This window comes from Hyperoodon ampullatus (assembly GCF_949752795.1).
Source record: "Hyperoodon ampullatus genome assembly, chromosome: 16".
In the NCBI taxonomy this organism is placed as follows: domain Eukaryota; kingdom Metazoa; phylum Chordata; class Mammalia; order Artiodactyla; family Ziphiidae; genus Hyperoodon; species Hyperoodon ampullatus.
This window is the reverse complement of record NC_136929.1, coordinates 23799562-23871650: the sequence shown is the minus strand read 5'-3', so window position 1 is coordinate 23871650 and position 72089 is coordinate 23799562.

The following is a 72089-nucleotide window of genomic DNA, read 5'->3' as shown; positions in this document are numbered from 1 at the left end:
CCAGCAATCCCACCACTGGGAATATACCCAGAGAAAACCATAACTCAAAAAGATACATGCAACCCAATGTTCATTGCAGCACTATTTACAGTAGGCAGGTCATGGAAGCAACCTATATGCCCATCGACAGACGAATGGATAAAGTAGATGTGGTACATATATACAATGTAATATTACTCAACCATAAAAAGGAATGGAATTGCATCATTTGTAGAGGACATGGATGGACCTAGATCGAGACTGTCATACAGAGTGAAGTAAGTCAGAAAGAGAAAAACAAATATCGTATATTAACACAAATATGTGGAATCTAGAAAAATGGTACTGATGAACCTGTTTGCAAGGCAGAAATAGAGACACAGACGTAGAGAACAAACGTATGGACACCAAGGGGGGAAAGCCGTGGGGGGTGTGGTGATGAGATGAACTGGGAGATTGAGATTGACGTCTATACACTAATATGTATAAAGTAGATAGCTAATGAGAACCTGCTGTATAGCACAGGGAACTCCACTTCCCTGTACAGTAGAAAGTAACACAACATTGTAAAACTACTATACCCCAATTTAAAAAAATAATAAATTCTTAAAGTGTATTTTTAAAATATGCATTGAATGAATAAAAAGAGATAGAACATCTTTAATCCAAAATGTTTATTAAAGTTAACTATCATTTGGGAACTACATTTCAATAGCATATTGATTCAAAATAGTAATTAGACAAATCCATCATCTAAAACTGCTAAAAATATTTCTTTTCAACATAATATTAGTTAAGCAAAAGAATTACAAATGTTTGACCTGTATTATAACATATTTAATTTGTTGACACTGACAGTACTTCTGGACATAATATGTGATGATTGAACAAAACATTTTTAATATTATTAGATACATCATATTGCTTATGGAGTTTAAAAATTTAACAAATAGAATTTGTGACTGTAGATGTGATAAAGAAAACAAAACCTTTTTAAATTAGTTCAAAACATTCTGCCATATACAGACTTTATCCAAAATCACACTATTTTTTTGTCAAAAACTCAGCTGATTTTTTAAAATTAATTAATTAATTTATTTATTTATTTTTGGCTGTGTTGGGTCTTCGTTTCTGTGTGAGGGCTTTCTCTAGTTGTGGCGAGCAGGGGCCGCTCTTCATCGCAGTGTGTGGGCCTCTCACTATTGTGGCCTCTCTTATTGCGGAGCACAGGCTCCAGACGTGCAGGCTCAGTAGTTGTGGCTCACAGGCCCAGTTGCTCTGCGGCATGTGGGATCTTCCCAGACCAGGGCTCGAATCTGTGTCCCCTGCATCGGCAGGCAGATTCTCAACCACTGCGCCACCAGGGAAGCCCTCAGCTCATTTTTGATAACTACAAGATAGTAGTGGTTTTCAAATTTTCAAAAAGCAAAACAGTTCATTAAGATAAACTGTACTAAAATTTTGTTATAAAGTAATACTCTGTTCTTGAGGCAAGGATGTGGAAAAACTTTTATTGAAATAAAGTACTTTATTGTGTAAAATACTCTATGATATGCAAGTGTTTCCAGAGAAAATTCTGTCTTAAATATTTTTTTGTTACTTAATACATAGACATGATACTAACGTATAAAATTATCTTCCTCTGAATTGTCTCAGTCATACAGTCCTCTTGTTCTATTGAATTGTGCACTCTATTAGTGTATTTTATATATTATATATGTATATATTATATATGTTTACAATAGAAGTGGCTAAAAGAATATTCAAAATTTTCCATGAGTATTATTTATATTATAATTAAGATTTCTCAAGCACAAAGCCCTCAGAATTAAAAATTAATAGCTCTCATATGACAATAAATCCTACCTTTGCAAAAATTCAAGTTATGTTGTTAAAATATTGTAATTTTAAAGAGAAGCTAAATCATAATAATTCATTTTTGTTGAGTATATAGACATATACATTTATGCATATATATATGATGTTATTAATGGAGTTTTCTTTTGTGTAAAATCAAACAATTAACTCTGGATAATATGTTTCTTAATTACTTAAAAACAGATCCAAAGATGGTATTTCATACTAATTTGATTTTCAGAAAATACTGCATTTTTTCTTTTTGTTTTATTCTTTTCTAAATGATCACTTCTCTATCATCCAGTTTGAAAAGAAAAACATTAAAATATTGTAAGCAAAGGAAGTAGGTTTCATTTTACATGTGAATTATGATCTGTTGGTAATGCTTTTTCCTACGTTTTGAATGATTTTCAGGTTGTGACCAGGCTTAAAAGGAAATGATGTGATAGATTTTTGCTACAAGATTTTCCAATTTATACAGAGTTGCATTATGTGCTTATATGCCTTAAGGTAGTTTAAAACAACAAAAAAAGAAAAGAACAGAATTGCTGCATTTAGCAGAATATATACTCCTAAACCATTTAATCACCATTCCCAGTTTTCTGTTCCTTGCAGTCTCTTATCAAATAACTGCTTTTATTAAGTATAATCATAATTTTACTTCACTTGATGCCACTTAAATGATGTAAATAAAATAGTCAAAACATAGAAAACAGTGTAATCAAATACAAATTAAATTTATTGTAACATATATGTTTATATATATGTATGTTTTTGTGTATATGTGCTTATCAGGTTTTTTATTACAAATAATTTGGGTTATAGCAGTGACAAAGGCCACTATGTTTAGAATCTAAAATCCATGTAGTATATATCTGAGCTTCCTGCTTAAATTTTATTACAATGGTTCAGAATAGTGGTGTCTAAAGCCTTTGATAAATGCTTACACTAATTCTGTTTGGAAATATTCAGTTTATTTTAAACCCTACGGATTTTTTACATATAATTTTGTAAGTTAAGTAATAAGTTTTCCATCAAACAAGTACTGAAAGAAAGAAAAAGTAACCATACGCAAGAATCAGCAGAAGAAATGGAAAATGGGCAGATCAGCAAGGGCTTTTAGATATTAGACATAATAAACACAATATATCAAATAGATGTATTTGAAGAAATTAAAGCCAAACTAAAATACTTTGAGTGAAAAGAATTGTATAACAATGAGTATATATAATGAGCAGACTTGATAAAGGATCAAATATACCTTCTAAAATGGAGAATGAACAATAAATAAAGAATCAATAAAGAATCAAAAAGATCTTCTAAAATTTAAAATGTATTTATGGATTTCAAATTCTAATGATGGTACATAAGCCAATTTAGAATTAATATAGAGAAAAACTAGAAACTCTGGACAAAAAAGAAATGTGTACTGATCTCATCCACTTGAGGGCATTAGAGAGTTAACAAGATAACGAAGGTTTCCCAGGTCAGTAGTTAGAGATGATGGGACCCTGAAGATAAGGGTTAAGTTTTGGAGTGGTTTATACCCTCTAGTCTTTATCCAATTCTACAATGCATATATGGCTGGAAGACTGAGCATCACTTATAGCAGTATCTGAGACTCGTTTAGGGTTTCTAAACCTCAGCACTATTTGCATTTTGGGCCAGGTAATCTTTGTTGTGGGAGCATATCCTGTGATTTGTAGGATTTTTAGTGACAAACCTCAGGTAATCTTTGTTGTGGGAGCATATCCTGTGATTTGTAGGATTTTTAGTGACAAACCTGTCTGTCCTCTATTCACTAGATGCCAGTAGAACTTTTCCAACTAAATTGTCTCCACAGACTACCAAATATTCCCTGACTTTGTGGGTTGAGAATGCAAAATTCTTCCCTCTTCCTTCCCCCCGTTCATGAGAACCACCAGAAGAAACTTTTGGAGTCTAGAGTCTGCCAAAAAAAGGACCACCATGTAAACTTTTTGTTTTGGATTAGGAAAGCAAAAGATTGTACCCTAGAAGAGAGGGAAACTTGAAATACACAATCAATTGCAGAAAGTTTCTTAAATTCCAAATCATCTCAGTGCCTTAACTGGTTTGAAGTGTTCTCAGATGTCTAGTGCAAAGAGACAAATAGAAGAAAAAAGATGGAATGTCCTCTATGAAAGAAGACACCATTATATTAAGCCTCAAATGTTTCTGACAACTACAATTTTTAAACTTATAAAATTTTTGAGATTATGTTTGTAGATTTACATGTAGTTGTTAGAAATGATACAGAAAGATCCTGTATACTCTTTACCCAGTTTCCACCAATGGTGCTGCTTTGTAAAGCTATAGTGTAATGTCACAACCAGGCTACTGGCATTAGTACAATCCGTTATTCAGATCTCCAAGTTTTGCTAGTACTCCAGTGTGTGTGTATGTGCCTGTGTATTTCTATTTAGGTCTATGCTATTTCAATACGTGTAGTTCATGCATCTACCATCACAGTCAATATAAAATACTGTCACCACACAGATCCTGCTGTTGACCTTTTATAACTCTACCCACTTCTCTCTTGTTCCCCTCCCCCATCCCATTCTAACCCCTGGCAACCATTAATCTGTTCTTCGTTTCTCTAACTTTGTAATTTCAAGCATGTTATATAAATAAAATCATACAGCATGTAAATTCTTGACATTGGCTTGCTTTTTTTAGCCATCATAATTTCCTCAGATTCATCCAATTCTTGTGTATTATCACTAGTTTGTTCCTTTTTATTCCTTAGTATTCCATGGTATGAAGTACTTATTATAGGTTGTCTAACCATTCACCATTCAAAGGACATCTGGGTTGTTTCCAGTTTGAGACTATTAAATATAAATCTGCTATTAAAATTAGTGTACAGGTTTTTGTGTGAACATAATTCTCATTTGTCTGGTATATTTTCCCAAAAATACGATCCAATGTCTCTGCTTCCTCACCAGCATTTGATGATGTTACTATTTTTATTCTGGTCATTCTGGTTTTAATTTGTATATATCCAATGAATAATGGTGTTAAACATTGTTTCATGTAATTATTTTCCAATTCTATATCCTCTATTTTGAAATGGCTGTTTATGTCTCTTGCCCATTTTCTAATTTTATTATTGTTTTTCCTGAGTTGAGATTTTTTGATATACTCTAAATACTAGTCATTTGTCAGAGAGGTGGTTTGAAAATGTATTAACCCAGACTTTAACATGCTGTGTCATACTATTAACAGGTTCTTTTGCAGAGCTAAAGTGTTAAATTTTGTTAAGGTTCAATTATATTTTTCCTTTGATGGCTCATGCTTTAGGTACAAAGTCCTAAAACTCTTTTCCTAGGCTTAGATGGAAAAAAAATGTAGCTTTGTTTCCTATATTTAAATACATGACCCTTTTGATTTAAATTTTTATAAGGTATGTGTGTGTGTGTGTGTGTGTGTGTGTTTTAATTAAAGGAGAGTTTTTTCTTTTCTTTTTAAAAATTAAAAAATTTTTGCCTTTAGATGCCTAATTGCTCTAGCACTGTTTGTTGAAAAGCCTATCTTTTCTCAATTGAAATGCTTTTCCAACTTTGTCAAAAATAAATTTGCAGCCTGCTTTTGTGGGTCTATTTCTAGAGCCTCTGTTCTGTTCCATGTTCAATGTGTCTGTCCTGCCTTTATCATACTCTTGATTACAATAGTTTTAGTAAGCTTTAATGTCAAATTGAGTAACTTCCCCACTTTCTTCTTTGTCAAGATTGTTTCAGCCATTCTAGAGATTGTGACTTTCTATATAAGTTTTAGAGTAAGCTAGTCTGTTTCTACAAAAAAAAAAAAGTTTTTGATTAGAGTTTTTAATAGGAATGTATTAAATCTACTTATGTTGTTGAATTTGAAATGAGTTTCTTGTAAACAGCATTTGGTTGGACCAGTTTTTTAAATTCATTCTGCCACTGTCTAACTTTAGTTGGCATATTATGACTGTTTACATTTAAGGTGAACATTGTTTTGTTAGAACTTAAGTCTGCCATTTTATAGTTGGTTTTCTGTTGTTCCCTCTTATCTTTCTTTCTCTTTTCTTGTCTTCCTGTGAGTTACTTGAATATTATATAGGATTCTATCTTGATATACTTTAGTGTTTTTGAGTCTGTATCCTCCTATAATTTTCTTAGTGGTTGAGAGTACTTAAAGTTTGAAACCCCCTGGAAGCAGCCAATGCAAGGTTGTCTTCATTGTTTATGGATGAAAACCTTGAAGGTTTCTGCTTGTTTTATCTGTTTACACAACCTGAGAAAGGTGCCTGAAAATTTTTGGACCGACTTATGATTGCTTATGTTTTTTTCTATTTTTCCGCTCTGTCCTTTTTCTTTAAGACTTACAGGCATATATTCATGAACAAGGTAATTAAACCAAACCTTGACACTATAATTTAAGCAACGATTATTTATTTGTTTGTTTCTCCAGGGGGGCCATAAGGAAAATGGTGGTGGAAACCTTTGTTTACAGAATGGCTTCTAAGCTATAGCTGATGAGAGGTCACTCAGGCAGGGTGACCATGTATAAGAGAAAAATCACATAAATGACATAAATGATAGATCAAAGGGCAGTGGACAATTAATGGATCAAAAAGGAAAATCTAGGCAACAGGAACATTAGCCACAACTGAAAGTAACTAAGGACTAACCTGAGGCTCCCAAAACAACTGAGTTAAAACCTGGTGATTGAATAGGTAGAAGGGAGGAATGTAAAGCCAAAAGATGGTTGGGAGCATATGCTTTGATTGGAAAAACACCTTCCTGCAGATAACCAATCAAAAAGAATTACACAGTTTCAGTGGGAGAGAATCAGGAGCCACTTTAAGTTCATATTGTTGACCCCTTGTGGAGCAGCTATTGATATTAATGACCTCCTTCTTTGGCATCAGACACTGTGCATGGAAAAGTATGTTCAGTGTTACTCAGGAAGCTTAGATAACTGATGCTTTTGAAGAAATGTGACAGTTACACAAACTCTCAATATGCCAATCTGAATAAAGGCAGAGGTGTGTTAACACATTTCCTGAAAAGGAGAATTGTCATACTCCAACCATAATTTTTAGATGGAATCCTACTTCTGAGGTTGCTGAATATTAAGAATGCAAGCAACTTAATTTTGGTCATATAATGATACTAAGTTTATCCTAGTTCCTTTAACTCAATTTATGATTAATGATGTGATAAAAAGGGCTCCAACTGTTAAGACTCCCTATGTGACAAGTGTTGGACGAACAGGATAATGTGAAGTAATCTGTCACGGTCTTTCTCTCTCAGCTCCCCTAAAGTGTGGTTGAATAATAAGAAAAGAATTAGTATTCTTCAAAATAGAAGAAAAAATAAAAATTAAAGTGGTGGGAAAAAATTAAATTGGTTACAAGTGTTGAGATATTTTATTTAAAATGGCATTAAAATAAAGAAAATAAATGAAATAGCTATGAAATCAGTGAACACAGTATGAAAATTAGCTATTTAATGTCAGGCTCTCACTTCAAAATCAACCAACCAGAGTTGGATTCACTCCAGTGAACATGCTTTTAAGACATCCATCAAAAATCTCACAGCTACTCCATTTATTTCCTTGATTTTTATGCTATTTTTCATGTTTCATCAATTCCTCAAGCAACAGGTTTGCTCAGTTTAGCCTAGCTTTGTGAAATACACACACACACACACACACACACACATATACACATATAAATCTATAAATCATACACATACACACACACACACACTCACACTCACACACATATATATATGACACCACTAAAGAGAAAGGATTTTTGACACTTAGTAAATAGAGAGCCAGATTTCTTGGCCCAACTCTCAAGAGGGTACCCAAAGACATTTGTATCAGAATGAGTAAAATATCCTGGGGATAGAGAAGAAACTTAACCAGATTGCTGGACAGGGTGCACAACAGTTTGCCATACCCAACTTTGTAAACAAGAAAAAAAAAAAAACAGCAGACATACACTGCCTATTGGCAAAATCTGGACCAGCCCATAGCTGGCAGGCAGATTACATTGGCCTTTTACCATAGTTTAAAGTGGATGCTGATAAGTCTTGATCAGGATAGTTACTCATCCTGGATTTGAATTTGCATATTCATTAACTGAAGCAGGCATGTCTAACATGGTAAGAGGTTTAGAGCTAAAAATATTATTCATTTTGGACCTCATATTTATCATCTAATCAAGGAACCTATTTTAGTGCTGATATTGTGCAATATGGACCAAGAAATATCATATAATAAAGTTGTCATGTATCTTATTATACATAAAAAAAGATTAATTTGAAAATTGGAATGGACAATTGAAATACTTGCTTACTAAACTATGTGATAAGAGACTGAAAGGATTGAACGAATAAATACTGAAATTTAATGTGTGTGATGTTTAACCGTTTTAGGGAAAATGGACCATTTTCTTTTCTTTTCCTTTCCTTTATTTTCTTTTTTTCTGCCTATTCATGTAGTGCCAGGACCTGGGTTGCATTTATAAGTTCTGGTAGAAGGATCAATTTCTAAATATGATACCATGACAGTATCTAAATATTACTCCCTGAATTCATGGGGAATAGTGAGATGGGTTATTTTTTCTTCTCATTTGCCTAAACTAGTATTAACAGTTGCTGCTTTTTTCCTACTTAATGGATAAGACAGTCTTATAAAGTAATTCTTACCCAGTTTTGCTCCATCTACCCCACGTGACTGGGAGTGGACAAAGGGAGAAGTGTTGGCCAGGTTTGTATTGCCATTAGCTGGATGTGTCAGTCCTCTGGCTGAAACGATGGTCTTACCCTGGGCAGGAAGTTTAGGTCTGAGTAAAAATTTATGACAATTGGAAATATGGGGAGCACTTGCTGTTGTAAAGGAAGCCAGTAAGTGGTTAATGCCAAAAGTAGAAGCTAATTTTATTTTGGTGCCCAGTGAATGACCAAAAGCAAGAGATTTGATATTATCACTTAGTTGTATTTACAGATGCCTATAAGGGTGAAACTATTTGCTTCTCTTTCTTCACAGTGTTGCCAAAGCTGTTATCTCTTCTTTTTAATTTTTTTTTTTTTTTTTTTTTTGTGGTATGCGGGCCTCTCACTGTCGTGGCCTCTCCCGTTGCGGAGCACAGGCTCCAGACACGCAGGCTCAGCAGCCATGGCTCACGGGCCCAGCTGCTCCGCGGCATGTGGGATCTTCCCGGACCGGGGCACGAACCCATGTCCCCTGCATCAGCAGGTAGACTCTCAACCACTGCGCCACCAGGGAAGCCCATCTCTTCTCTTTTTGATGATAGCCATTCTAACAGATGTGAAGTAATATCTCACTGTGGGTTTGATTTGCATTTCCCAGAGGATTAGTGATGTTGAGCATGTTTTCATGTACCTGTTGGCCATTTGTATGTCCTCTTTAGAAAAATGTCTTTTCAGTTCCTCTGCTCAATTTTTAGTCAGATTGTTTGCTTTTTTTGCTGTTGAGTTTTATGAGTTATTTACATATTTTGGGTATCAACCCCTTTTTAGAAATATGGTTTGCAGTTCCTTCTCACATTCCACAGATTGCTATTTCACTTTGATTTTTTTCTTTTGCTGTTCAGAATATATTTAGTTTGATGTAGTCCCACTCCTTTTTTTTCTTTTCTTTTTCTTTTCTTCTGTTGCTTGTGTTTTTGTTGTCATATCCAAAAAAGTGGTGTCAAGACCAATGTCAAGGAGCTTTTTTTCTATGTTTTCTTCTAGGAGTTTTAAGTTTAGTTTTTAGGTTTTAGTTTTATGTTTAAGTCTTTAACCCATTTTGAGTTAATTTTGTTAGTAGTGTAAGGTAGCTATTCAGTTTCAATATTCTGCATGTGATTATGCAGTTTTCCCACCAGCATTTATTTAAGAAACTCTCCTTTCCCACTAAGTATTCTTGGTTCTCTTGTCAAATTATTTGTTAACTGTATATGTGGGGTTTATTTCTGGGCTCTTGATTCTGCTCATTGGTCTATGGGACTATTTTTATACCAACACTGTATTGTTTTGATTTCTATAGCTTTGTAATATAGTTTGAAATCGGGACGTGTGATGCCTCCAGCTTTGTTTATCTTCTTCAGGATTGCTTTGGCTATTTGAGATGGTTTGTGATTCCATACAAATTCTGGGATCCAGAATTTAGTGTTTATTATTCATATGTAAATTATTGACTTATTAAATATATATGTATTCCTAATCAATTTTGAGTATTTAATAAGATTTATAATATATATATGTAAATGAATCATTCTATGTGTTCTTTTCCTACTTGTTTTGTCATCCAACATTCTTCCTGAGATTCATTTCAGTTAATGCATTCTTCCTCTTATATACAATCCATAGACATGAAGGTAGCTGAAATTATTTATCCTCCATTTGATGGACATTTATGTTTTTTGGTTTCTTTGCTCTTTTAAGCAGTGCTGCTGTAAATATTATCTCTTCCTCTTTTCCTCCAGAGAATATAACTAGAAGTAAGATATACCAGATTTTTCTCAATTTGCTTTCCAAAATGTTTTACCAATTTCAAAATAGTATGTAAGCAATTGTGTGTTTCTGCATCCTGTTCTACAGACTGTTGCTAATTTTTGCCGGTCAAATGAATGTGCATGCATATTTCACTGTGATTTTAATTTGCATTTTCCCAATTTTTTTTTCCTATCAGGTTAAGCATTTTTCATTATATTCATTGCCTATTTTACTTTTATTATCTCTTAAGTATCTGTTCATGTCCTTCAATCATTTTTCTTTTCAGGTGTTTGATCTTCTGTTGTTGATATACAGCAGTTTGATACATATTCTTGAGAGTAATTCTTTGCTTGTTATATGCATGACAAATGTAGTCTCCAACTTTGGACTTTTTTTAAAATTCCAGTTTTCTGTTATACTTTAATGCACAATAATGTAAGCTTAAATGCTAAATTTAGCAATCAGTCATAAACTATTCCTTATCTCAGTGTGATGTGATTTTCTTATAAATAGGGAATAAATGCAAACATTATAGAAATAAAATTAAGATTTCAACATACTACATGAAGTTCTTATAAAAAGAGATATATAATTACCTATGTGTTATTTTTTTAAGTTGACCTTGCAAGGAATCAGCACTTTGTGGTTGAACTTGATGAAAAAGCAGCAAAATTTATTGCTATATTTCTGACATTTTCTCCCTGGAATTTGAACCCTGAAGAATAACTTGAAAACTAAATTATGAAATTAACACTTTATTTTTCCATGTTTATATCTGTATTGTATATATATATATGTATATAAAGTTCAAGTTATCCATAAATAGGAATGAGGATGGCTTTCATTAAAGTGATTTACCCCTTCTGATGCTTATTTCAAACAAGTTTATAAGACAGCTTCAGCTGATGGCATTAAGATGCAAATGAAATAATCAAGGATGAAGAAAATATGAAAGTGTAGAGAATTTCTGAAACCACTGTAAATGAGAAGGTGGTTAGAGTTAGTGTTTATGTGTATACATACTGGACACACACATAGAAACATGTGTGCATACCTGGACATATATTCACATATATACATGTATTCATGTATATTTTATATACATAGATAAAATTCCATACATATTTTGGGATTTAATTAGTCGAAGTGTTCTCTAAGGTAAAGTTTTCTGTGTTTATTACACAATTTTTATTTTATATAAAATATTACAGCAATTAAATAAAATATTCAAATAGCTGAAGTAAAATTAACTGACCTTATCCTTTTTCATAAGTTAGGTGATTAGGGAGATATGTTCACACTTCAAGGCATTTACATATAGAAATACATTATTTTTATATTCCCTGGTGAAACTTTCAAGAGTTATTTCTCTCATAGAAACTTAGAGATGATCTATAACATTAAATATTGTGTCTTAAACAGCGTCAAAATAAAATTAAAATGGATATTGTTTTTATTAAATTCATGAATAAAATAATATTTCTTTGAATGGAACAAAATGAGAAAAAATGAGGGAATTTAATAAAATATGCATTATTGTATTACCATATCTGAAATACATCTACTGATGGTCAGGCTTTAAGCTTGGGCTATATCCTATAGAACTTCTGGGTTTAATTAGTTTTTACTATCTTAAGAATGTACAATTTCTTAATATTGAAATTATTATTCCTTAATCTATGGTAATATATATGATAAGGAAGCAGCAAAGCAATTAGGGTTGATGACGAAATTCCCTTCGCTCTAAAACATGCTCTGTCTGTTCTTTTGTGTGTGCATTTATATTTATGCTTGTAAGTTGACCTAATGTGATATAAGGGATCTTTATTTGACCAGTTGATATAAAGACACTTGATATAACGATACTTTTTAAATTCATGTGTTCTGATATCAAACTACTGATTCATTCAGGGTATCTATGCTCTTTTGTGTAGCATTAATTCCCAAGCTTCAAACTTTGTAGATTAGAGTAGTTTCCAGTAAAAAAGATTTTGGTCATAAAAAGTTTATTTTATCATCACATTTCTGTTGCCCAGCTTGGTCATTCTGAATTGGCTCATTCATGAAGTTAGATTAATTTCAGAGGTCTAAATGGCCAACTTTGATGAAATGCATAATTTTATGTTTTAAACAATGTATTAGATCATTTAGATCTAAAGACAGTTTAAAGAGGAGCTTCAAAAATGTTTTGAGTTACGACTGAGAGCAAGTCGAAATATATACCTTTCCAAATTAGCAACTTCACATCTACTAATGCTCAAGTTTTAGCGTGATGGATGTCCACAATTTTTATTTTACTAATAGGACAGATCTCATTTTAGATTTGGCCATGTCACAGCAGGTCACTGCTTGAACTTCTCTGTATTGCCAAGGAAGTAGAATGGAGTATGATTGCCCAGGCTTTCATCATCCATCCACTCCACTGACTAGAGGAGATGGCTAAGTAGTATTAGCTGAAAAAGTGGGATGGATAAGATCTAGTTGCCTCATCTAGTCTCTGCTTTACAGAACTGTTACAGAACTCTCAGGTCTACTTCACCTGGAATGCTAGACAGAGCTCTTTCTGCTGTTCTCTAAACATAGATAACAGAGGTCAATTTTGTTTAATACATATACAAAAGCTTAGATAAGAAAGTAAAGTCCTAAACTTTAGGACTTTTGAAGAATGTTTGATGTGAGATGTCTCTTTACATTTTAGTATGATGCTTATGCATTAAGAATCTCACAAATTTTCCCAACAATACATTGTCTGATATTGGCATGGCTAAATATCTCTTAAAGATGATCCCTTTTACATAGAAGTATTTCAGCTTTTGTAAAAAGATGTGGAAATAGTTTCACCTTTTAAAATTAATATTTTTAAACCTTATAATAAGAGGGCTATAATTCAAACTTTCATTTAGAATTCAGGAAAGTATCTCAGCAAAAATGAATTTTCTTCTCATTTTCTCTCTTTCTTTTACTGTAGATACATCTGTTTTAGCTTGAATTGCATCCCCCCAAAAGACAAGTTGAGACTAAACCTTCAATACCTCAGAATGTGACCTTATTTGGAAATAGCATCATTGCAGATGTAACTAGTTAAGATGTTATATTGGAGTAGGGTAGGTCCTTAATTTGATAAGACTGGTTCTTGTAAGAAGAAAGAAATTTGGACACAGACACAGAGAAAGGTAAGACAGCTATGTGAAGGTAGAGGTAGAGATGGAATTTATACTGCTCAAGTGGAATACATAGAACCTTGAAAAGGCAAGGAAGGAGCCTTCCCCAGAGATTTTGGAGGGTGCTTGGCTCTGATAACACCTTGATTTCAGACTTCTAGACTCCAGAACTGTGATGACAAAAATTTTTTATTGTTTTAAGCTATCCATTTTATGGTATTTTCTTATCATAGCTCTCAGAAACTAGTATAACAACTCAATTCTGTCTCTCCCTCATTAAAAGTTACTCTATGGAGCAAAAATAGCCAGTTTTCTTTATCTATATGCTATGTCGATAACATTATTTATCCTTTAAGGTAGAAAAGGTGTCCTATCAGAATAAGTAAAGGGAAAAATGCTAATTGTAGAAGAATGTACCCTAAAAAGACAAAAAGAATCTAATCTTTTTCAAATGGTTATGTGCATATTTTCTTGGCTTTCCATGTAATATAAAAGCTTCTGAAGTTGCATATGGCTATTAGAGCAATGGCAATAATTACTATAATTAAAGTCTACCAAAATATATGCAGGCAACATTCTAAACCTTTATACTGATTGCAAAATGAATTTATAGAAAGCATTTTGGACTTTTCACTTGCGTGGATTTGTCACGTGTAGATAGGTAACTCATTGACTGTTGCTTGTCTTAGTCATGGTCTCATTCAACTCTTCATCATGTCACCATCTCTGCTGATGGAAGGGTGTTAGAATATTTTAAATCAAATTCCAAATCTATCATACTAACATATCTCCTGTGTTTCTCCATTGCTACCAATCTTTCAGAAGCCTCTAACCATCCTGCTATGAATCAAGAAAGTAACACCCAAGAGTACTTCTTCCCGCACATCAACTGTCAGTAAAGATGACAGTTGACAGAGCAGTAGTGAAAATGTTCTCTGTGTACCTTTGAAAATAGATGAAACCATCCATGGTTTACTCCATATTTGATGCTGTGTTCATCTGTCTGAAAAAGTCCAGTTGCCTTGATAAATAAATATTGTCTACCCATGTAAAAAATCACAGGCAAATACATGTAAGGAATACAACTTGTGTACTGTTTTGCCATTTGACAATCAATACTTAGCTTAAATATAATTTCAGGCTAAACGACATAATAAACTTGCCTCATATGGAAACATAAGAAAATAGCTATCAGTCATGATTGAGACTAGACCTCTTTTTTAAGTGTGCATTTGTTAGTGTTTATTTGAATCGAGGAGGGGAGAGATACAAATTCCCTTTCTGTCTGTACAACAGACACTTAAATTGCCCTCCTGAAAGTATGATGTACGTTAGCATGAAAGTACCATTTATTACATGGTTGAACCATATTTATTTAAAAATATTTCCCTACATTTTTATCATTTCATTGCTTATTCTATATTAGCCTTTTCAATAGTGGTATAGTTGAACATGAAGCTTTAGTATAATAAGCATTTGCTTCTCTTGATTTCTGTTTTTTAAATCTTTACTTTTCATTCTGTTTTGTCTTCCAGAACAACATTTAATCAAACATTTTTTTCAGAGGTTGAAAATGCATATGTAGGAATCACATAGTTTAACATTTTCTAGCAGAAAGAGCGACACACCGTTTAAACTAAATATATAGATTTACTTCCTTTGCTAGTGTGCATGAAAACTCTTAAAGGTAGGGTGAATGATAGGAATGCTTCATTGTCAATTGGGAGAATTTTTCATGTCTTATAAACCACAGTGCTATTAGTAATGAAACTAAATTTTAAAAGTTTAGGAACTAACTCTTATGCTACTATCACCTAGGTTAAGTTTTTTCTAAGATGAATATTAATAGGAAAGCTATAGGCATAGTCTCTATCTTAATGAAACAAGTATATATCAAAGGAATTAAGTGATATCAAATGTCAATTCAGGAAAATGAAATATGAAGATTCTTAACTCAATATTGCGTTATAATACAAGTGATCAGACAGCAAGGTTGAAAGAAAAAAACAGGGACATCCTTTATGTTTATATATTGTGTATTAGCTGTAATCTTTAAATGGAAGATAGTTATTTGTCATGAAACCCACAATCTTGCCATGTGAGTACCTAAGCCATGATCAGTACTTGTATGATTAACAAGCACAGAGGCATAGTAAGACTATTTCTTAGGGGATGAATCTGGAAACTTCTGGAAAATTCACGTGTATTCAAGAGATTAGTCTGCCTATAGTATTTTTAATTTTTTTTCTGGCTTTGAGTAGGTACAAAATAAGATAAAAAGAATATCAGTGTGGCCAAGTACCACAGATGCCCAGTACTTGAATTTAAAATCTAGTGCTGTGCAACAATGAGAAAATTAGCTCTTTCATGGAACCCCAATCTGGAGACCTTTTGTGAAGTATACAATAAGTAGCAGAATGTCTTTCACTCCCCAAAACTTAACAAACTGCTAAGCTAAAAGTCTGTCCACTTTGAGTATGACCTTCATTTGGGACTCTTTGCCTCCCTTTTGCTGGTAATCTAGCACAAGGAATTGATCCTTTCAGAATTATGCTTGGGAAGGTCAAGACCAGGCATCCTGTGCTCCTTTGAAACAGGTATACAACTGCCACCTACTTTCTGATATCAGTGACCAATTGTAAAGGTTAGAATCAATGATTGATTGTTTATATGTAAAAAAATAAACCTTTCCACCCTGGTTAAAACAGATGCTTCACTCTTCTAGTTACAGTTATCTCTCAATGTATTTTCTCCAGAGGTTTTAGCCAAGTCATGCTGTAGTGTAGCTCTCCAAGAAGTTGTTATCATAACCTTTCTCTTGTATCTCCCAATCCTTGTGAGAAATAAATGTAGGTATTAGGTAAAAATGATATTCTGAATCTGGTGGTGTATCTAGAATAGAAAGCACAACTTAGATGTGTAGAAGAAATAAGGCTTTCCACAGTTTCCTTCATGTCTAAATTTTGGAATCCATTGTTTTGCAGAACTAATAACTTATATCCAGCTCAGTGTAAGGGAAATTGCTGCCCCCAATACAAGAGACTTTATTTTTCTTATTCCTGTCTCTAGAAAGAATAAACATTTAACAAAGAGAGAAGCAAGAAGAGCTGAACTATTTATGTGCTTTTTTTTTTTTTTTTTTTTTTTTTGCGTTACGCGGGCCTCTCTCTGTTGTGGCCTCTCCCGTTGCGGAGCACAGGCTCAGCACGCGCAGCCTCAGCGGCCATGGCTCACGGGCCCAGCCACTCCGCGGCATGTGGGATCTTCCCGGATCGGGGCACAACCCGTGTCCCCTGCATCGGCAGGCGGACTCTCAACCACTGCTCCACCAGGGAAGCCCTATTTATGTGCATATTTTAATCTGCAATGTCAGATGAAGTTATTCGGATTGTTTTATTTGGGGTGGATGCAGTGGAGCAGGAGCACAGGTAATGCCTATTGGTCCGTAATATCAATGGACAACTAGTTAAGGAAATAAGAGGGGTATCAGAATATAGTAAAAGGAAAGGTGCTTTTATTGGCAGCAAGGAAATCCAATTATTTACTTATTTCCAAATATGAATGTAAATTAAGCTTGAAGTGGCATGTTTTAATATTGTATGCTATTCTTAAATTTCAATTTGACTGCTATGTTTAATTTATATCATTTGTATTTTTTAGCTTTTATTCCTTTACTCAGTAGCAAGGATTAAGATGAAAATTTTAAATGCCCTTTTCCCAGGAGTCTCAGAGAAATTTCAGTAAGCACTGAATGAACAAAAATGGCATGACAGGACAGAAATAGTTCTTTGACTGTCAGCAGATATTTAAATAACACGAATGCCATCTAGTTATAATGGATTCCTTTAGAATTGATGATACTTAGAGAACAAAGGGAATCAGCCCAGAGTCCCTTACTGTAAAGAACTGTAGAGTATAATAGTTGACATGAAAATGACTCTTCAGGAGTTTCAGCATAATAAACCCCTGGGTGAAAACTCTTAGAGTGACTTCCAGAAATACAGACTGCTTTTCCATACAGCAACTACATTTATGATCACCTGGAAAGACTAAAGTACCAAATGTAAAATTCCTGCTGTGACTGGCCTTAATATTAAAAGCCAGAGAAATGGAAAAAGGAGACAGTAAGGTGACAGTCATATTTAAATACTCAGTATTTTTGTTTATATTAGCCTTGCAATATATGTCTTTTAAAAATTATTTATTCAACAATTCATTCATCTCTATTTAATTACTTAATAAACAGTAAATGTTTACTGAGCACATTTCATTGACTGCTAGCCTCTATTCAAGTCACAGGCATTACAAAGATAAATGTGATATTCCTGCTTCTAGAGGTCTTTAATCAGTGGGAGACATGACTGTTTAAATCAATCAATAAATGTGATATAATGGCAGATATGAAAGACAAGTGATCTGTGAAATCACAGAAGAATCAACTTAGTATATCTAGAATGACTAAGTAAAATGTCAAGAGGAGGGAGCACTTAATCTGGGTCTTGAAGAAAAGAATAATAGAGCTTACTATATAGAACTAGTAATAACATACGCAGGCCATAGTTCATTACCTGATCTCCTGTTCTTTCAAACAAGATACATTGTGTTTGACCTGTAATGATAACTTGTATGCACATTTTACTGATACCACTGAATTTGTCAAATATATAAAAGCTGTTTACTCTCAACTAATCTATCCACTAAAGCCAATGTACTTGTTTAGTCAACATCTAAAATTGTCATGAACTTAACCAAAAATTACCCATATGTAGAGAAGAATTTGATGTTAAGTATTAGACCAAAAGTTTACCCACAAAAGAGATATTTGATTGATCTTTCAAATTAATCTTCAATGGTAGGCTAAAAAATAGCTGCAAAAATTGTTCATACCTTTATCCCTGGATTTATGATTATGTTACCTTATAAGGCAAAAGAGGCCTTGCAGATGGAATTAAGGATTTTTGAGATGGGGAAATTATCCTGGATTATTGGCATGAGTCTAAAATAATTATAATGGTCCTTATAAAAGAGAAGCAGCAGGGTCAGAGTGAGAGAACATTATGTCACGAAGAAAGCAGAGAGAGAAAGCAATGTGATAACCAGGAAAAGGAAAAGAGAAGTGACAACAGAAGTACAGGTGAAAGTAACATGGGACCACAAGTCAAGGAATTCAGACAGATTTAGAAGCTGGAAAAGGCAAAGAAACAGATCTTAGAGCTTCCAGAAGGAACACAGGCCTGAGGATAGATTAATTTTAGCTTAATTTATCTAAAACCTGTTTTGGTGTTCTGACTACCAAAGCTCTACAATAAGAAATTTGTATTGTTTTTAAGCCACCAAGTGTGTGGGAATTTTTTATAACATCAGTAGGAACTTAATATAGACCATAAAATATTTTCTTTTTTAAAATGTTATTTATGATTTTGCTCCAACTGTAAATTATATAGTATGATTACAATTATAAAGCAAAACACTGGATCCTCTAGATACTTTCACAAAAAACAAGGAAATACTGTTATTCTAGAAATTTGACTAGGTTTTTCATTTTCCAGTGGCCATCCCATGTTAATTGCATGCACTTGCTTGAAAATATTTTACAGAACACTTTTGCAAGAATGTGAAATCTGAACAGCTCATCATCCTCATTATAGTTATATCTACCTAACTGCAGGGATTTAAACAACTTTGTTTGTATTATTTTAGAATTTGGAATCATTCTGATATAAAGGAAATAAATGTTCACCATTGAAAATATTCAAAAAATAAAAATCAATGGCATTAATAAGGTTTCACATAAAAAAGTCACTCTCCATATTTTTCATCATATAGGAATATAAATTTTGAATAATTCTATATATAGTATTTTGGACCTTGCAATTATCAGTAAATAATAATTCTTAAATATATTTCATCACATTTAAAAATGAAACTCTTAATAAATGCATAGTAATCCGCAAATTTTATGTCATTATTTAGTCAATTCATCATAGATGAACTCTTAGAATTTATTTTTTTATTAAAAATAACACTGTGATAACATAACTGTACATAATAATACCTATATCTCAATGATAGCTATCTTAAAAATTTCTGAAAGTAGAATTACAGTTGAATTGTATACAAAATTATAAATTATGGAATGCACCTAGTAAATTTTTCTCAAGAAGCTTTAAAATTAAGTTTATCATTTTCAAGAATGCATTAGAATGTTCATTTAATCACAACCTTTGCAACATTCAACATAATAAATTATTATTTTTTTACAAACTCATAAGGAAAATAGCATCAAGTGGTTTTAATCTGCATTCATTGAATTAATGGTATGGAAATATTTAAATTGCTTTTTGTCCATTTATAATTCTTTCCTTCCCATTTCAGAAAATAACTGCCTATGTTTAGGTCTACTTATTTATGCTCTATTTTTTGTTGAATGAATAGTCCATCTGGTATTTATTTTTAAAATAATTTGGATAGGTGTCTAAATTATTTTGACAAAAAATGTTAAGCAATTTTTTAAGCATACCACTGGGGTTCTGTAATCTTTTTTCTCGATTTTTCTCTCTATTCTTCACTGATAACACACTGGTTTGACTTCCAATTTTATTATCGATTTTTATATTTTTAATGTAAATGCTCTGATCCCAGTATTAATTTAATAATGTTAAATGATCACTTAACTATTCTTAACCATTTGTGAAAGAATAAATATGCTGAAAGAGGGCATTAAAGCTCAGAAATATTGTTTAATATTTGCTGAGTAAAGAAAATGTTAAAACCAAAATTAACCCCTCTCTCTATATATGGCAAACTCCCTTCAGGTACAGGCATGATTGCCATAAATAGTCCAGGAACTGTGTGTTCCCAGCTTACTAAACTCATTTGGCTAGCAGTTTCTCTTATAACTCTAGTAAAAATTTACTGGTGACTGTAATTAACCAAATTTAGATCACATAATCCACCTCCATCCCACTCTGTCAGTGTGTATGGACTTTTTAAGCCTGTATTTCCTGAGCATAAGAGGAATCATAATTGGTACTTCATCAAGGACACAGAATTTCAGATTATGGTCAATTTTCACTGTTCAGCTTAGAAAAAATAATATTATTTTTGTATTTTGTATTTTTTATGTCTTTATATCTAAGATGCTACCCACTGTAAGGCATATGCTGCATACTGTATATATTATTCTGCAACTTTTCCGCTCTACAAACTTGTGTAATTTATAAATATTTATATCAATAACTCTATTATCTATTTCACACCTGTATGATGATACGTCAGAATATTTATTGATTCAACATCTCAAGGATATTTTGAATGTCTTTAATATTTTGTCATTACAAACAACGCTTCACTGGATTTTCATGTTGTGACTCTGACATCATTTCTCTAGGGTACATAGCTAAGCACCATGTTGCTCAAAATATATTCGTAGAGCTTCAGTTTTACTAGATATAGAAAAGTTCCACCACAAATTGCTTTTCTCATTTACATTCACATCAGCAGTCTATTTGAGTTCCCACTGTTGCAATGTCATGCAAGGTTGGTCCCATATGCACTAGGACTTGGGAGAAATTTATCAATGTCATATAGCAAGGTGGATTTAGTTTGAATAAAAAAATAAATAAAACCATTGTTAGCAAGAGAATAGAAGGATGAGACCTCTATCCATTCTCCCCACAAAGAAGCATCCCCAGGTTAAGGTTAGGACAGTCTGTAGGACACATGATGTGTTTCTGTTCAAGTACAGTCACCTTATGCATTTTTTCCATTCCATTTAATCCACTGCATATATGAGCAGTGTGGGTCACAAAGATTATATGGGTGACAGAAAGTCTAGATTCAGTAAATGTGCCTTGGGATATCAGTTTCCAGTCACCTGGGAATGTTGGGGTCAGTAGACTCTGAATAAAAACCAGATGTTATAATGCAGACAAGGAGAGAATAATTTCTGTAGAAAGGCTAAGGGTTATCACCATGTGCTTAATAAAGAAGATACAGAGATTGAAACTCTTTTATAATATTTGTCGTTTTTCTATTTATAGTACAGCTTACACTTCCTAAGTGGAAATTGTGTTTTAAGATTTTTGTGTGTGAAAATCCTTTTTTTTTTTTTTTTTTTTTTGCGATACGCGGGCCTCTCACTGTTGTGGCCTCTCCCACTGCGGAGCACAGGCTCCAGACGCGCAGGCTCAGCGGCCATGGCTCACGGGCCCAGCCGCTCCGCGGCATGTGGGATCTTCCCAGACCGGGGCACGAACCCCTGTCCCCTGCATCGGCAAGCGGACTCTCAACAACCACTGCGCCACCAGGGAGACTCTGAAAATCCTTTTTTTTTTTTTGAAAATCCTTAAAAAAAATTTTTTTTATTTGCTCTGTTATGAAAGAACTTCATATAGGAATTTTTAGTTACACAGTAGGATAACTTCTTGTATTCCCTAAATACTAGTTTAATATTCACTATGTGCCAGTCAGTATGCTAAATGCTAAACTTATTGTTATAGATATGACTTTATTTTTCCCTCAAGAAGCTTACAGTCTAGTAAAGAAGACAGTTGTGTGTGTGTGCACGCACATACACGCACATGTGCGTTTAAGGAGAGGAGACTGAGAGAGTGAAGATTATGAGGGGTGAAGGGGATGTGAAGGCAAAGCCAAAAGTGTTTGAGGGTTTGAATGATGTAGAAATGCAGTTTGGGTGGATTATTGTGTTGATATTTTTTAAAGGCTGACTTGGAAAGAAGTTGGACAAAGGATGTTGAATCGGATTATGAAGAGTTTGCAGGTCACATTAAGAATTTGATGATTAATTTTAACATTGGTAAGAAACCATTAATGGGAAAACATTTTTAAAATTTTTTAAAGGAAGTAAGCAAGGCAATTTATGTTTTTAGAGAAGTAATGATGGGCACTGTATTGAGAAATCATTAGTGAAAAATAAGGCTGTCACTTCATTCATTTAATTAACTAATTTTTGTTATGTGCCTACCATGTGCCAGATAATGATCTCAACATTTGACAATCATAAATGAACCAAATAAAGAAAAACCCCTGCCCTTGTGGACCTTACCTTCTGGTCGGGGAATAGAAAAAAACATAATGACTAACTTAGTTATATACTATGTTAAGAGGTATGTAACATTGAACAAAGAAAAAGAGAAATGTAAAGGAGATCCAAGAGATCAGGATAGGATAGGATAGAGTAGGCATTGTTGAAACAGTTATGATGGAACAGATACTTAAAGGATGTGAGATACATAGCCATAGATATTGATATATCTCTCCTTGCAGAGCTAATCACCTAGCAAAGACCCCATAGCAGAAGTAGATATACCATGAGACTAATAAAGCTTAAGCTTCAGGACCATGCATTTACACAGGCCTTCTCAAAGTCCCTGTAGCTACTCTTTTATTTAAAATACTTTATTATTTTTCTTAAAAATGTAGCCTACGTTAAGCTTTAGAACTCACTTCTTAATTGACCTATAGATTTAAAGTTGAAATCTTTTGTGTTCTTGGAACAGAAATGAAGCTAATGTGGCCAGGATAACTCACAAAAAGGGCGTTGATAAACAAAGATGTTCCATGTATGGTATGAAGAAGAGGGGTGGAAATACAAAGGTATAGAGTATCAGAATAATTTTCCAAGAATTTCAGTAATTGGATTTCACAATAATTTGGCATTTGAGAAATAAAATATTTGATAAACTAAGAAAATGTCAGTTATGATATTGTAGAATTTATTTCACAATTATCTATACTAAACAAATGATGTTATGCAATATTAATGCTTATTTAAATCATTTTATAAAATTTTAGAGGAAGGATTGTATAGTATATATGAATTATTTTCATAATATACCGGCATGTCAGTTACCTCACAAATCACTAATTCTACAAAGTCCAATAAAATTATTATGTATCTTATTAAAAAAAAAAACTTTACTTTTCCAATATTAGACAAATTAGGGCAAAGAGCTGATTTTTTTGTTTTTTACAAATGAAAATAATCAGAGTGTGCTACTAAGTATAATAAAATAATTGATCAATTTGTTTCATTCAGTTATTATAGGGATGGATTTGGTATAATTCAAATATTTAAGGAGATACGATATAGATAATCATTTTTATTTATTCATAAATTTATTCAAATCAAATTTTTAGAAAAGCAGACCAGTGTCGGCTACTGTGTTAAGCAGTTCAGCTCTTCAATTTGAAGTTGTGAATAGTATGGCTAAAAAAACGAATTTTGAAGAGATAAACACATCATATATATGTGTGCAAGTTTTACACTATTCATCACAGACCTCATATTCCTCTATGGCCATTCAGAAGTTTTCCAGAATTTCTAGTCAGCTTCTTTGAAAGCAAAGTCCATTTTTTATTTCAAATTGAAGTGAATCCTAATAGTGTCCTATGAATACTTGCCAGAGTGAAGACAGAAAGGCAATAAGTGATTTTACACCAGATAGTTAGTAAATAACAAATCAAGACTTGTTAAAAATTAAGCAAGCATTTTCTTTGAGGTTTATGACTATAAATTCTGTAGCTAACAAATCAACTTAGATGAGAAAGTCAGTTTAAAGAATAATGATCCTCAGAGCAACAATTGTCTTTAAGTCATCTACATTTGGGACAGCTTCAAGGATTGCTGTGGCTTTCTTCTTTTCACTGGGAAAGCAGAAATTCAAATTTCTTTCATCCGAGTTCTTTATCTGCATGCCCATACTCAAGCATTTTCAGGAAAACCTTTGGCAAATTATGTAAAAGAGCAGCGCGTTCCCAAACATTACTACCCAAGTAATTACTATATAATTTTTTTCTGCTCTAAAATGGAATACTTGTTAGCTTTTCCTCTATCCATCATTAACCCTCTGACTGCGGGGTGGGGTGGATTATTAGTTCATCTGGAAAATTAAAACTCACTTTGATAATTAACCACTGCAATCTAGGTTGTGCTCGTGTTGCCATAGTGTAAATCCCACACTAAATCCTGCATCTTGTTTCTGCTAATACTTTTTAAATGCTACAAACATTGTGCCTATAGATTTATTCCACATAGATGTACAAAGCCTGTCTGTACCAAAGACACTGTGAAGAGTTCTGAGGCAGTCAGCAGATGTTTAGAAACTGAGAAAAATATGATAGCCCTTATAATGCAACAGTAAACATAAGATTTTTTCCTTATAAATTCTTGTTCTTTAAAAACAGTAGATTTGTATAATGAGATTCATGAATTTTAGATTTTGTTCTGTGTTTGAAATAATGGTTATGCTCAGCATTTTTTATGAAAACATCTAAATTTATTTTGAGGTGCAGTTACTAATTATTTAATGATATTTATATATAATCATAGCAATGAAGAACAATAATTCAGTTTGCACACCAAAGGTAGAATAAGTAAACTTATCATCACATCTATGCCAACAATTATTAAACACACAAAATAATCAAAATAAGAAAATCAGTAATGATTTAGTTACTTTAAAAAAACTTCATATATACTTGATTTAGACATTAGTTAGAAAACACAATCCAAATTTTTTTTTAAATGTGAGCCCCAAAAAACAAAATTACTGATTACAATTACATTATAAAGTATACCATAATCTTACCAAGTTATCAATGCTAGTATATTACATTTGGATATGTCGATAAACTAATTAATGTGTCTAACATTTTAGAAGTGAGACATTTGATTTCCTGTCCCAAATTAAACATCTATTATATTGCACATATTAAATAATTGTTGTTTACTTTTGAACATTTTTAATATTTTATCTATCATTTTGTAAATCATATTTACTAATAAGATATTCTTTACAGAAAGTAGCTAAATTTTACATGAAAGATCAGAATTTCATGTCCACGGTATATAAAATAATGCTGCTGTCCTTGAAAGTACAGTAACATCAAAATCTTCATTTATTCCTTTAAAAAGAAAATTGTAAATGAAATTCAAATTTCATAATGAAGCATAGAAATAAACCTGCAATATGAAATATGTTACCATCACTACTAGTTATATGCATCATATTTCCTATATTATTTCACAGTTTTTAATTAATCAAGTAAAAAACAAGTGCCATATAAGCATTTTAGTTACATTGGAACCTTAATATTCATGTAACAATTTTAATGACCACTTGTCATATACTGGACACTGTTTGATTTAATGTCAGGACCCTTGAACAAAAAAAAATATTAAATAGTTCTCTCCTTACTTTATGTGTTTCACTTAACAGATCACTCATTATCTGTAAAGTGACTAGATAAGCTCATTGCTATGATTGGTATAATTTTCGAATATTCAAGTGGGAATGTTGGGGGAGGAGTGCATTCAATGTTCACTTTTTTTTTTTAATATTTAGCATCCCCTTAAACTTAAGAATACAGAGTCCCTCAGAATTACATTGAACTCAAAGGAACTTAAATTTAGAAGTAATATGACTTTCCTTTCTGGTTATCCTTAAAGACTTCATCTTCAAAAATGTAGAAGCTGACAACTGTGTGATCTTAAAGAAATACAATAGGTAATAATTACTTAACTGCTGCATGAATGATTTAAAGCCAAGTAGGTTTTCATATAAGAAATATGTGTTTAGAAGGTATAGAGGAGGGGTCCAAATGACAGTTTGAAAACTTTTGTCTGTGACATTATGTGTACATTGCACTCATCTAATCTAAGATAAAAATAGTTTTTTTAAACATCCCCATTGAAAGATATTGTTTAATACAACTGAGAGAATAGTCTAGCAATTGTATATTATAGAATGTTTTACAGTTTGTGTTAATTGAATCTGTCAGATTATGTCCTTATATCTAATATAAAAATCTCTTTAATTCTGAAACAGAATAAAATACATTGCAACAAACACTCCTCAATAATATGTATTAAAATGTATTGTAAATGAGATTGCTGCTTAATACATTAAATCATGTTAGTTTTTAAGAGCAACCTTCATGTAGCCTGTTTTATATTTTCTTGGACATGAGCATTGTTTACTAGCATGAGATATAAAATTAAACCAGAATTAGGTTTATTATTCTACTTTTCTATCTTGCTTCCTAAAGATAAATAACATAAGCATTAGAATTTTAAAAAATATATGTACATATACTTTGGTTATCACTACACGTTGACGACAAATTTTTAGGGGACAACTTTAGAGATTCTCAACCATTTCATGCTTCCACCAGTGGACAGTGTGAGTTACAGTTGCTCCACATTCTCATCTGCACTTCAGCTCTTCAGTCTTTATTTTAAACATTCTACTGAGTATGTAATGGAACACATTATGGATTCAACTTGCAAATCACTGATTATTAATAAGGTTGTGTTAAAGTGGTCATTTAAATATCTTCTCTGAGTTCAAATTTTTTAATGGGTTCTTGGTTTTTTCTTTGATTTGGGGATTTCTTTTTCAACTGTATGGTTGCAAACAACTTCTAAACTTCTAACCCTCTGTTCTGTGACTTCACACTTTCAATGGTGCCTTTCAAATTTCCACTGTTAAAGTTAAGCTTAGCCATTTTTCCTTTAGAGCTGAATGCCTCTTGTTTATGATTTTTGACACAGAGGTCATAAAATATCTGTTTAAATATGTATTTAATTATGTTTATTTTTCACATTTGTCTTATACAAATAGATCCACAATTGCCCTGGATTGATCACTTTATCAGTGAAGAGATGTAGTCATCCAGCTAATATGTTTTTAACATAATTATCCAGTGGGCTTGGCACCATTTATTTAAGACTCTTTCTCCCTCAGAACCACCATTATTATTAATCAAGTAGTCATACATATGAATGTCTGTTTCTGGACTCTGTTTTTTACCCATTGATCTCTTTGCCTATTCTCCAATGCCATACAACCTTATCTACTGTAACTTTTTTTTTTAATTGACATTTGGTGATGTTTTACTACACCTTTTCAAGAGATCGTGGCTATAAATGACACTTAGCCTTTCCATGTAAATTTTATGGATAGGTTAATTTCCAAATTAAAAAAAAAATGAAGTCGGAGTCTTTGTTTGAACAGTATTGAAGCTTTAGAACAATTTGGGAAAACTTGATTAATTGAGTCTTCTGAAGCGTGGACAAGGTATATAATTATTTATTTAGGTCTTTAGAAATGTCTCTCAATGAGCTGTTGTTTTACTATCAAAAGTTTTGTATATCTTTTGTTAGATTTCATTTTATACACTTGATGTATTTTTAAAAATCTCTTAAGTATAGTAAATTATACCTTTTTAAGATGCTAGTTTCAATTCTAGGGTATATATACATACAAGTGATGCTTGTGTTGACTTTTTATCAAACAAACTTACACATCTCACATATTAAGTTTAATAATTTATTTGTAACTAGTCTGGAATTTACTTCTCCAGACATTTTTGCTTGAACGTTATGATAGTTTTATGTCTCCCTTCCTAAATTTTATTTAATTTTCATTGTTTAATACACTATAATAGATCCACCAATGTAATGCTGAATTAAAGTGACTGTTACGATCCTGTATTGATCAAAGAATGCTTTTAATAAATCTCCATTAGACATAATGTTTATTTAAAAATTTTTTTCACATCTTAATTGGAGTATAATTGCTTTACAATGGTGTGTTAGTTTCTGCTTTATAACAAAGTAAATCAGCTATACATATACATATATCCCCATATCTTTTCCCCCTTGCGTCTTCCTCCGACCCTCCCTATCCCACCCCTCTAGGTGGTCACAAAGCACTGAGCTGATCTCCCTGTGCTATGTGGCTGCTTCCCACTAGCTATCTATTTTACATTTGGTAGTGTATATATGTCCATGCTACTCTCTCACTTCGTCCCAACTTACCCTTCCCCCTCCCTGTGTCCTCAAGTCCATTCTCTATGCCTGCATCTTTATTCCTGTCCTGCCCCTTGGTTCTTCAGAACCATAATTTTTTTTTTTTGTAGATTCCATATATATGTGTTAGCATACAGTATTTGTTTTTCTCTTTCTGACTTAACTCTGTATGACACACTCTAGGTCCATCCACTTTACTACAAACAACTCAATTTAATTTCTTTTTATGGCTGAGTAATGTTCCATTGTATATATGTGCTGCATCTTCTTTATCCATTCATCTGTTGATGGACAGTTATGTTGATTCCATGTCGTGGCTATTGTAAATAGAGCTGCAGTGAACATTGTGGTACATAAATCTCTTTGAATTATGGTTTTCTCAAGGTATATGCCCAGTAGTGGGATTGCTGGGTCATATGCTAGTGCTATTTTTAGTTTTTTAAGGAACCTCCATACTGTTCTCCATAGTGGCTGTATCAATTTACATTCCCACCAACAGTGCAAGAGTGTTCCCTTTTTGCCACACCCACTCCAGCATTTATTGTTTGTAGATTTTTAGATGATGGCCATTCTGACTGGTGTGAGGTTATACCTCATTGTAGTTTTGATTTGCATTTCTCTTACGATTAGTGATGTTGAGCATCCTTTCATGTGTTTGTTGGCAATCTGTATATCTTCTTTGGTGAAGTTTCTATTTAGGTCTTCTGCCCATTTTTGGATTGGGTTGTTTGGTTTTTTGATATTGAGCTGCATGAGCTGCTTGTAAATTTTGGAGATTAATCCTTTGTCAGTTGCTTCATTTGCAAATATTTTCTCCCATTCTGAGGGTTGTCTTTTTGTCTTGTTTATGTTTTCCTTTGCTGTGCAAAAGCTTTTAAGTTTCATTAGGTCCCATTTGTTTATTTTTGTTTTTATTTCCATTTCTCTAGGAGGTGGGTCAAAAAAGATCTTTCTGTGATTTATGTCATAGAGTGTTCTGCCTATGTTTTTCTCTAAGAGTTTTATAGTGTCTGGCCTTACATTTAGGTCTTTAATCCATTTTGAGTTTATTTTTGTGTATGGTGTTAGGGAGTGTTCTAATTTCATTCTTCTACATGTAGCTGTCCTGTTTTCCCAGCACCACTTCTTGAAGAGGCTGTCTTTTCTCCATTGTATATTCTTGCCTCCTTTATCAAAAATAAGGTGATCTTATGTACATGGATTTATCTCTGGGCTTTCTATACTGTTCCATTGATCTATATTTCTGTTTCTGTGCCAGTACCATACTTTCTTGTTTACTGTAGCTTTGTAGTATAGCCTGAATTCCGGGAACCTTATTCCTCCAGCTCCATTTTTCTTTCTCAAGGTTGCTTTGGCTATTCAGGGTCTTTTGTGTTTCCATACAAATTGTGAAATTTTTTGTTCTAGTTCTGTGAAAAATAACATTGGTAGTTTGATAGGGATTGCATTGAATCTGTAGATTGCTTTGGGTAGTATAGTCATTTTCACCTTGTTGATTTTTCTAATCCAAGAACATGTTATATCTCTCCATCTGTTTGTATGATCTTTAATTTCTTTCATCAGTGTCTTATAGTTTTCTGAGTACAGGCCTTTTGTCTCCTTAGGTCGGTTTATTCCTAGATATTTTATTCTTTTTGTTGCAATGGTAAATGGGAGTGTTTCCTTAATTTCTCTTTCAGACTTTTCATTGTTAGTGTATAGGAATGCCAGAGATTTCTGTGCATTAATTTTGTATCCTGCTACTTTACCAAATTCATTGATTAGCTCTAGTAGTTTTCTGGTAGCATCTTTAGGATTCTCTAAGTATAGTATCATGTCATCTGCAAACAGTAACAGCTTTACTTCTTCTTTTCTGATTTGGATTCCATTTATTTCTTTTTCTTCTCTGATTGCCGTGGCTAAAACTTCCAAAAGTATGTTGAATAATAGTGGTGAGAGTGGACAGCCTTCTCTTGTTCCTGATCTTAGAGGAAATGGTTTCAGTTTTTCACCATTGAGAATGCTGTTGGCTGTGGGTTTTTCATATATGGCCTTTATTATATTGAGGTAAGTTCCCTCTGTGCCTACATTCTGGAGGGTTTTTATCATAAATGGGTGTTGAATTTCGTCAAAATCTTTTTCTGCATCTATTGAGATGATCATGTGATTTTTATCCTTCAGTTTGTTACTGTGGTGTATCACATTGATTGATTTGCGTATATTGAAGAATCCTTGCATTCCTGGAATAAACCCCACTTGATCATGGTGTATGATCCTTTTAATGTGCTGTTGGATTCTGTTTGCTAGTATTTTGTTGAGGATTTTTGCATCTATGTTTATCAGTGATATTGGCCTGTAGTTTTCTTTCTTTGTGATATCTTTGTCTGGTTTTGGTATCAGGGTGATTGTGGCCTCATAGAATGAGTTTGGGAGCATTCCTCCCTCTGCTATGTTTTGAAAGAGTTTGAGAAGGATAGGTGTTAGCTCTTCTCTAAATGTTTGATAGAATTCACCTGTGAAGGCTTCTGCTCCTGGGCTTTTGTTTATTGGAAGATTTTTAATCACGCTTTCAATTTCAGTGCTTGTGATTGGTTTGTTTATTTTTTCTGTTTCTTCCTGGTTCAGTGTCTGAAGGTTGTGCTTTTCTAAGAATTTGTCCATTTCTTCCAGTTTTTCCATTTTATTGGCATATAGTTTCTTTGAGTAATCTCTCATGATCCTTTGTATTTCTGCAGTGACAGTTGTTACTTCTCCTTTTTCAATTCTAATTCAATGATTTGAGTCTTCTCCCTTTTTTTCTTGATGAGTCTGGCCAGTGGTTTATCAATTTTGTTTATCTTCTCAAAGAACCAGCTTTTAGTTTTATTGATCTTTGCTATTGTTTTTTTTCATTTCTTTTTCATTTATTTCTGATCTGATCTTCATGATTTCTTTCCTTCTGCTAACTTTGGGGTTTTTTTGTTCTTTCTAGACATGATGTTTATTACAGTGTTTTGTAAATGTTGTTTATCAAATTAAGGATGTTCCTTCTTTTTCTAACTTGCCACAAGCTGTTTATCATAAATAGATTTTGAAGTTTTTCAAATCTTTGTGCATCTGTTGAGATGATCCAATACTTTTTTCTTCTTTATTGTTAATGATTTTTAATAATGATTTTCAAATGTAATTCAGGACCTACCTTCTTACAGGTGTGTGTCTGTGTTTATGTGTTTATATGTGGTATTTTATATGTTGCTACATGACTTTTTCAGCTTTTCTTTGTTCTTTGCTTGACATTTAGGGTTTTGCCTCTATATGAGTAAAAATGGCCTCTAATTTTCTGATCTTATCATGTGTTTGTCAGTTTCTACTATGAAGGATATGATGGTCTCATGAAATACATAGGGAAATAGACTGTTTTCTTCTATATTCTGGTTATCCTAGTAAAGTTAAGATTTTTATTTATTCCTCAAATTTTTTTTTTTTTTTTTTTTTTTTTTTTTTTTTTTTTGTGGTACGCGGGCCTCTCACTGTTGTGGCCTCTCCCGTTGCGGAGCACAGGCTCCGGATGCGCAGGCTCAGCAGCCATGGCTCACAGGCCCAGCCGCTCCGCGGCATATGGGATCCTCCCAGACCGGGGCACGAACCCGTATCCCCTGCATCGGCAGGCGGACTCTCAACCACTGCGCCACCAGGGAGGCCCTTATTCCTCAAATTTTTGACAAGCCTTGTTAGTGATCCTATCTGGTATGCACTGGACTTTGTAGAAAGTATTTAAAATTCAGATTCAGTTTTTCTAATTTTTATCAAGCGATTAATAATTCATCATCATTTCTCCTTCAGTTTTATAAGCTCTCTTCTAGGAATTTTTCTAATTTGCTAACATTTTCATAGGTGTTTATAAGATTTTTGTAGTACAAATTTTTTCTGACTTATGATCTAAAAGGTCTATTCTGATATTTTCTTTTTCATTTCTGATTTTATTATCTATACCTTCTGTTGTTTCTCATGGTTAGTCTCACTAAGAGTTTATCAATTTTGTTAGCCATATTAAAGAACTGACTTTTGTCTATGCTCATCCTCTGGTATATGCTATTTTACATCTCATTATTATTTTCTGTCTTATCTTTCTTACCTTTTGTATTCAATTTACTATTTTCCTAATACCTTGGGATGAATTCCTAGATAATTGATTTTTCACTTTCTTCCTTTTTAAAGTATAGAAATAATGGAATAAATTTCTGACTACATCTTAAAATATCTTAACATTTCAAAATATTTTCTAATATTTTAAATTTGTATTGACTTATTTAATTATATAAAATATATTGCTTTATTATAAAAATTAGCTTTTAAAATATTGTTATATTTGTGATAATTTCTAATTAATTTTAATTTGGCCAGATGACATAATAATTATGATTTCAACCCTTTGAGATCTGATGAGAGTTGATTTGCAGTACACTATAGCACTATTTTGAAAAAAAAAATTCATGACTATATGTATCCTGTAGTTGTAAGTAGTGTTCTATACATGTAATTATTTAATGTAGGACAAGATTTAGAACCTTGCTATGGGTGAACAGGCAATAAAAGTATAATGGGAAGCCAAATATGCCTTAATATCTAGAGTATCTATAAAGGTGACAGTCATTCAGAGCTACCCCTAATAGCTGCAGTACCTGAAGAAGAGCACAAATGGAATTTTAATATGAGTGAAAGTTGACAAAAACAGAGACATTAAATTTTATTCTTTTGTTGTTGTTGTTGTTGTAGTTGATTTACAATGCTGTGTTAGTTTCAGGTGTACAGCAAAGTTATTCAGTTATACAGACATATATATATATTTTTTCAGATTCTTTTCCCTTATAGGTTATTAAAAATATTGAGTATAGTTCCCTGTGCTATACAGTAGGTCCTTACTGGTTATCTATTTTATATACAGTAGTGTTTATATGTTGACCCCAAACTCCTAATTTATCCCTCCTTCCCTTCCCCTTTGTTAACCATAAGTTTGTTTTCTATATCTGTGGGTCTATTTCTGTTTTGTATATAAGTTCATTTGTATGTTTGTTTGTTTTTTTAGATTTCACATATAAGCAATATCATATGATATTTGTCTTTTTCTGTCTGCTTACTTCACTTAGTATGATAATCTCTAGATCCATCCATGTTGCTGCAAATGGAATTATTTCATTCTTTTTTATGGATGAGTAATATTCCGTTGTGGATATATATGTATCACATTTTCTTTATCCATTTATCTGTTGATGGCCATTTAGGTTTCTTCCATGTCTTGGCTATTGTAAATAGTGCTGCAGTGAACATTGGGATATATGTATCTGTTTGAAATATGGTTCTTTCCAGATCTATTCTTATTATGTCCATCTGTTATGTTGTGTTAATGAATGATTAATAATATATGAACATGTAATTCTTAAAAATTGTTGCTGTTATATTCTGTTCCTTGGAGCCACTAGGAAATAAGTTTTGTTATGCAACATCTAAGAGGGAGTGTTTGACAAATTAGTCTTTTTGCTGCTAAAATGTCACTACACCCTGAAGCAGTGTCCCTCCTCAATATTGACAGTATTGCAGCCTGAAAACCTTCAAAATATCTGAACAGTGTTAATTTGTTTTGAGGAAATAAGGCAAGAGGTGAAAGGGACCTGGAACCTGAATGGGCTAGTGACCTGATTGGTGTTAGTCGGAAAAGTGAATATCTTGGTTTGTAGTTTGTAAAGTATCAATTCTGCACTCTGGGTATTATGTGTTAGTCATGCCATATTTCCTTTAATAATTGTATTGTTCAGTGTGTTTGTAATACACATGGCCTTCTTGTACAGGTATAAAGACAATACAACAGTTATTCTTTCTCCTATATAATAAATGGCCTGCATTCCTCTTCAACTGGGATTGCTGCTGCTTTTCCCCTGTCTCTACAAGGATCAACTGGGAAATCATTTGTCTTTATAATGATCTGTGATATCTTAGTAATAATCTATGTATTTCCTGCTCTTATATTGTTTTTTCTTCACAAATAACTCATGGTCGATATATATTCTTCTATATTCATTAATGCTGCATATTTTATTCCTACAATTGTATATAATTATTGTGGATTCTGTTTTGGATTATTAGCACCACAGAATGGCTATAGAAAAAAAAAAAAGGCCAAGCATTTCTAATCAAGCAGAATTGGTATCTGTCAGATTAGCTGCCTGAGAATAGATTCCACTGCCAGCAGAGTGACTCCCTACCTTGGCAAAGCACCCATTCCATCAAATTTCCCAACACTTCACCTGTTCTACAATGGTGCTCTCCTCATTTTCATTTTAAGGGGTTATCTCAACACCTACTCCATCTACCAAGTTTGCATTCTACAACACCTTATTTTGGATAATCCCATGTGTTAATTTAAGGACCTCTTTTGCCTATTCAGGTCCAGAGTCCTATTTTACTTTGATAATCAGATTTTCATTGCTCTCAAAACTAAGTAGATAACCAATTCCTTTTTATACAATTTTGAGGATCTGCTGCCTGAAAATATTTGGTTGCAACAATGCAATTCTAAGAAATGGAAACGATTTAAAGCTATTTTAAGTCCCCCATATGCTTAATACATTCAGTTTAGTGTTGACAGAATCATTCTGAATGGATGGAACAGTGGACTCTAGATTGATCTCCAAAAATGATTCTCAGAACAAAACTATAGAATTGGCCCAATAAGAGAGCTGTTGCTTTTTTCACAAAGAGGTAGGTGGGAAAACATGTTATAGTTGAAGTTCTTGATTCAAGAGCACACTACAAGTGCTGTCATCCAAGATTTAGGAAACTTTTGCTGCTTTGGCTGCATCTGTCTTTCAGTAGTCACAAATCTAATGTCTAGTCACCAGAATGCAGATGCAGAAAATGCAGTGTCCAAAATCTCACTTTTCAGAACCAAACCAAAGCAACAGGAAGATGACTTCTTCATTTCCACCCTCCAAATTTTGAACAATTGCATTTAATTTCAGATTAATTTGCACAAGTTAATTTTCATTTAAAATCATGACTGCAGAAAAGACCTGCAAATACTATGTTAGCTATTTAGGCTCTGATTTAGAGAAGGCACACTAGAGGAAGATTGAGATTAGCAGTTTACCATTTCCACTCCAACATCAGTTAAAATAAAAAGGCAAATTAAATGTGGGGCAAGGATGATGAAAAAAAAAACTTTCTGTTTTCTACATTTCAGAACATCAAGGTCAAAGAGTAAATACAAATAATTCTGTAGCAATAGTAGTTGCGAGTGGGGCAACAGTAATATAATTATTCTACGCAATCCCTTAAAATTTAGCTGCAATAAGTCAAACCAACAGAAGATGTCTTACTAGCAGTCCCGGAGTCAATGATGCAATTCCTTAGTATTCTTACATAAAATGATTTTGAAGCTATACCGTTCAGCATCTATTTCCACATGTTTACATAATGAAGAGTTTAGCAAATTACATTACCTCAAAATGCTTATGGCTATTGTATTGAAATTGGATTCAATTAGACACACTCTTAGTTGAACTCAAAAGAAACAGAAATCCTTATACACCAACATGCAATCCTCAGCCTTGTGGGCCTCCAAAAGCAATTATGCAGGAGGGCGAGTTCAGAATTAGTGTCTGTTTACCAGTTATGCTTATGAACACGGTAGTGATGCCAGCTTCTTGGGCTTTGCTTATACTGATACAGGAGTCCCAGCACTACCATATATTATTCAGCTCAGTGTTCTGAGTGTGGTGTGAATTATAGGTTCCTAATAGGTTACCTTTCTGTAATGCAGGAAGCCATTCTTAGAAGCAATCCAAGAACCTGACCTCTTGTATTTTCAATAAGTTTTTAAGAATTAAAATCTCTTTATTAGATCTTTTTCAAACTAAAATAGAAAGCATTGTTTTACTAAGAGAGAAACTAGAATCAGCAATCCTCAGTGATGTTCCTTGAATAGCTTTATTTATTTATTTATTTATTTTAAATGTGTGTCATATATTTGTTTGGCAATGTAGAATGCAAATTACAAGATTTACAGCTCTGAGAAAATCCATAAATTTAAAAACATAAATTTTTGTTAATCCCCTAAGTTGTATTATGTTCTATTAACATTCTCTAGAACCAGTGTTTTGGAAACACACTATGAGAAAGGCAACATTAGGCAGTTTATTTTATGGAAAAAGCACTTAAGGGATTCATGAACGTCCAGCAGATTAATCATGTGTTTCTTTCATTAAAACTTTTGAAATTGAATTTTATTGTCACAGAGATGAAAGTTTTTAGAATATTAAAATACCACCACCTGATTTAAATGCATACTTTACTGCAGGCTCCTCCTTTTAAACCTTTATTGGTTTCTAACTATCAAGAAACTAGGACAGAGTTAATATCTGACCTGAGGAAACAATATACCTACACAAAATGAAATAAAATATTAATAAATTGAAATTAAGAGCAGCTATAAAGATTTAAGTCTTAGAGCCTTATCTCCCAGTTCCACTGAGAACAACAGATTGTCACCTAAGGAAATCAAGTGTCTAGGTGGATGCACCTAGAGTCTGTCATACAGAGTTAAGTAAGTCAGAAAGGGTAAAACAAATAACATACACTAACATATATATATGGAATCTAAAAAAACCCCAAAAATTTGATGAACGTAGGGGCAGGACAGGAATAAAGATGCAGACGTAGAGAATGGACTTAAGGACAAGGGGAGGGGGAAGGGTAAGCTGGGACGAAGTGAGAGAGTGGCATTGACATGTATACACTACCAAATATAAAGTAGATAGCTACTGGGAAGCAGCTGCCTAGCACAGGAAGATTAGCTCAGTGCTTTGTGACCACCTAGAGGAGTGGGATAGGGAGTGTGGGAGGGAGACGCAAGAAGGAGAGGTATGGGGATATAAATATATGTATAGCTGATTCACTTTGTTATACAGCAGAAACTAAGGCAACAATGTAAGGCAATTATACTCCAATAAAGATGTTAAAAAAAAAAACAACCAAAAAAAAAAAAATAAGGGACAACTAGTAAACAAACATTAACATAATAAACATAAATATATTGATAATTATGTTAAATTTTAGTGGATGACGTTCTCCAATTATAAGGCAATATTTCCAGAAGATTTTTATATTGAATGAAAAAACAGGATTTTAAAATATCAAATTAAAGCACTTTTGAAAGTAAAAGGATGAAAAAGATAAAAATCATGCTTGAGAAACTTGTGAAGCTCCATTAATAACAGAAAATTAGAGTTAAGAAAGAATATAACCAGAGAATGTGAGGCTCATTTTGTAATGATTGAAAAGGGTCAGTTTATCTCTTTCAAAGTATAGAAGTAGAGAGAATATAAATAATTCATTCCATGAGACCAACATTACCCTAAAACCAAAACTCGACAAAGACATTACAAGAAAACTACAGACTAATATCTCTAATAAACAGAGATGCAAAAATCCTCAATAAAATATTAGCAGATCAATTCAAAATGTATAAAAAAGAATTAAACAGCACAGTCAAGAGGGATTTATCACAGGTATGCAAATCAGTTTCAGCATTTGAAAAGCAAGTAATGTAATCCATCACATCAACAGACTAAAAAAGAAAAAACACATGATCATATCAATAGATGAAGAGAAAGCCTTTAACAAAATCCAACAGTCATTCATGATAAAAACTCTCATAAACTAGAAATAAAGGGGAATTTTCTCAATTTAGAAAAAAAAAAATCTACAAAAACCCTAAAGCAAGTATACTTACTGATGAGAAAGTCGAAGCTTTCTTATGAAGATCAGATACAGGGCAAAGATATCCTCTCACTGCTCCTATTCAGCATTGTACTGGGAGTCTTTTCTAATGCAATAAGGCACAAAAAAATAAAAGGTACACAGATTTTTAAAGAAGGCATAAAACCGTTTTTATTCACAGATGACATGATTGTCTATATAGGAAATATGAAATAATTGATTAAAAAACTGAAACTAATAGTGACTATAGCAAGATAGCAGAACACATAGTTAACACAACAAAGCAGTTTCTTTCCTATATACCAGCAATTAACATGAAATCTGAAATTAAAACAATATCATTTATATTAGCATCCAAAAAAAAAAGCAATTGGGGATAAATCTATTAAAATATATGTAAGATTTGTATGAGGAAAACTATGCAACTCTGATGAACATAATCAAAAAATTAAATAAATAGAGAGATATCCTATATTCTTGGACAGGAAGACTCACTACTTTCAAAATGTCAGTTCTTCCCAATTTCATCTTTAGGTTAAATGCAATCTCAATTGAAATCCCAGCAAGTTGTTTTGTGATTATTGACAAACTTATTCTTAAATTTCTGTGTAGAGGCAAAAGACCCAGAATAGCCAACTCACTACTGAAGAGCAAAGTTGGTGGACTGACACTACCCAACTTCAATATTTTAAAGACTTTCTTACAAATTTACAGTAATCAAGACAATGTAGTAGACAATCGATCAATGAGGCAAAATAGAAAGCCCACATAAATATAGTCAACTGATATTTCATCTTTCTGAATCAAGCTACAAACTATAAATACCACTGTTTCCAGTGTTTTAACAACATAAAATTCCTTAAGACGTGTTTTTATGTTTATGTTTTGAATTCTAGCTGGAGAGCTACTGCTTCAAACTTCTTAAACAAATTTTAATAGTCATTTAATGGTTTCCATTAAAATAGTGAAATGACAGCACAGATTTTATTTATTTTATTCTCATGCCTAATGTAATTAAGTCAGTATCAATAGTAGTTTACAGAAAAAGCATCAATTGATGATCAGAAAGTTTAATTCCTAAGATAAGAGGAAATAGATGAGATCAAATATACAGTAAAATGGTAGAAGAAAAAAAATATATATATGATATGGTTGAGCCTGTCTCCTTTCTTTACTGGGGATCAGCAACCATCTGGAGTCTCTCCTTGCCTATCTCACATCAGTGACCATATTAACAAATGTAGTTTATGTATATACATTTGGGCTGCCTGTGGCTCAACCCAAATTGGAGAAGGAGTTTTGACCAACAGTTCAACTTCCCTGAATATTTTCCTGCTTTTATTTACAATGATGAATGCAATAAGTTCCCTACCTGTACTTTTAGTTTGTTGTCTATAATTTTTTTCTGCTTAGTTGAGTAATATCCTTTTTTCCAAGTATATTTTAGGCAGAAATGTTCTCCATTTATTATATTTTAAAAATTCTCTTATACCAAACTCCCTTTGGCTTCAAGATAGTTCTTGAAATTTCCAGTGTGCTGATGGTAATCTTTTCCCTCTTTTGAATATCTACAAAATTACTATATGCAAAATACATTTTTGTTATGGGTTTGGGAATAAAATCCTAGACTGCAGAGCAGACAAATGTAAACAGTAGATCATCATGTAAAGCAATACCAAGTACATATGATTAGGAAGATAAAATAAAATGTAAATTTAAAGGAACAATATGTAGGATGTTTCTTATAACAGCTTCTTATGCAGCTTTTGAATATTTTATTTTCATAAAATATTATGAGTGATTAAATTACTTGCATCAAAAATGTATAATATCCTCTATGCTTTATTCTTCCTGTAATTTAATTCCAAACCTAAAATCAAAATAAACACAGTCTATTCACAAATGGAATTGTATTAGTTTTCATGAGACAAATTGGTAGCTGAGTTTTAGCTGAGCCTTACTGCTTGATCAGTTCCTATACTGGGCTTCGCATATGGAAGGTGAATCCCTGTGTACAAGTTTCAGCCTTGTGCCTCATTATCAGTAACTAAGTCCCTGTTTCATGCAGTCCTCTTTTATACGGTGCCTGGATTCCCTACTTGTACTGATGATAAGTGTATTTTCTATTGTTTTAACATCAATATGCTTGTTGCTAATATTGGAAACTCTGTTGTCTCCTTTTCAGCTTCCCTTACTTCAGATCTCACTCTCTTGCAGGATTCAAGGCAGCTTTTTTTTTTAACCAACCAGTACCTCAATGCTAAATACTCTCCAGTGTTTATTATCTTTACCTGCTGTTGTGTTTCCCACTAACTGATATGCCTCTGTGTACTTTGATTTACAAATTATAAACAAGTCTATTCTGGTACATACCCTCACGACATCAGCCTCATGACATCACATTCTAAATATCAGATGGTATCCAAAAGTGTAAACAATCGAACTATTAAATATTCTAATGCTTTACAAAAATCAAGTAATGGAAAACATCATGCTGATATGTATATATTCTATTCCATACATATGAAAATAACTATGGGGTTTTATAATGAGATATATTTACGAAATTGTTTCTTGAAGCAAGAATAGCTAATGAGATTTTCATAAGCTTTCTGTTAAGTAAGCACATTAAAAACAATTATATGAACAGACTTCACTCAGAATGCCTTCTTATATAAACTGGGGATTTTTCTCTTTTTCATTCTATTGCTGCTCTTGACTTTAAGCCAAAGATGATACCTTCTTTTAGTGATAATTAATTTGATCTGGCTTATCCAGACTATTTTTTATCCTTTCTTTTAAAATAACACAAATAAAATATTTTTCTGAAGAGAAAGTGTCTTGCTAATTGAATCTATGACCTTATTTTTTTCTCATTAAAAAGGTGACAGTCCTATTCTCAGTATTTTTTACTGTAATAGCACCTGATCATGAAATGCATTTTTATTTAGTCAATAAACCAAAGTTGTTTTGTTTTGTTGTTGTTGTTTTGTTTGTTTTTTACTGTGGTAAGAACACTTGATATGAGTTCTGCCATCTTAATTTTTAACTGCACAATACAGAATTGTTAACTATAGACACCATGTTGTACAGCAGATCTCTAGAATTTATTCATCTTGCCTAACTGAAACTTTGTATCTCTACAACTTATTGTCTGTATTATGTATACCAAGTAGAAAGGGCTCCTCTGAGTAATATCTCACTGTTCCTCTGTCATTAATCCTTGAAGATCAGTAAAGCTCTACTTCCTAAAGGGAGTTCAAGATGCTCTACATGGAATAACTCAAACCTAGGGTGATATTCACACATTGACTTTAAATAAAGACCAAGACAATCTTGTGAATGTCACAGACTGAATAGAGTTTGAGATTTTTATGCTGTATACTAGCCAGTCATCTTCATGAATGAAGACAGAAGTCACAGGACTCCTGATCAGAAACAAAGGACTTTATGACTTATTGTGTACTAAACTGCATAATCTTTATCATTATACCAGTTTCCCTAGATCCCAAGTCTCTGGGCCAGGGGTAGGGATGAGGGGTCCAGAATGGCCGAGGTCAGAGTGCCGTGCATGCAGTTGGTTTCCATCACAGTTGAGGAATCTCAAACTGAGGATTCCACATCTTTTATGATGGGCTGCAAACAAATCTTCCTAACATTTTTTTGCAGCAGAGGGAGACACTGTCTTTACCATACAGGATAGTAAATAATTATTCCCTTTGCACCAGTGGAAACAGTGTTTATACATTCCATGGATATTTATGGTACAGACATTCTTCAAAAGGATAGAAAGATAGTCTGGAACAAAATGGTGGTTAGTGCTTTACTTGCATGAAGTGAAGAAACACAGAAGACCCTATGGAGAACTGTCTCCTGAGAGTGTGAATATTTTCTATCAGTGCATATATTATATTGTACTGTACCTGACTGTTCACTTGTCAGTCTTCTTTAATACCAATGGCAGTCTATTCCTTTATTGATTTTGAACCCTGAGCATCTAGAACAGAGTTTTTTAAATTAATCAATATTACTACATTAATAAATGTAATTTTATCTAGTAAAATTAAAATGTGGAGGAAGAATATAGTAACTTTTGAATTCTAGTGGTAGACTAGTCTGACTTTGCCTAGAGCCGGTTCTGTTCTGAAGATAAAAATACAAAAGAATTTAGCTTGTTATACTGAAAGTTGTAGATATGAGCAAACTTGGATTTAGAAGCAGGAAAAGGTCATGTTGTCCTGAGAGCATATAAGATTGTACATCCTGTGGCTTTTTTAGTTCTGAAGAAAGTGGTTTCTCATGAAAGGGATTGGTAGCTAGTTGAGTGTACCACACTCTAATGACAAGGAGAGATCATGAACTCATTTCCTGCGTCTCAAGAATGCGAGGGAGCCTGACTAAACTGTATCCTCTCAGCTCCTAGAACAGAGTTCTTCATTCTGACCTTAACCTATCTTTATAGACTTGTCTTTAGCTATTCTCCTTCATCTATTCACCAAACTGGACTACTTGCATTACAAACGTAATGTTTTACTTCTGTGGCTTGACTCAGGATTCTTTCTTCTTTCAACAAACCAGCACTTCTGTCTCCAACAGGCTAAATACTTCTAAAGGCTTAGGAAGGGGTGATTTTTCTTAATTATAACTTCTCTAGACTTGATGTATGAGCTCCTCGTATAGAATACATCATTCCTGTTTTGAATTATCAATATTTGTCTGTGCATCATATCCTTATATTATATATTAGGTTGCACATAATAGTGGTTAAAAAATGCATGGTGAAATTTCCAGTACAACTATGTCCCACTCCAATATATATATATTCTTCTTTCTTCCACCTAAAAGAACACTAGGAATAAGTGTTATTATTTATTTTATTCTTGTTCTACTACAAGTTAATATAAAGAATTGTCAATTCTTTCAAGATATTTATATCTTGAATGATATTAAAAAAAGATTTGAATATATAAAAAAATCAAATTTTTAGGAAGCTAAAATGATAAACCCTATAAATATAAATTCTACTAATTTAGCTAAATTATTCTATAAACTTTTTGTGAATCCATTTAAAAGCAACATCTTTTTTCTTTCTTAGCATTGTATCTAGAAAAAAACAGTTCAATAAATTTATAAAATAATAATCATTTAAGAAATGCCAAATACTTATATAAACAACAAAAGGCTATGGATTAACCTTCAAGATATTTGACTATATTTTTAGAAGTACAATCATTTAAAATTCTTGGTATTAGTATATTATTCAGCAGACTAATTAATAGAAACAAATATATGGATATATGATGCATATTATGTAATATGAAATATTTGTAGATGATAAATGTAGATTTAAGGTCAATTAGTATTACATAGATTATTAAGTTAATATTTGCAACTAATAAAGAATAATATTCAATTAAAATGGACTGGGCAAATAAAATTTGGGGATATTCAAAACACACTAAAATAAATTCAATCCAGTATTTGACAAAAAATTTAAAAATTGAACAATATAAAGAGCTGTGACATTATAAGGAAAACACGAACATACATAGTGCTCGGTAAAACTGGCACAATCTCTGGAGAGACATTTGGAGTTATCAGAGTGTAGCAAAAATATGCAACATGTTTAAATTTGCAACTCTACCTCTACAAATTTATCAATTGATAGGTACTTTTGGAGGTTGCCAGAAATTTACAGATTTAAAATTCACGTATATATGAACAATTTAAGTGTTCATCGTCAATAGAGAACTAGTTAGATGCATAAAATTAATGTTTAGCATTTTCTAGACACTTAGGTGTTTTTCCATGATCTTTATTATTGCTATTTTATTTATTTTCACAACCACCATTGTGATTCATTTTAGTAGTAGTCTAAATAAATTACAGATTAGAAAAACAATGCACCAAGAGAATAAATAGCTTACTCAGGAACTGACATAAGAAGTAGTGAAACTGGTAAGAAAACCCATGCAGACAGATGCCTGAATTCCTGAACTTTTTTATTGTACTTTATTAGCACTTGTGATACATAAAAACAATGTATAGTATTCATCATTTAACATAATAAGGTAGATTTCTGATTTAATCATACACATGCCCACACACATAAACCTATATATATACATATTTATATATATATTACACTAACCTTTGTTTAAAAGTGGAATATGTGTATGTGTGTGTGTGTGTGTGTGTGTGTTGTGTACTTTCTCTAGAAGGACACAAAATCAGTTACATAGTTTGTAACTCTGAAGAGGAAGCTGAAATGACTGAGTACCACAGGAGAATGACCAAGATAAATTTTATTATAGCATACATTTTTACAGTGTATTTTTAACTAAGTGATTATATTGAATTTTCCTGAAAATGTGCATACTATAAATATGAAATAAAAAAATCAACTCAGGGCTTCCCTGGTGGCGCAGTGGTTGGGAGTCCACCTGCCAATGCAGGGGACATGGGTTCGTGCCCCAGTCTGGGAAGATCCCACATGCCGCGGAGCGGCTGGGCCCGTGAGCCGTGGCCGCTGAGCCTGCGCATCCGGAGCCTGTGCTCCGCAACGGAAGAGGCCACAAGTGAGAGGCCTGCATACCGCAAAAAAAAAGAAAAAAAAAATCAACTCAAAGAATACAAATTTAATAAAACAGCCTCTATCTTGGTGGTAATTATGATTGATGACTAATTGGCTATAATGTGGGAATATAATTGGCTCTTTGTATTTAGACTTTATTTAAATGTTGCTTTGTTTAAGCTACATTATGTTAAATCATTACCAATAAACGATAATATGCTCAATAATGAAACATGTACTCATCAGGGTTATGGATACAGAAACCAGTAGAAGGATAGTCCTCCTTAAGTACTATAGAATCAATTTATTGGCTGTCTAGGATATCAGAAATGGGAAACATACTTTAGCTCCCTCATATAAGTGGTATCATATAGCATTTGTTTTTCTGTCTGGCTTACTTCACAAAGTATAATGTCTTCCAGAGTCATCCACATTATTGCAAATGGCAGTATTTCTTCTTTTTTAAAGCCAAATAATATTTCTTTGTATGTATAGGCCATATTTTCTTTATCTAAAAATTTTCCTTTATCTAAAAGAGACTCATAGAAGTAGATAATAGAATGGTGATTGCCAGGGGCTAGGGGAGGGGGAAATGGGGAGGTACAGTCAAAGGTAAAGTTTCAGTAATGAAAAAGTCCTAGAGATCTAGTGTACAATACAGTGGCTATAGTTAATAATACTGTATTGTATACTTTAAAATTCACTAAGAGAATAGATCTTATGTTAAATATTCTTACCAATAATACTAATAATAACAAATAAGTGGGGCAAGAAGAAACTTTTGAAAGTGATGGGTATGTTTATAGCATAGGTTGTAGTGATGATTTCTCGAAGGTGTACTTATTTCCAAACTCATCAAGTTGTATATATGAAATATATACTGCTTTTGTATGTCAATAACACCTCAATATAGTAGAGTTTTTAAATGGAAAAAATATAAAGGGCTTAATAGTTTAAATATGAATTTCAAGAAGATTTAGAAATCAGGACTTCGGTTTCAGGGCACTAGTATATCCTAGACCTAAGCCCAACAGGAGAGCTGCGTGGCTTTTTGACTGTGGTTCTGTATATCAGGAGGAAGCATTCAGATCTGTGACTGAGCAACTGCTACAACAGCTGTATTCTCAGGAATTGACTACTGCAATCATGAAATCCAAGGACCAACAATAATATGTTTTATCCAGTGTCTTATGCCTCAACCCTAGGTTACCTCTTCTCTATTCCCTGCCCTGGTATCCTGGGAGAAAGCCAAAATATATTGCCATGTGTTAATAAGCATGAGAGTTCTTCAAGCTTTCAGTAGCATTGATTTCATGTTCACTAATCCAATACAAATACCTAATTAAGCTTCTAACATTCACAGGATTCTTACTTTGGTTCCACATAGCAGTGTTCACAACTCCTGTCTCAGACCGCTCCCTAAGGAGTTAGGAGGGTGTGCAAAATATATCTGACCAGGGCTAGAATCAGGGCTGCATAAATTGAGTTATGGCTTAAAGAGAATGCTAAAATTTATGGGTAAAACAGAATCACAAAATTAGTCCTGTTGTTCTTTAAATAAGGGGCCTCAAACTGAAATGCAGGTAACAAACAAGGCAGGCATCGTAAATTAATTCAACAGGTGATTCTCCATCTAAAGGAGGCTGGTACTGTTCAGTTGCAGCCAAACGTAGCCAGAAGAAATTCAGGTTAAAAGTTGCACGATTGCTTTTTATTTGCTTGCTTGCTTTTGTTTTTTGAGATGCTTGAAATTGATTCTCACCAATCACAAAAATGTTAGCAGCAATCTGCAATTCTCTCTTGTCTATTAGAAGAATGCTTATAAAACTTAAGTGAGCATGTAAATTATGTAAGAATTTTGTTAAAATGCGGACTGATTTAGTAGATCTGGGGTGGTACTTAACATTCTGTGTTTCTAACAAGTTCCACCATGATACCAGTGTGGCTAGTCCATGGATTACACTTTGAATATCAGGGTACTAGTTTCTCCAGAATTAATAAAACTACATAATAACCTTTCGGTTTTAAAATGTAGGCTGATCAATGACTAAAGGAGTATCTATTTGTTTAAAGATAAAAAGCAGAAAGGAGAATAGTTCCTAGTAAATTGACCAAGTAAATTTAATCTTATTGAATATCTATTTACAAAGCATATAATTATAATATAGCAATATATTTCATTTCTGATATGTCAATAACATTTTATGGTCAAAACTCAAATTTAAGTTTATATGGATTTTTGGGAAACACACATATTGCTCAACACATGATTGAATAACTTTAAAAAATACTCTTGATATGATATAAGTAAACCACAAAACCCTTAGTAATGTGTTTAATTGGAGTCTATTTCAAATCACTAATCACACAAGTAATTGTTGATGAGGGAGGGGGTATTGTTTCTAGTACTCAGATATCTTATTTACCAAGAGAGTTATTTGTAGGATAGTTGCACATGGAAAGCACCAATGAGACCATGGTCATTAAAATTCCTTGTTGCAAATAAAAATGGCTTATGAGCACAGCACTTTCTTTTTACATTTAATTCACATCCATGCTCCAGAGGCTCTAATACAATGTAATTTGGGAGTCTCAGCTGTCCCATTTACGATGTCCACTGTTCAATTTCGTAAATCAATGAGTTTTCCTAAACGGTGATTGCAATACTCTGGGTTAGCATATGACTACAAAATGATCATTGCTACGTTTTTCATTTCTAAAATAAATGACTTCTCTTTTTACAATTCTTTTTTTTTTTTTTTTTTTTTTTTTGCGGTATGTGTGCCTCGCGCTGTTGTGTCCTCTCCCGTTGTGGAGCACAGGCTCCGGACGCGCAGGCTCAACGGCCATGGCTCACGGGCCCAGCCGCTCCGCTGCATGTGGGATCCTCCCGGACCGGGGCACGCACCCGTGTCCCCTGCATCGGCAGGCGGACTCTCAACCACTGCGCCACCAGGGAAGCCCTCTTTTTACAATTCTTAAACCTCCCTTACTGATTGTATGATTGCCCTACGATTAGGCAAAGTTCAGAAAGAAATGTTTTTTGCCTGAGTGACTACTATTTAATTATACTTTAATGGCACACTCTTTTTTTAGGAGACACATTCATTGCTAAATCCTCTATCTTACTTGCAGCTCTTAAGAAATTAACACTGAAGTATAAGCAGATGATGATTATATGGAGTCCTAAGAACGCTTCCTTGGAAATAGGGTTTCTTTGAAGACTGGAAAGCTTTCAATACCCACAGGATTAAATCTTAGTACCTGTCGTCCTTTTAGGTGCTATGCGTAAAATGAGGAGAGGATATCAGGAAAAAGAATTAATCAAAATGGAGATACATACTTAAGACCAGAAAGTGTTTGCTTTGAGGAAACTGCCAAAAGAATTCTCTATCTGTACCATGTGTAGCAGTGCCAACTCATTTCATTTGTGTTTTATTACATGAAAATAGTTAGATTTTTAAAATAAAACTAAGAATGAAATTAACATACTAATATGTTTACATTTATCATTTAATTTAATGTATTTTATATATATAAATACATATATATATATATATATATATATATATATATAGCATTTGTATATATCTCAATCATAAGGTAGGGAAAGACATGTTACATGGTAACAACCATAATAGATGACATATAGTACAAGGTATATGTATCATTTAATTCTACAAAAGTGCCAACTTAAATGAATGGCTTTACTTGCTGCATAGTGAAAGCCTTTTGGGTATTAATGAGAAATAAAAATTTTAAATATAAATACAGATAAAAAATTTAAAATATATAAAATGTATTGTGTAATTAACAAAGTTTGTATTGCTTAAATGTGACTTTAAGCAAGTCACACAACATTAAATGTCTCAGTCTTTCAATCTGAAAATGATAGCAATATGAGTCATCATTCCTTTGGATTATTTTGAGGATTGAATAGATAATACATAAAAAGAAACTTTCAGCATATGTCATGTATTATTGTTATTTTGTAACATGTCTCATGTCTCAAAATAAGTGACTTGCTTACCTTATGACTGAAATATATCTATTACATATAATATATTTCTGTATATAATGTATATGTTTATATATATTATGTATTTATATGTAATATATAATATATCATATTTTATATTTCTTTATCTCTTGCTTTATAGAAGAGGACATTATATATCCCTTACTGAGGAATATAAAGCAAATAAGTGATAGAGATACTATTGTCATTCTTACATTATCATCAAGAATTACTATAATTATTGCTGTTAGATCTATTATATATTAGCTTATTCAACATTCATTCAGCAAATATTGTATGCTTATTATGGGCTAGGTACTACTAATCTTAGTGCTTGAAATACATCAGTGAACTGAGCCATCATGTTGCTTATATACCAGAAAGGGAAGATAGATACTTAATAGTCAATGTAATATATTGATGCAATACATTGACTATTACAAGTATTAGTTGTATCATGATGCTGGACATTTTTTCTGAATGTCATTCTGGATCTACTTTCCATGCTTCTCCACCATCATCTCTATACCAGGTGGCAGACCTGTATGAACTAACTCCATTGTCCCCCTCAACTTTCTGGCTTCTGATTAGATTCAACCCATACTGAGTTCCTGCTGAAAATAGGGAGAGTTGGAGAATAGATAACCTAGTTTATTCCTCCAGATCTTCCCTCTGGGTCTAGCTCTTTAGCTCAGGCTGTGTCCTTTGACCCATGATCACTCCTTCTACCAGAGCAGTCTTCTGTACATGACTCTCACCATTTTCTATAACTGCTCTCTTGCCCTGCCTTTCTGGACCTACCTGTCATAACCATATAGTTCGATATTCCACATTCCACCCATTTCAAATACTTTGTAAACAGTACTTGCATGAAATCCCTCTCCAATAATATAATCCAATAATATGATATGTCTTTCGTGTTTGAGGTCCTGATTGATATTAAAAATAGGAGGTGGTAAGTGCTGTGGAAAAAAATTGAAAAAGTAGAGAAGGGTAAAGCTGATACAGAGTGCTAGGGACAGCTTACATATTTAAATTAAGTAATTGAGATAAGTCTCATTGATAAGATAGTTTATAACAAAAATGTGTAAAAGATTATGGAGTTAGCTCTTTGGTTATTTTATGAAAGTCTATTTCAGGCAAAGTAAGCAGTTAGTGAAAGGGACCTGATTTGAAAGTTTAACTACCAAACAAGGAAGCCAGTGGTGTTTTGAGCAAGAAAATAAGAAAAGTGGAAGGCTCTGAAGTCAGGGAGGTGATAGGAAGTCAGATTATTTAGCACTATGTATCCCATTTTTACACCTTTGTTTTTCATTCTGGAGAAAATCAGAGATGTGTAGGGATTTGAGTTAGTGAGTGATGTGAACTGACTTATGTATTTAAAGGATCACTCTAACTTCTTTGTTATGAACCTACTGTAGGCTCATAACCGTATTAAGGAAGCATGGTGGCTCATTGGAAGGCCAAGTGGCTCAGACTAGTATCTTAAACTAAATATATATTCAAAATATAGCCAGTGGTATTTCCTGATAAGTTAGATATGAAGGGGAATTTATAAAAATTAAAAAATCATTTCACTAAGATCCTGGGAAATTTCAAGTTTTTGTCCACTCTCAATAATATCTTACCTGTGTCGACACACAGCAATGTTAAAACTAAAGCCATATGGTGGAAGTTGGCTAATGGCAGGTAATCAAAAGGAGTGTATATGCTCAACTTGATCTCTATGGCATGTGGCAGTGCCAGACATATGGAGAAATATTTGTAGACATTTGTGTGAAAATATTTCCTTTAATCTGTAAGCAGACTAAGCATGCAATTCAGCATACATCACAGGGCATATGGTTTTGGTAATATTGTTGTTGACACGTGTGTGTTAACAAAAATTGATCTGCATTTGGATTTAGAAAGATACATGTCCACATTTTTCAGTGTTAATCCAGTTGAGGATATACAAAATAACAAAAGGAGATTAAAAAGGATGATGTTAATCAAGTCTAATAGTAAATATGGCCAGTACTGGTATCTTATGTGTTATAAGTTGGTGTGGAAAAAAAAAGTCAATAACATTTCAATTGTCTCAATCACGAAAGAAGCACTGTGCATATAACACAAACACACAGACACCCCCCTCAATATTTACAACACATGCCAGTATACAACACACTTCCTTAACAATTTTTAATATTTTTCTCATTTTTTATTATTTATAAGTAGTGATTTAAAGTAAACAAATACATTTTAGATACTACATTTGAAATAATATGTTGATTTTACAATTCAGCAGTGTTCATAATGTATATTTAAATCATATACATAAATATAAAAATTTAATTTATAAAAGTATAAAGTATAATGAAAAATATAATTTGCTAAGAAACAAGTAAAAATATTGCCCAGAAATAAGTGCAAACTAAATATATATTTTATTTCTTTTAGGGACTTAATCTAAATATCAAAAGAGTATAAAATTTAATTATATGTTATACTGTTGAGTATGTACAATAGTGCTGTTATGATTTTTTTTTTCACTTTGCTCTTAAAGTTAACTTATGTTTAGGTGTTCCATGTTTTTTTCTTTATACTAGTCACGGTCTTTTTTCACTATATTAATTGCAAGCTCTTCTGTACATTTTACAAAAGGGTAGTGAAAAATACTGAACAAAAATACAGTTATAGGGCTTTCCTGGTGGCGCAGTGGTTGAGAGTCTGCCTGCCGATGCAGGGGACACGGGTTCGTGCCACGGTCTGGGAAGATCCCACATGCCGCGGAGCAGCTGGGCCCGTGAGCCATGGCTGCTGAACCTGCGTGTCCGGAGCCTGTGCTCCGCAACGGGAGAGGCCACAACAGTGAGAGGCCCACGTACTGCAAATAAATAAATAAATAAATAAATAAATACAGTTATAGCCTCCTTATATGTAATAATATAGACATAGAGATGTAGTACAGAGAGAGAGATGATATAGATGGATACAGCTATAGCTATAGATATAGGTATATCTGAGGTACCAGAGAAACATTTAGGTAGACAGAACAATTATTATTTTCATACTTATTGTTGTTTTGTAATTGGTGTTTCTTACACATTTCATATTTAATAAAATATCATATAGATAAAAGAATGTTAAAACTAGTACAGCACATAGTGTTACTCTGCTGTGTGATAAAATAACAGAGACAAAGTGAATAGGATGAAGCCAGATCTTCAAATATTAGAGAATTTTATACAGCATAAGTAGTGTAGCTTTAAAGCACAAGCTTTGACATTAAAGAAATTAAGGATTTCATCTGGATTTCTCATTTACTGTCTTTGGGCATTTGCTTCAGTTCTTCATGGTTAAATTGAAGATACACATTAGTACATTGTGGTCTAGAGGACTAAATTTGCTATTAAGGGTAAATGACTTTATAAAGCATATGACTCATAGAAAGCACCAAAATTGTTTATTTACTTTTAGTAATTTCAGCATAAATATTTTTCTTATCATTTTATAGTCTTGAGCTCATAACTTTGGACATTTTCTCATAGAACACAGAGAAGAAAATTTTATGTAGAGATGGGGCAAAGTTAGGTATATGTTTTAAATGTGAAGGATGCTTTATGGGAAAAGAAATAAGAAACAGGAAGGTACATTTAGAGGCTATATCAGGAGTCCAGGTGAGAATGGAAAAATATTTTCCAAAACTAGATAAACTTTTAAAATAAATGCATATTCTTGAATTTAATATTTTAAAAATTGATGTACAGATCATTCAAGGAAATTATTCATAATTATAATATGATTTCAATAAAAGGCTACAAACTACATGAAATCACTATTACTTGCTTATTTTATTCTCCTTTTATGTCAAATGCATAGCCATATTAAGTCTCTGAGGCTTATTTGTAGCCACACAGGAAAACCAATTATTTAGTCGATTAACAACCTTACACTCACCTGCAGTAATATCTCACCTTGTAATTGTCATGTTTTTTCCAGTACCCAAGTAATCTTTGTTCTAAAGCATTATTTTGAATTTGCCTCCTTGCTCACTCTATCCAAACTTAAAAGCCTCCTCAAAACATAGCTTAATTTGGCTCCAAAAACTTCACTTTGAGTAACTAAACTGCCACATATAGCAAGAGTTGCTGCCTGAGCTTTAAGGACCCTATGGGAGAGATAATAGAGACAGATGAACATATAGACAGACATATAGACAGACAAATAGACAGATATATTTGTACATATATACAAATAATATATGCAAAAGCCAAAGGAATCATATGTTATTTCATATATATGTGTGGATATGCCTCCTTTTTTATAAGGTTTTATTGTATTTAGTTAGATAGATAGATATCTGAAAAAAATCACTGGATTAATGGGTGGATGGATGGATAAAAGTATGGAAACAGTTAGATGTTTGTATTTTCTTCAAGATATTTACATGACAAATATCTCATCTTTTTAGCTATAAATCAGAATCCTCACCAGAGTGCTTCATCATGCAATAATTTTAAGCTCTTGTTGATATATTAATATTTGTCAATTATGGTAATGTTTTCTTTATGTTTCCATGTATAAAAGTAAAGGGGACATACCATAAATACTGAAGTTACTCTGATATTTTTTCAGTTTTATTTTTCTCTTTTAAAATTCACTAGTCCACTGGACACATTCAAGTCAAACATTATGTTTATATAATATCATATATTTATATTTTAAATTTATATATATTTATATCTGCTTTATTTCAAAATTTTATCCAAACCTTAATCATGAACATTTATTAATGTTATTAAATATTCTACGATTATGAAGTTATTTATGTATGCACCATATGGATACACAAGGCATTAATTAATAGCTAACAAATATCTATTATTTATTGTGATCTCTAGGAACGTACATTCAATTTGTGATAAGATATATAACATTCATAAAATATTTGCCATTGGAAGTTAAACACACATTTGGTGCACTGTATAGTAAGCCTTGTGCTAACTGCTTTCAAGAATAAAAAGTAACATAAAATATGGTACTTCTCAGGAAGGATAAAACACACTTACATATACACATACACAGAAAAAGGACTAAATGAGAGTGCATGTAAGTTTAATATAGAGAAGCAAGTAGATCAAAATCCCTTATCTTTTTCGCTCAAATATATTGAATTTATTTTAATATATCTTTTCTGCACTATGAATAAGTCCTTATTCATAAATAAACATTTTCAGTGTATATTAGTTATCAAATTTGATGTATTCTATTCTGTTTGAAACTATTTGTTTAATGCCATTAGAGTTTCTACTGCCAATTACTTCCAAAAGCATATATCATATGAAAGTTTCATTTATATAGCAACAAATACTAATAATTTAACTTAACGAAGAAAATGTTCTAAAAATACACGTGCAACAATTAGAGGCACACATATGTAAACTTAATCTTTTAATAACCATGTAATAACCCAAAACTTATTTGTAATAAGAAAAATCACCTTTTAAATTACCTTCACACATTATTTAATCAATATCTTACTCTGGCTATGTCTTACGTTATAGTAATTAATATTAGAGAAAAACTATATTTTAAAATAGTGTCAGACAGGGTTATATTTTTATATTTTTAAAGGTTTTTCATCTCACTGTGAAGATATATTACCCTATTGTGGCAAGAAACCATAATATACTGGCTATCTTACAAGGAAAATTACAAATTTGTTTTTGTTTTCTAACATCAAATAAGAAATGTAACAAGAATAAGTAGGAAAAAATGAACAAGATGGTTACATCCAAGTCATGGCTGTCAGAAATTCCAATTTTACTTCTAATCTACCCAATGTTGTGTGAAGAGAACTAATGTTCAATCCTAATAATAATAGTGACAGCCATCCAGACTTCAAAGGTCTGTACACATAAAAGATAAAGGGTAAATCAATCTTCATACAGTTTCAGTTATAGGGTATTCTTGGGTAAGACAACAAATCATACTCTTGTTTTGTCTTCATTTTGGTTCTTTTGTTTTTCTTCTGAAGTTAGAAAGAGTCTAATTATCAAATACTTTGACATTTTACTAACATGAATAAAATGTTCATTTTTACATTGATTTAGGCATGTCAGTCATTTCCATTCACATAATTATGCAATTAAAAACTCATTTATTTATTTGGTAATATAATTGGTATTTGCAAATGGAATTTACAGTATTTATCTCTTTGTAAATCATGATGGTTATGTTTATTATTAAGTGTGTTTCCAGACACTATTTAGAAATAATTATAGTTAAAGTGCATTTCACTTTTTATTTATACACTGTCCATAACTTGTGGAATAATTCTTCAAGTTAATTGAGACACATGATATTTTCTGCAACAGCACTGCTTTAAGATCAGCAGTTATAGTTATCCTTGAAATAATAATGAGTCCCATGAGTTAAAAAATTCCAAAAATGAAATGGACAAATGTCCAAAATATTAATTTACAAAGAAATATGTGTCCTATTAGTAAAATATTCTAAAACCACTGAGTAATAAATAGACATGCCAACTAAGATAATGATGAAAGCTCATTTCCTCCTACCAGATTTACAAAATAATGCCTAAAGTCAGCCATGGTTTGGAAAACTAAGCACTCTCATACAGTCTTTAATGGAAGTGTATAGATTGGTACAAATACTTAATTGCAATAGACATGATCTATGAAAAAGTATACATATAATTTAAGGCTATTTCTGACTTTAATATAAGCATTTTTTCAAAAGAGGGGAAAGATAAATGTACAAAATGTTTACTGCAGCATTGTTTGTAGGGACCATCTTGAAAGCATTCATTGCAAAATAATTAGCATATTTATGGAATTCTCTTTTTTGACCTATTTTGCATGGACAGTATACTAGTGTATGATCAGGTTCTGTGATTATGGAACATCCTTTGAGAGATAAATAAAAGTTGAAAAAATCACGTACTGTTGGGAGTGTTATGAATATCATAAAAAAGAAAGCAGATGGTATTCTAGAGGTTATACCATGGGTATCTAATCTAATCTGGAAGGACGTCTTGAAGAAGTGATGGTTGATCTGAGATCTGTTGAGTGAGTAAGAATTTATTAGATGAGGTGACCCAATACAGAAGAACCTCAGAATATACTAACTGCTTAAAGAAGACTATATACTGAATATACTAAGTGTTAAAAGAATGCTAAGCTAAAGCAAAGGTGTCCAGGGACAGTCAGAGGGTAGCTAGTATAAATATAAAGAAGTGTCAAGAACAGATAATTAAAATAGATTATCTGTAGATATAGTGATAGGTTGACTATGAGGAATAAGGATACAAGGCAATAAATTGTTTCTTTCAGATCTTTGACTTGAATAACTTGAAAGGTAATGTTATTTACAATATAGGGACAGTGAAAAGGTGGTTGTTTTGGATATACTGAAGATTAATTATGAGTTCAGTTTAGTGTTGTGAATTTGATGTACCTAAGAGGCATAAAAATGAAAATATCTTTTAGACACTTGCATGTTTTTGACCTTAGGAGAAATGACCATGGATATAATATTTATCTGGGGAAATCAATAAAATTAAAAGCATTCAAATGGATGAAATCAACTAGGGAATATGACAATAAGAGGAGAAACACTCCTCTTTCCCTCACTTAAGGGTTTGATAGAAGAGGAGGCTGAGTGGAGAGTGAGGAGAAGCAACCAGTGAACAAGAAGGGAATCCAAAAGGAGGTGTTTTTTAGAAAGGCTAGGGATAAGACTATATCAAGGAGGACAAGTTTGTTCATCAAGGTCAACATTTCCTCCAAAAAAAGGTCAAGATTAAAAATTAGAACTTAGAATGTGTGACATGGCAAGACATTAGTAAAAGGCATAGAGGTAGGTTCAATATGTAGTATGTTCAGAAGCCGTAAACCAGTTCAGTGAGATGTGAGTGGTAGATGAAGAAATGGAGATAACAAGATAAACAGTTCTTTTGATATATTTTAAAAAGAAAGAGAAAAAAAGAACAATATATAAAGGTGTTGGGAAAGTATTACAGCAGTTGAGAACAGTTTATGTTTTGTACATATGTTTATTGAAAGAGCCTGGATGGGAACAAGCCAAGTGGATGGTTGGAAATACAGAATAAAAGAAAAAAATACAAGATTGTGAGTGAATGAGATGAGAAAATGTAGAAAGTGCAGTGCCTCTCCAGTATAAAAGTGAAAAAAGACTTGATGGGCCCAAGTGCCAGGCATTTGGCAGATAAAATAAGAGAGTCTGTCAATCCAATGTGTTCTGTTCCATTGTGTAGTTAAGAGGTAATTTCTTCTTTTGAGAAAAAGGAAGAAGGTAGAGTTGCCAAGTTTTGCAGAGTCTGGAATTGATTTTAAAAACTATTGTAGAAAGATGAGTAGTGTAGGAAAGAATTGTAGTGGTTCAGGGCATTGTTCAGTGACCATTAATGGTTAGAGGCTCTGAATTTATGATGGAATCAATTCATATAAACAGTGCTCAAAACCCTGCATGGTTAGAGAAGGCAAATTGTGTTATAAAGGTTTCTGGCTTGCACATATATATGTTCTAAATGTAGAAGAATACATCAACTTTTAGGATACTGCAATAAGTGATAAAATCACAAATATCTGGACTCTAAGCTAAGAAGAAAGAGAAGAAAAATTCAGGAATGTGACAGATAGCAGCACATAAATAGTGATAACTGTCTTCTGTGTAAAATGACTGAGAAAAGCAAAGCACCCATCCTAATGGCAAAGATAGTCTAGGAAAACAGGGATTCTCTATTATAGTGTTATATATGTATCAATTCTCAGAAATCTTTTGGTAGATGTTGGATTACATCTATTTCAAATAATTTATTAGTGACCTACAAGTTAAGGGTTAATTGTGAAAGCTGGTCTGTTAGATTTTCTCTGATACTTAAGTGTAGACCTCATGCACTATTGATTGATGGCTACTAATAAACATGAGAAATTTTATTTATTTATTTATTTATTGTTGAAGTAGAGTTAATTTACAATCTTGTGTTAGTTTCTGGAATACAGCAAAGTGATTCATATATTTATATATATATATTCTTTTTCATAGTCTTTTCCATTATAGTTTATTACAGAACTTTGAATGTAGTTCCCTGTGCTATACAGTAGGGCCTTGTTGTTTATCTATTTTATATATAGTAGTTTGTATCTGCTAATCCCAAACTCCTAATTTATCCCTCCCCTACCCCCTTTGGTAACCATAAGTTTGTTTTCTATGTCTGTGAGTCAAACATAAGAAATTTTTAAATTCTGTGGGATAATGCTGAGTATCCCATTTGTGGAATAATGCTGAGCCGGTTTCTTTTTCAGGAGTCCAAGTATAAAAGTAAAACTGTTTTTTCTTCACACACACACACATATATATATATATATATATATTTTGCGGTACGCGGGCCTCTCACTGTTGTGGCCTCTCCCGTTGCGGAGCACAGGCTCCGGACGGGCAGGCCCAGCGGCCATGGCTCACGGGCCCAGCCGCTCCGCGGCATGTGGGATCTTCCCGGACTGGGGCACGAACCCGTGTCCCCTGCATCGGCAGGCGGACTCTCAACCACTGCGCCACCAGGGAAGCCCTCTTCACATATTTGAGGATCAAAAAAACTGGTAAATAAGTTAGTGACCAGTCATCTCATTGGCTATCAAATACTGGTGGGAAGGAAAATCATGTTTAGAATCCAATAATCTGGGCTTCTCTGGTGGCGCAGTGGTTAAGAATCTGCCTGCCAATTCAGAGGACACGGGTTCAAGCCCGGGAAGATACCACGTGCTGCAGAGCAGCTAAGCCTGTGTGCCACAACTACTGAGCCTGTGCTCTAGAGCCTGTGAGCCACAACTACTGAGCCCTGTGCCACAACTACTGAAGCCTGTGCTCCTAGAGCCTGTGCTCCGCAACAAGAGAAGCCACCACAATGAGAAGCCCACGCACTGCAACGAACAGCAGACCCCACTCGCCGCAACTAGAGAAAGCCCGCTCGCAGCAACAAAGACCCAATGCAGCCAAAAATAAATAAACAAAAAATAAATTAAAAAAATATATATATATATAAAAGAATTCAATAATCTGAATCAAGACTCAGAATTGGCACATGTGTCTGGAGTAGGCAGCCCTGACTATTATTGTCCCTTGTTTTGGAGAGGCAGGTTCAATAAATCCTGAAACCTTCACAGAAGGACCTGTACAGACTTTAAAAAGAATGAAGTGGAAAAATATGCACTGACATGGAATACAGTGAAATGCACTGACATCAAATTATATTGTTATATTGATAACTGGAAAGGAATAGATTAATGATAATATATATTACATGATATAATTTTAAGAAAAGGTAATGATATTAACAAAGGCAAAAAGCAAGATGCAATAAAGTTGAGATATATAGGGTCCAGTAAGTAACCATTCTTCTCCTCACTCAAGTTCAGAATTAGTTGAAAGATGGACAAATTATTTAAACATTTGGGAAATCAAAATATCACCTCTACTACTGATAAAACGAAAAGGCAGAGCAACCATAAATTTAACAGGGAGATCTGGGAAAAGAGACAGGCAAAGAGGGCTGATATTGCCCCAGGAAAAAAAAAATTAAGTCAAAATGTTCAATACATAGAAAAATTATAATTTGTTTATATTAGCAATAACTTCTTTCATTATTATTTCATCATAAAATGCAACTACAAGAAATGAAGTTCTAAAATGAGAGAAAATATTAGCAACATATAAATAGAGATTTAATATTCAAAATGTTTAATTCCTACAAATCAATACAATGTAAAATAAATCTAAAACAGTTTGCTTCAGTCACTAAAAATAGACAATTCTGTTTTTCATTTGAATCTTAAAATGGTCCTTAATTCAGTGGTTATCAGATATTTTACAAATTCATACATTTCAAATATGAGGTTTTAATAAGACATTTTCATACATCAAACCTAAAAAAGCTTTTCACTAACAGACACTCACCAAAGCAACTTCTAAGGGATATAGTACTTTAGGAAAAAAGGTCTGAGCTAGGAAAAGCATTATATTTCATAATTTTAAGAAATATAAAAGTGTAGCTTCTTGGGTGTTTATATTAGGCACTCCAGTATTGTTTGATAAATGAATGAATCATTTTTAATTTCTTTCTGTGATTAAATTTTCAATTTGGTTATATCTAAAATGAAGAATCTAAAATAGAACCCAGCCTATTAAGAAACAGTGCAAACTTTCTCCAAAACTGATCAATAAAACTTAGGTCCCTGTTTTTTTTTAAGAATTAAATATAATATATATTGTATTTGTATACTATATATGCACTTATATCTTTAAGTTATTTTAGCCTAAATGAAATACAGGCATACTTGTTTTATTGCACCTCTTTTATTGCCCTTCTCAGATATTGTATTTTTTACAAATTGAAGGTTAATAGCAACCCTGTGTTGATCAAGTCTATCAGTGGCATTTTCTTTTCAATAGCATTTGCTCACTTTGTGTCTCTTTGTCGCATTTTGGCAACTCTCTCAATATTTCAAACTTTTTTCTTTATTATTGAGCTTTTATCATTGATGTTACTAATGCAAAAAGATTATGACTCACTGAAGGCTCAGATGATGGTTAACATTTGTTAGTACTAAGTATTTTTAAATTCAAGTATGTACATTTCTTAGACATAATGCTATTGCACACTTAATAGACTACAGTTTAATATAAACATAACTTTTATGTGCACTGCGAAAGCAAAAATGTGTGTGACTCCCTTTATTGTGATATTCACTTTATTGCAGTGGTCTAGAACTGAATCTGCAGTATCTCTGAGGTATACCTGTACTTTAGTTTCCTTTTGAGGAGGTCTTTATGTTCTTATTGATTTTTATTTTTGGTTTGGTAAATAAAATCATCGGTCATAAAAATGAAGCAAACTACTTGTTCTGTCATTTTTGACAAAGTATTTTTTGAGCAATCAATATGCCAGGAATATTCTGGGAAATGTACAGACTGGGATGAAAATATAGATTTATTCCTAGAAATAATGAGCTTAGAGTCCAGCAGAGGAACAGAATATGTAAGTTCAGTTAAGTATTTTAAATATATAGCACAAAAATGATTCTTCAGCCCTTTGAAACCATCTATAAAACTTTTGAAATAACATTTTTACTTTCTGTAAAGCAATTACATATAATAAACTTTATAATCTACTTCAGCGTCAGGAAGGTAATGACAGCTCATTATTTCTAGGAAGTCAGTGTTTATTCAAAGGGGGATTTAGTTTCTGAAAACTAAGAAATATATTTTGCTGCCATATAAATGAAGGCAAAGTTCTGTTTTCATGAAATCCATTGACTACATGTCCTCCATGTGAAACAAGTCGAGAGAAACTATTAAGTGATTTCTGGTACAGCTATAATAACTGGGCAAGTTTTGAGAAAAGCTTCGTAATACTTGGGTGTATCAAAAAATGTGAAATAATGTTTATTCAAAATATTAACTGCCATCACATAGTTGTTGTGATTGTGAATTTTTTAGATATTTAACCATAACTGGTAAGGCTCTCCAGCTTCATAATGAAAGGAAGAAATTTGGATGTGTGCAATAATTTGTTAAAATGTGGACTAGGTGAGTAAATTCCAAACTTCAGAATTATTTCTGGTAGAATTCCCAGGATACATTACATAAGAAATCATTTGGCCAATTTACTCACTGAAATATTATGTCACCATTGCTTGTCTTAGGATTGGACTGTGAATTCATGAGGTGGCCCTGGTGGAAGACATCTGGAAATTGTTTTCCAGTTTTTGTTTGTTATGTTTTTGTTGCTAGTGGTGGTGATTTTTTAATCTAATAACCACAGAAATAACTAATCCATCTCCTTCCTTGTCAGTTGGTATGTTTGTTTGTGAAGGATAACGGTGCTGAGGCCACCATAACACCAATCAGAAGATCAAGCTGAGAGTGGTTAATATAGGGTTCTTGATAATATCACTGATGTACTGCTTGGAAACCTGCCCTAGCATAAGATTCCATTTGTGTGAGTGATATGTGTTATAAGTATTTAAACTAATTTAACTATACACGCACACACGTGTGCCTCTATGTATTTTTTATATTCTCTGTTGGTTGTTGTCAAAAGCATCCTATTCAAAAGCATGCTTATTAAATAACATTGTTAAATGCAATTCTCAGGAACACAGTCTCTGGAGTCAATGCATCTGAAATCAATCCCTTCCCCACCATTTCAAGCTATGGGACAATTATCAAGTTGTCAGTCTTCTGGACCTAAAATATAGTACCTGTATGATGAAGCTTGTCATGAAGATTAAATAAGACAATTAATGTAAGGCCTTCAAAGATTGCCCAAAATATTGTAGGCAGAGGATGCATATTAACTTGTGACAGCATTGTTGCAGATGGATACCTTATGACTCAGGCATTTGACAATAAGAGAGCCTATCTACAAGTATTACCTAAGTTTCCCCCACAATATGAATTCTTATAAGCATTTAAAATTTATCAAACATAATTTCTAAGGCTTTGCTTTTAAGATAATATTAAACTATACATATTCACTGATGTTTTTATCTTTCTATATCTCATCACTGCACTTGGTAAAATTTTATCTAAAGGAATTAAAACAAAATTCCTGGGAAAATTGTTCTTTAAACATTTTAATTCGCTGATAAAAAAAATGGTTGATTCTAGAACTGAGGCAGGGAAAGTAGAAGAGGAAATTAGAACATCTTGTGGTGCTGGACAGAAAAGGAAATTATCTAAAATATGTCTTTGAAGAACAAAGCAGACAGTTTAAAGGAGCTCCTAGTGGTCAAGTCTGGGGTAATATGAGGGGAAAAAAGCAGGTATAGTAGAATAGTGTAATGCATGAAGTAAAATAAGTATCAATGAATCTATAAAGATGTAAATAAACAACTGAGTACATAAATAGTGTAGAAGGAAGACCTCAATTCTACAGTAGAATTCAAACAAACAAATGCAGAAGAAATAATAGAAATAGAAAGCAACATTAGTCAAACATGACAATAACAATTGTTGTAGGCAAGATTCATTAATAAATGCAAACTTAGTAGGGAAAACTATAATGAAAAATAGGATATCTGAATAATCTTAATGTATTTCTCACAAGATAATTACTAATTACAAAAGAAAAAAAATTTACAGTGAAGTAACACGACAGCACCTTAAATTAAGTGATAAAAGTTAGCATCACCAGTAAAATGGCATTGATAGTACATACTGTACTTCCAGATGTGATACTCATAGAAAAGCATATTTCTTCAATCATTGTAGTTACTTCCTGGGGCTGCTATATCAAAGTGCCACAAATTAGGTGGCTTAAAAGAACAGAAATTTATTATCTCACAGTTATGAAGTCCAGAGGTCTGTGATTAAGGTGTCAGCAGAGCCATTTTTATTCTGAAACCAGTAAGGAAGAATCTTTCTTGCATCTTCCTAGCTTCTGGTGGTGGCCTTCAGTTCTTGGTATTTTGCGGCTTGCAATTGCTTCATTCTAGCCTCTGCTTTCATCATCGTGAATTCTCCTTATGAATCTGTATCTTCTCATGGCCATCTTCCCTTCTTATAAGGATAAAACTCTGATAATTATCCAAAGCCTTATCAGCATATGAGGATCATATTTATTCAAGAGAAATGACTGAATATCAGAACAAACGGTGAAGTGTGTCATGTTTTAACTTGTAATATTCCCATCCCCCTTACTCAGTTCCACAGTAGCCTTGAAAACCATCAGCTTCACAACTACAGTAGCCATGAAAACCAGAAGCCTAGCAGCCACTAGGTGGCAAAATGGGTTTGAAAGTCCCCAAAAGCTCTAATCCTGGAGAATTGCCATATTTAACATGGCTGGCCACTATTTGGAAATTCTAACTCACAAATCTTATACACATTAACTAATTGAGAGCTCACTAGGTGTGAGTAGCAATTTCCCTGCAGCATTTGTTGTAATCAATTGGAAGAAATTAATTAAAATTGCACCTGTCTGAGACAGGGCTAACAACTCGTGAAAACAAGAGACTGGCCAAAAAACTTAAGGAAGAAAGCAGAGGAGTGAGATACCCATAGGGTGCTCTGAAAACCTCCAACATATTCCTGCAAATTTAGAAGGCCGTGCATATGTAAAGGGCTCTGTACATGCCCAGGAAATATCTCAGAAAGCACTTATCTCTCATCTCCAGCTGGTTATGAGGCTCTGCACAAACAGAAAGTAAAGACTAAGTCAGGGTTGTACATTGTCAGGGTGTGCACAAAGAACTTGACTGAGACTGGGAGACTTCTTATGCAAGGAACTAAGAAGATCTCTATACGATCTTCAGATGACAGTTATGGTAATGAAGCAGAGGCTTCACTGGCCAAACAATACAAATGATATATATTTTAGTGAATTAGTTTAGTTTACAAAAGTCAAAAAACAGACAATAGCAGTGACAAAAACAACAATGATGATACATCCTGAGTGTGATATTTGACTACCACACTTGTTACATTATATTATTTAAAAGTTCCAGTTTTAAAACAACAAAACATCCAGACATGTGAACATAAAGGAAAAGATGCCTCATATATTGGAAAAAAAAATTATCAATAGACACTCTCCCAGAAGGAGCTCATGTGTTAGATTTACTAGACAAAGACTTAAAAGAACCAAATATAATTCTGTAGTTGAAAAGTACAATCACTGAAATAAAAAATTCACTAGAGTTACTCAGCTGCAGAAGGTACTCAGTGCTAGCAGAAGAATTAATTAGCAAACTTGAAGATTGGTCAATTGAAAGTATCCAATCAGAGGAAGAGAAAGAAAAAGAAGGAAGAAAAATGACTAAAACCTCTGAGATCTGTGGAACACCATCAACCATACCAAAATGCACATAATATAATTCACAGAAAGTGAGGAGAGGGATAAAGGGGCAGAAGGAATATTTGAAGAAATAATGATTTAAAACGTCCCAAATTTTATTAAGAACATTAACTTATATATCCAAGGAGCTTAACAAACAAAGTATGATACATATAAAGAAATACACCTATATTATTCATAATCAAACTCTTGAAAGACAAAGACAAAGAGAGATTTTCAAAGGCAACATTAGAGAAATTACTCAGCATGTACAGGGAGTCATAAATGAGATTATTAGCTGATTTCATTTAAGAAACCAGAGAGGCCAGAATACAGTGAGATGACATATTCAATGTACTGAAAGAAAAAAGGTTATCAAGAAATACCCAGTCTTTATAAGAAACAGAGCTGGGATAATTGGGTATCCTCATATAGAATAATATGTTTGGACCCAAACTTCATATCATATATGAGATTAATTAAAATTTAGTCATATGCCTAAAAGTAGGAACTAAAACTATAAAACTCTTTGAAGAAAATGTAGAAGTAAATGTTTGTGACATTGATTGGTTAATTGATTCTTAGATATAACAATGAAAGCACAAGCAGAGAAGAATTTGATGTCATCAAAAGTAATAATATTTTTGCATCAAATGATACTTTTACGAAAATAAAGACAACCAGTATCATGGGAAAAATAAATGACACTTATCAGTTGTATAATATCAGAAATATTTATATTATCAGATATATTTATGATATCAGATATATTTATCAGGTATGTATCAAACATCTGATAAAGAACTGATATCCAGTATACATCTAGAATTCTCACAATTCAAAATCAAAAGACAGAACACCTGATTTTTAAAGTGGTCGAGGATTTGAAGAAATACGCACATGGCCAAGAAGCAGTGGAAAAGATGCTCAACATCATTAGTTATCAGGAAAATGAAAAATCAAATCCATATAAGACACTATTCCCACTAGGATGGTTAAAATTAAAAAGAAAAGACAAATACAAGTTTTGTCAATGATGTGGAAAATTGGAACCATTGTACATTGGGAGCAAAATTGTAAAATGGTGCAGCCACTTTAAAAACAGTTGGCACTTTCTTACGATGTTGAATGTAAATTTACAATATGACCCAAAATTCCACTGCCAGGTATATAAACAAGAGAATTTAAAGTTAAGTCTAAACAAAAACTTGTACACTAAGTATATAGCAGCTTTATTCATAACACAGGCACACTTTGTCTATTAGAGCCTCGCTTTATTGCACTTCACAGATACTGCATTTTTTAAAAATTGAAGGTGTGGCAACCTTGCCTCAAGCAAGTCTGTGGGTGCCATTTTTCCAACAGCGTTTGCTCACTTCATGTTTCTGTGTCACGTTTTGGTAATTCTTGAAATATTCAAACTTAGCCATTGTAAATATATTTGTTATGGAGATCTGTGATCAGTGATCTTTAATGTTACAATTGTCATTGGGTTTTGTTTTGTATTTTTAATTACACTATATACAAATTTTTAGATGTAATGCTATTGCACACTTAAAATACTTTCGCATTGTTTAGGCATAACTTTGTATGCACTAGGAAACCAAAAAAGATGTGTGTGACTCACTTTATTGTGATATTTGCTTTATTGTGGTGGTCTGGAACTGAACCTGAGGTATGCCTGTTTCCAGCAGAAACAGTCCAAATACCCAACAACAGATGAATGGATAATCAAATTGTATATATCAATAAATGGAAAAGTATTCAGCAATAAAAAAGGAATGAAGTACTGATAACTGCTACAACATGGACAAATTTTGAAAGCATTATAAGGAAAATAATTCAGTTACAAAAAACTTACATATTGAATAAAGATTTACATGAAATTTAATTGAAATTTATATGATGTGTCGAGAATAGGCAAATCCATAATAACAGAAAGCAGATTAGCTGTTGCTGGGGGCTAGAGGCAGAGGGCAATGAGGAGTGACTACAAAGATATACAGGATTTCTTTGTGGGGTTATAGAAATGTTCTGAAATTAGAGAGTGGGGATGGTTGTACAACTCTATCAATAAAGTAAAAATAACTGACTCATAAACCTTAAAGTTGAATTTTATGGCATGTGAGTTATATCTCAATAAGTCTGCTATTTAAGTAAGAAAACTTATGAATGTCATAATGTATTATCATAAACAAATATATCAATATATATTTTTATAGAAAAATAACTAACACTAAGTCATTCAACTTTGTACATCTAACTATGCATTTGCATGTACATTTATATATTGAAAATTTGTATTCAATGAATAAGGGTCATTTTATTTTGTATATTTATTTATAGAGAGTTTGATTTCCTCCAGAAATTGCTATTTATTATAAAACTGTATTAGTTATATACATGACTAGCATAAAAAAACTTCTTATATCTTTAAAATTCCTGTTATAACATTGACTTACAACATTATCCACTCAAAGGAAGTACAAGAATGTTGAATTAAAATGAAGCTGAGTATTGAGAGCTTTGGAAAATGTCAAGTTGTTTTGAAGTAATACGTCTTTGACTAATATTATTCTATTCACTACACTGCTATGGAGCTTAGTAAAGTCACTGATGCTTTCCAACTTAAAATAGGTACATAGGTAGGTAGATAGATACATAGGGATTTGTCTCTTAGCTATGTAGTTTAAAGAAACTTTTTTCTATATATTTATACCTTATCCCTATCACAGTCTCTACACACACAAACACACGTGTGTTTGTGTGTGTGTATATATATATTTACTTATATGTAAAATTGTTGAACCTATTATTTAGAGACCTTTGTTTTATTAGTTCTACGTTTTCTGTAAACTCTAAAAGTAAACAGGATATTGTATGTAAGAAAGCTTAATATTCATAAAAATCCAAGCATTTGTCAGATAAAACAAATCTGGACTTAGGTAAGGAAAGATTTTATTCAGAGTTGCAATAGGGAGAGGACTCAGACCTCATAAACTGCAAGCATCTCTAAATCAAAGTAAAAAGGGCTTTCTTTACTAGGGAGAGGAAAGCAGAACTAGCGAGAACATTGTGGGGAGTAGGGCAGCAAGGTGGGCTGACCAGTAGAAAAACTAGGGCTTTTCTACAGGAAATGTGTCTCTCTGGTCGGCCAGATTTCAGAATGAACTGTTAAGGTGGGATATTTTGTACCTTAGTGCTTGTTTAAACTTGAAGCAATGCAAAGTTAGGGACCTATGAAGCAGATAGAAGCCTGATTAAATTTCATCAAGCCAAATGAGAAGTAAGTAGGGCTGATTACAATCACTTGGTCGCTCTCAATTATGTTCTGGAGTTAATTATGAAAGACAGGGAGACATAGAAAAACAAGTCAAATATCAACTATTCCCTGTGAGGTAATCTTGAATTACATTTATGTAATTGCACAAAAAATGATCTACTTCGCCCTATAAATTCTGCAAAATATGATTTAGCTGTTTAGTCTTCCTATAGCTAATTTTATTAATAGGGTCTTCAGTGACCCTATTTCCAAATAAATTCACATTCTGGAGTACTGGGGGTTAGGTCTTAAATATGCATATATTTTTAAATTTTGGGCATAATTTAACCCATTACAGACATGTTTTGTAACCTCTCATTACCTCAGGTGTCTCATCTTTAAATGGGAATAATTATTATCAACATCATGGGGTTAAATGAATCATTCAAAGCAAAATTCTTGGATGAGCACTTGTCTTAGCTCTTATAATTGTTATTATCATCATCACATACACATACGCATGCATGACTTTTAACAGAAACATGCCCCTGGAACGACAGAGATAGTGACGACTATAAATAATCTAACATTTTATTAAATATTAAACATATATATCATTGCAATCAATAATATATTCTCAATGTCATAATTTTGCATTGATTCAATATGAATATTTTCACTTAGTTATGTTAAAACTATGCATATACAAAGTGAAATCCTGGTATTTAACAACCTAAACAGAGAATAGGGATTTTGAATTCAAGTATATTACACATATGGATAGGAATTCTGAGAGCTTTGGAAAATGTCAAGTTGTTATGCATTGATTAAAAATTATTGACACAGCTCTTGACAAAACAAGTATAGTAGCACATGTTAAAACTCATAAAATGTGTAATAAAACTAACGATTATATAAATGAAATCTGACTTCAGTATTATTCAAGAACATTGTAAAAACAATACCTAGCATCACTGAATTTCAAATAATACATGTTTTCCAATTAATCACTGTTGTAATCCCTGGGTCTCTTGTCCCAGGCCTCACCTTTCCACCCATTTTGACAACTAACTTGCCTGCTATTCTGGAAAGAAGAGCCCCTACTCTCCATAAAGAGAACTCTTCCTAACGAAATGAATATATTGCCGCAGCACTCAATAAATGCTTACCCTAAGTGCTACTATGTCTCAAACATTTCACTTCGGTTTTAGATTATATCATTATTCAATGCATTAAATCACTGTCCCCTACATTAAAGATGGCTATGATTCACACATGACTTAAAGCTGAAATATCAAAATAGCCAAAAATAGAAACATTCACTCACATTCCCCGGAGAAATAATTATGTATATGAAGATGGAATTTATAACCTGTATATTTTGAAAGGTTGCAAATGTAATTCAAATAATCATTTTACATGACTCAAATAAGTTAAAAAAATATGGTGTTGCCAGATGAATTGTGTACAAAAAAAGTTTACGTGTTATAGATAGTATGTTTCATCAATATTTGGACAATTACTGACATTTGAGTCCAATTTAATCAGATGCCTTTCTTTAGTAGCACAGGAAAGGCTATTTTAACAAATGGATTTAGATAATAAGAACCAAGCCTACACTGAGGAATAAATCAATATTCCATTTACTTAACAGTTAAGTATTGATGCATATGTCACAGTAAATATATACAGTCAAAATTATATGTAAAACATTATGAGAGAAATATCTGGCTTGAAGTTCAGATACAAGTCTCCTGATTCATGAATCTTTCTCTTTTCTTTTTTCAGAATACTTGTTCTGAATTGCCTTTAACCATCTGAGTCATATGTCAAGCCACATATCACACTTAGCCCATGTTTAGGTTAATCTATAAATGTATAAATAATGTATTTACATGAAGTATATTATATTATCAGTTTCCCCATGGGTTTAACAAACTTTAAAGTCCAAAGCTCAAAAAATTACTATAATATTTTATAGCCTGATTTTGTTTTCTTTTTTTGTTATTATAACCATAAACAAAATCACCAGATGAAGGCTTAGAAATTTTTTCTGGTGTAACAAATTCCTTTTACCTGTTAAGTGGTTGCTGAGACATATATCTAGTGATCAGTATTTATCTGGGAGAAGTCATCAAGCCCTCTATCATAATCAAAAATCAGAAGATAACTCAGAACATGTAACGTTGCCTAGTCATGAGATGATAATATTTTTTTTTCTTTTTAATTTGGTAAGATTGCACCAAGTCCGCTAGGAATAAAGCAATAACCCTAGGAATATATGAAAATAAATATAGAATTATTAAATAATGTCAGTAATTATAGTAATAATTGCAAACTTTTTTAACATTTTTGTCATTTATTTTGCAGATTAAAGTTTAAGAAAAATCATTAAAATATGTGGTTTAATATAATTTAATTTTAATGTAAATTAAGGAAATTATATACAGTTTATGTTGAAATTTTCAAACATTTTCTTCAGTATATATTTGAATTTAATCAAAGAATCATTAAAATTAAACACCCATGGATAATCCTTTCTATGTATCAAAATCATATGTCATCAAAATTGTATGTGTCTTCTGAACCTTCCCTTAGTATTCCTCGAAAGGTCATGCAGATATTTGTTCTTGCTACTGTGATTAGAGTTAAATGGGAATGCAGAAACTTCATGGACTACTGGAGAGTGCAATCAAGCTAATGATTCCTGGATATTTCAAAAATAATAACAATCTCTCATTCAGACTAAAGGAGATACAGAAGACATAGAACCACATGAGAAAGGAATTCTGATAAAATTTCATTTCAGTCTATATCAGATATATCCCTGAAATGATCCAAGGTTATTTCTCAAGAATTTGCTTTACACATGTTTTAACAGTGGATCTAATTCTCACATGGGCTTGAAGTATTCAAAAACAGTACCGACTCTCTCAAGAAATCTCATTAACCAGTGCCACCATAAAAAATAAGTGAGATTTGTGTGGGTTGTTCCTACTCCATTTCCTTTCAATTATCAGTTTGGCAAGTGTGAAAAACGGATGGGTTTTAGAGAATGACTCAAGATGATAGTAACTTAATCATGTGGAGACTCCAATGTTGACTGCTCTTTTAGAAGTTATTTCTCTTTTGGAGTAAAGAAATATTATCCTAAGAACTCAGTATCTATGTAGCTAAAAAAGGCTTCCACAAAATGTTTCCATTTTATCCTCAAACAACTATAGGGATATGTTTGCAGAATATTACTTTATTAACCTATACTAAATTTGAGATAGTCTTTGGCATGAGGTAGATGGTAAAAATATGAATTACATTATTTAAAATGAGACTAACCATTCTATGTAACAGTTTTCTCAGTATAAGTTTGTCTATTTTAAAAATTCAGGTTACACTATTGATACATATAGTATTATGACATGATGTTCTCTAATTTCAGTATTTTTCATTTTTATATTTTAGCCTTTTGTATGTGGTTTCCTTTGTGATTATGTATACATATTATTTTTAATTTTTATTGGAGGATAGTTGATTTACAATGTTGTGTTAGTTTCAGGTGTACAGCAAGATGAATCAGTTATGCATATACATGTATCCACTCTTTTTTAGATTCTTTTCCCATATAGGTCATTACAGAGTATTGAGTAGAGTTCCCTGTGCTATATAATAGGTTCTCATTAGCTATCTATTTTATATATAGTAGTGTGTATATGTCAATCTCAACCTCTCAATTTAACCCTTCTCCCCCTTCCCCCCTGGTAACCATAAGATTGTTTTCTACATCTGTAACTCTATTTCTGTTTTGTAAATAAGTTCATTTGTACCATTTTTTTTAGATTCAACATGTAAGCAATATCTACTATAGTGTCCTTCTCTGTCTGACTTACTTCACTCAGTATATATATATACACATTTTTAAATATATTGTTATTAATTTTATTAAAATAGATGATTCATTTATATATTCCTTCAGAATATATTTGCTGATTACCCACTATGTGCCAGTCACTTTTTATTGCTGGGGTTATGTGGACCTGACTTATGGAACTTAAATTTTTGTGCTAACAGAATAAAATAAAGAGGAAAAATAAACAATACAATTTCATATAATGGTCAGTGCTGTGAAGAAAAACAAATCAGAATAGGTAGTGAGGGATGTATAGAGAAGACCAGATGTTTCTGATAGAAATCACTAATATATTCTCTGAGGAGGTGACATTTAAACAAAAACTTAGTCTGTGATTATCTAGAGGGAAATCATTTCATACTAGAAGGCAGCAGGTCTAAAAGCTCTGGAGTGGGAGTAAGCT